Source organism: Dysidea avara, chromosome 2 (genome assembly GCF_963678975.1).
Source record: "Dysidea avara chromosome 2, odDysAvar1.4, whole genome shotgun sequence".
NCBI classification, from domain to species: domain Eukaryota; kingdom Metazoa; phylum Porifera; class Demospongiae; order Dictyoceratida; family Dysideidae; genus Dysidea; species Dysidea avara.
In genome coordinates, this window is record NC_089273.1 from 39,459,534 (window position 1) to 39,531,622 (window position 72,089).

General features: G+C 38.1%; 4 protein-coding genes and 3 long non-coding RNA genes across 11 annotated transcripts; 4 read left to right on the forward strand and 3 right to left on the reverse strand.

Annotated features, from left to right (window-relative positions):
* Nucleotides 1-15,399: 15,399 nt before the first annotated feature.
* LOC136245107 (uncharacterized) lies at nt 15,400-17,409 on the forward strand. 4 transcript variants are annotated; one of them, XR_010695751.1, is made up of 8 exons: nt 15,400-16,092; nt 16,142-16,231; nt 16,274-16,412; nt 16,467-16,637; nt 16,691-16,859; nt 16,923-17,169; nt 17,221-17,286; nt 17,341-17,409. It is a non-coding gene; the product is annotated as an uncharacterized lncRNA (long non-coding RNA). The 4 variants fall into 4 exon arrangements; XR_010695762.1 differs by having other exon boundaries at nt 15,401-16,092; nt 16,691-16,730; nt 16,902-17,169; XR_010695769.1 differs by having other exon boundaries at nt 15,401-16,092; nt 16,691-16,730.
* Nucleotides 17,410-32,600: 15,191 nt separating this feature from the next.
* Nucleotides 32,601-33,495, reverse strand: LOC136246940 (uncharacterized). The gene is made up of 4 exons (XR_010696937.1): nt 33,391-33,495; nt 32,893-33,009; nt 32,721-32,815; nt 32,601-32,661 (listed from the first exon to the last, which is right to left on the reverse strand). It is a non-coding gene; the product is annotated as an uncharacterized lncRNA (long non-coding RNA).
* A 481-nt stretch (nt 33,496-33,976) lies between these two features.
* LOC136248084 (uncharacterized) lies at nt 33,977-35,339 on the forward strand. Its single transcript, XM_066039899.1, has 4 exons — nt 33,977-34,275; nt 34,336-34,664; nt 34,851-35,158; nt 35,271-35,339. The coding sequence occupies exons 1-4, from the start codon at nt 33,977-33,979 to the stop codon at nt 35,337-35,339; spliced, it is 1,005 nt and encodes a 334-aa protein (XP_065895971.1).
* Nucleotides 35,340-37,801: 2,462 nt separating this feature from the next.
* Nucleotides 37,802-39,731, forward strand: LOC136245120 (uncharacterized). The gene is made up of 7 exons (XM_066036636.1): nt 37,802-37,873; nt 37,978-38,419; nt 38,469-38,537; nt 38,591-38,665; nt 39,184-39,268; nt 39,324-39,461; nt 39,600-39,731. Exons 1-7 carry the CDS (start codon nt 37,809-37,811, stop codon nt 39,659-39,661), a joined length of 936 nt encoding a protein of 311 aa, XP_065892708.1. The 5' UTR covers nt 37,802-37,808; the 3' UTR covers nt 39,662-39,731.
* Nucleotides 39,732-39,898: 167 nt separating this feature from the next.
* Nucleotides 39,899-43,949, reverse strand: LOC136245131 (uncharacterized). Its single transcript, XM_066036640.1, has 5 exons — nt 43,689-43,949; nt 43,458-43,581; nt 41,360-41,396; nt 40,644-41,150; nt 39,899-40,601 (listed from the first exon to the last, which is right to left on the reverse strand). Exons 3-5 carry the CDS (start codon nt 41,375-41,377, stop codon nt 40,011-40,013), a joined length of 1,116 nt encoding a protein of 371 aa, XP_065892712.1. The 5' UTR covers nt 41,378-41,396; nt 43,458-43,581; nt 43,689-43,949; the 3' UTR covers nt 39,899-40,010.
* A 47-nt stretch (nt 43,950-43,996) lies between these two features.
* On the forward strand, nt 43,997-45,168 carry LOC136245140 (uncharacterized). 2 transcript variants are annotated; one of them, XR_010695789.1, is made up of 4 exons: nt 43,997-44,424; nt 44,702-44,730; nt 44,800-44,977; nt 45,026-45,168. It is a non-coding gene; the product is annotated as an uncharacterized lncRNA (long non-coding RNA). The 2 variants fall into 2 exon arrangements; XR_010695788.1 differs by having other exon boundaries at nt 44,702-44,977.
* A 25,213-nt stretch (nt 45,169-70,381) lies between these two features.
* Nucleotides 70,382-71,293, reverse strand: LOC136248085 (uncharacterized). Its single transcript, XM_066039900.1, has one exon. The coding sequence runs from the start codon at nt 71,291-71,293 to the stop codon at nt 70,382-70,384; it is 912 nt and encodes a 303-aa protein (XP_065895972.1).
* Nucleotides 71,294-72,089: the final 796 nt, after the last annotated feature.

A 72,089-nucleotide genomic window follows, 5' to 3' on the forward strand; every position in this document is an offset into this window, starting at 1 on the left:
TTTATTAGTAATTATACAAATTATATACATATATTTATTACATGCCCATTATTCCCCACAGGATAATTTTTTGCAGCTGATCTCTCTACTGGGTGACTTGAAATGTAGCTGAACTATATACAGGATGGTTTCTTTGTAGCTGAACTCTCTACAAGGTAACCTCTTCTAGCTGGTCTCTCTACAGGGTATTTTGTTTCTAGCTGAACTCTCTACAGGTGATTTGTTTGCAGCTAAACTCTCTATAAGGTGACTTCGTCTAGCTGAACTCTCTACAGGGTGATTTTTTGTAGCTGAACTCTCTGCAGGGTGATTGTTTGCAGCTGAACTCTCTACATGATGGTTTCTTTGTAGCTGAACTCTCTACAAAGTGACTTCGTCCAGCTGATCTCTCTACGGGGTGATTTGTTTCTAGCTGAACTCTCTATAGGTGATTTGTTTGCAGCTAAACTCTCTACATGGTGGTTTCTTTGTAGCTGAACTCCCTACATGATGGTTTCTTTGTAGCTGAACTCTCTACAAGGTAACTTCTTCTCTACAGGGTGATTTGTTGTAGTTGAATTCTCTACAAGGTGGTTTGTATGAGGCTGAACTCTCTACATGGCGGTTTCTTTGTAGCTGAACTCTCTACAGAGTGATTTGTTTGCAGCTGAACTCTCTACATGATGGTTTCTTTGTAACTGAACACTGTACAAGGTGACTTCTTCTAGTTGATTTTTCTACAGGGTGAATTGTTGTAGCTGAACTATCTACAAGGTAACTTCTTCTAGCTGATCTCTATACAGGGTAATTTGTTTGTAGTTGAATTCTGTGCAGGTGGTTTCTTTGTAGCTGAACTCTGTACATGATGGTTTCTTTTTTTTAGCTGAACTCTTTACAAGGTGACTTCTTCTAGCTGAACTCTCTACAGGGTAATTTCTTTGTAGCTGAACTTTCTATATGATGGTTTCTTTGTAACTGAACTCTCTACAAGGTAACTTCTTCTAGCTGATCTTTCTACTGGGTGATTTGTTTGCAGCTAAACTCTCTACATGGTGGTTTCTTTGTTGCTGAACTCTCTACAAGGTGAATTCTTCCACCTGATCTCTCTACAGGGTGATTTGTTTGTAACTGAACTCTGTACAAGTGCATTTTTGTGGGTGATCTCACTGCAGGTTGATTTGTTTGTAGTTGAACTCACTAAAAGGTGATTTTGCTTGTAGCTGAACTCCTTGCATTGTGTGTAGTTTCTAGCTGATCTCTCTACAGGGTGATTTGTTTGTAGCTGATCTCTTTACAAGATGATTTGTGTGTAGCTGATCTATCTGCAGGTTGATTAATTTGCAGCCGATCTCTCTACAAGGTAATTTGTTTGTAGCTGAACTGTCTGTAAAGTGATTTATTTGTAGCTGATCTCTCTGCAGGTTGATTTGTCTTAGCTGAACTCTCTACAGGGTGATTTACTTGTGTAGCTGAACTCCTTACATTGTGTCTAGTTTCTAGCTGATCTCTCTACAGGGTGATTTGTTTGTAGCTGATCTCTCTACATCTCTCTACAAGTTGATTTATTGGTGTGTAGCTGATCTTTCTACTGGTTGATATGTTTGTAGCCGATCTCTCTACAGGGTAATTTGTTTGTAGCTGAACTCTGTACAAGGTGCTTTTTTGTAGGTGATCTCACTGCAGGTTGATTTGTTTGTAGCTGAACTCACTAAAGGGTGATTTGCTTGTAGCTGAACTCCTTACATTGTGTCTAGTTTCTAGCTGATCTCTCTACAGGGTGATTTGTTTGTAGCTGAACTCTCTATAAGGTGATTTGTTTGCAGCTGAACTCTCTACATGGTGGTTTCTTTGTTGCTGAACTCTCTACAGGGTGTTTTGCTTGTATAGCTACTCTCTACAGGGTGATTTGTTTCTAGCTTATCTCTCTATGGGTTGATTTGTGTGTAACTGATCTCTCTACAAGCTGATTTGTTTGTAGCTGAATTCTCTGCAAAGTGTTTTGTTTGTAGCTGACCTCTCTTCAGGGTGATTTGTTTCTAGCTGATCTCTCTACAGGGTGATTTTTTGTAGCTGACCTCTCTACAGGGTGATTTGTTTGTAGCTGATCTCTCTACAAGTTGAATTGTGTGTAGCTGATCTCTCTGCAGGTTGATTTGTTTGTAGCCGATCTCTCTACAAGGTAATTTATTTGTAGCTGAACTGTCTAAAAGGTGATTTTTTTGTAGCTGATCTCTCTGCAGGTTGATTTATTTTAGCTGAACTCTCTACAGGGTGATTTATTTGTAGCTGAACTCCTTACATTGTGTGTAGTTTCTAGCTGATCTCTCTACAGGGTGATTTGTTTGTAGTTGATCTCTCTACAAGTTGATTTGTGTGTAGCTGATCTCTCTGCAGGTTGATTTGTTTGTAGCCGATCTCTCTATAGGGTAATTTGTTTGTAGCTGAACTCTCTGTAAGGTGATTTGTTTGTAGTTGATCTCTCTGCAGGTTGATTTGTTTTAGCTGAACTCTCTGCAGGCTGATTTGTTTGTAGCCGATCTCTCTACAGGGTAATTTGTTTGTAGCTGAACTCTCTACATGGTGGTTTCTTTGTTGCTGAACTCTCTACAGGGTGTTTTGCTTGTAGCTGATCTCTCTACAGGTCAATTTGATCTCTCTACAGGGTGATTTTTTTGTAGCTGACCTCTCTTCAGGGTGATTTGTTTCTAGCTGATCTCTCTACAGGGTGATTTTTTGTAGCTGACCTCTCTTCAGGGTGATTTGTTTCTAGCTGATTGCTCTACAGGTTGATTTGTTTGTAGATGAACTCTCTACAGGGTAATTTACTTGTAGCTGAACTCCTTACTTTGTGTCTAGTTTGTAGCTGATCTCTCTACAGGGTGATTTGTTTGTAGCTGAACTCCTTACATTGTGTGTAGTTTCTAGCTGATCTCTCTACAGGGTGATTTGTTTGTAGCTGATCTCTCTACAAGTTGATATGTGTGTAGCTGATCTCTCTGCTGGTTGATTTGTTTGTAGCCGATCTCTCTACAGGTAATCTGTTTGTAGCTGAACTCTCTATAAGGTGATTTGTTTGTAGTTGATCTCTCTGCAGGTTGATTTGTTTTAGCTGAACTCTCTACAGGGTGATTGCTTGTAGCTGAACTCCTTACATTGTGTCTAGTTTCTAGCTGATGTCTCTACAGGGTGATTTTTTGTAGCTGAACTCTCTTCAGGGTGATTTGTTTCTAGCTGATCTCTCTACAGGTAGATTTGTGTTGATTTGTTCATTGCTGATCGCTCTAAAGGTTGATTTGTTGCAGCTGAACACCCTGCAAAGTGTTTTGTTTGTAGCTGATCACTCTAAAGGGTAATTTGTTTGTAGCTGAACTCTCTCCACAGTGACTTGTGTGTAGCTGAATTCTGTGTAGCTGAATTCTCTAGAGAGTGACTTAATTGTAGCTGAATTCTCTACACAGTACATGACTTGTTTATAGCTGAACTTTCTTCAGTGTGACTTGTAATGTTCTGAATCTCTATAGTGATATATTTGCTTAACTCTCCACATGGTGACTGTCTTCTTGCTGAACTGTCAATAAGATTAACTGTTTGCAGCTGAACTCCCTAAAGAATAACTTGTGATGTAATAAAATTCTATAATGAAATAAATAAATTATCCGAATGCTCTATTAGAGTGACTATTCTATTAGAGTATCTCGATCTCGCATTTGCTACACGGAGTTGGCTTTCGAATCATAACTCAGTGGTTTGTAATCCGATTCTTCTGTACTACTGCAAGGACTTTCAATGAAGATTATTCCAGCTATACACCGATTTTCAGCTCATTGCTCTAAGCGATTTGCCTAGTAGGCGTGAAAACTAATACTTTTTTATTCATAAAAATCGATCGCGTAATTGTGACGCAGGTTGGGTTTTGTGTCATATCTCCGTGGTCTTTATCTCGATTCCTTTCAAACCACCAAAAGGCACTCCTACGATGGTTACTCCATCTACATAGCAATTTTCAACTCATTCCATGAAGCGGTTTACCCTGTAGGCGTGACAACAAATCGATCTTGTTTTACGCGAATAAGCGGTCATAACTCCTGAACCACTAATCGGATTTGTACCAAATTTGATGCTAGGATTCGCCTTTGGACTCCCTTTCTGTGTGCCAAATTTCAAGGCGATTGGAGTACGCGTTTGCTTGTTACAGCAATTTTTGCAAGTGTGCGAAAAGACGAAGAAGAAGAAGAAAAAAACGAAGAAGAAAAAAAAACGAAACTTTGGCAGCTCGTATCTCGGAAATGGCAGGAGCGATTTCCTTCAAATTTGGAATGTAGACTCCCTTGGCTGGCGGGCAACTGTGTAGCAAATTTGGTTCCAATCAGATAAGTGATCACCGAGATACAAAGGTGTGAAAATGACGTTTTCGTTCTTCCTGTCAATATACTCACGGTGTGGCGCGCCGGCTTCTTGGGCCGCACGACACACTACCGTGTGTCTTGATATGGAGTTTTTCTATGTGTGACTGGATTTTGGAAAATCACCTTGTGGGTAGGCACCGGCCTATTATGCCCAAAATTTTACCTATTATGCTTTTGAGCATTGCTCAAAAATTAAGCCCATTATGCTCAAAATTATGCTTTCAAAATCAAGATTATGCTCTAGAACTGACTGTTTTATTAGAGTATATCAGCCTTTCCTGACTGCTCTATTAGAGTAAGTGACTGCTCTATTAGAGTATCTCGATCTTATTTCTGCAAAGTGTGAATAGCCAACAAAGAAACGATTTAATAAGTTATATTACGTGTTTTTAAATATGAAATGCACTAATAATACTATTGGCAGTGAATATTTGCTTTCTTTCAGGCGCGAGTACTGCGCATTTAATTAATCTTTCACAAACATCGTCCCTATTATGCTGGTATTATGCTTGATGCTTTTGGTCACCTACTATGCTTTAAATTATGCTGGCATAATCGGCCGGTGCCTACTTGTGGGTGCATTGCTGATTCAGAGAAAAAATGTATTTTAATAATTTAATGCATTGTTACTCACCAGCCTTGGCAACTACACATATGGATTTTTCAACAAAGATGGAGCAATTCATAGCATTTAAGAATACCTGGTGGCCAAGATAACTCTTGTAGAGTTTCCCACCATTTTAGATAGATTTTTCACCAGTGTTGCTATATCATGAGTCCTCAAAAAGGGGCAGAGTGTCGGGGTGGCAGGATGGGTAAGAGATAGACTACAAAATGGATGAGGATGGTAATTGAAGGCACCAGACCACAAAACAGCCCATCAGAGGCAGGAATAGTCTGAAATCTCACAAAACAAACATACATCACACATTCAGCTTACTGATCGTCTGTCCAGAGTGTATACATAAACCCCCAAAAGCACTTCCCTGCTGTTCACAAACCTGTACAGACATCTGGCATGGTTATACAGGCCGCCAGAAAACAGTCTACCACAAGCAGACCTGACAAGTTGAAGACAAGTTTGATATGGAAATTGTTAGCCTGATAGTGCAGCAACTTCATGTTGGTGTTTTCTCATTTTTGGCTCTTGCACCCATATGGTTGATTTTCCTATATCTAGTCACATATTGTGGCAGCACTAATGTCAAGTACATCAAGATAAGCTAATAGAGTAGTTGAAAGTTACCTCAATAATGTAGGCTCTATTTAGCTTTTGTTTATCACCACACATCATAAGGTGAAGGGTTTTGACTTGTCATTTGCCGTATTGTTGAGCCACATGAATTAGTTCTTAGATTGATCTCTTGAATGTCTGCCTGCTAAGTGCATGTGTCCCTTCATGTTAATGGTCATTGTGTTCGATTTTTCACACAGTTCTCATGACCGGTAAAAATACTGTAATGGCAACTGTACTATAATTTAAGCAAAATAAGTGTTATTTCTTTCCCAGCTACTCTCTGATAGTGTGAAGCAATAAATTGTACTGACCACATATGTGACCGGATCTTGGAAAACCTACCTTTTTGGCACAAACTAAAAATGTGAGAAAACTCAATTGAAAGTTTCAGCAATTTTTTTTCAAACTTAAATTTTTTGCATAACTGGGTAAAGCAACTATTGAACCTTCTTGCTGCAAAATTTCACACTCTATGCTTGTTCCTACAAGGAGATATGGGTCATTTTATCAGACCATGTAGTAATTTTACATGCGTGGGATAACAATTAACTTACAAATCAGGTGATTTGTTCAGATGATGAAATGTTTAAAACCAAGTCTCTAGCAATGATACATGCTATTTAATTAAAGAAAAGGACTAAGAAAACTTGATTAAATTATAAGAAATCTCTTTTTATACAATTTAGATGGTGTGAATAGAATTATTTGTCAACAAAGTGATTTGTCACCATTTGTCATGCTTAATCACTCTCAGAACTGGATACATTACTCCAAAAGTTACTTTGTAATGTATAAGACAGTAAATTGGTCATATCATTGGAATGCTTCAAGATATCAAGCTGAAATTTTAACACAAGACAGATAAGCACCTACTGGTTCATTTTAGCTGAAAAAATGAAAAATGATATTTGTGCCAAAAGGGTAGGTTTTCCAAGATCAGGTCACATATTGGTGATTGCTCTATTAGGAATAAGTACATTGCGTGAACTTTGTGATTGTCATGTTCACACTGCTGTGGAAAGGGTATCTCTGATGTCCACTCAATTACAATGTTTAAACTTCCTCATCAGTAACTGGTTTTCCAACCTACTGCCACATAATCTAAAATCATCATTCATTTTGGCCACTACATACGTTCCATGAATTGCAGTAGTCTCCTTTTAAAATTGTATTATGCTTTATCTGATCCATTCTGCCACTTTTGAAACAATGTACGTACATAAGTTAGTCCACTGAGATTTTTCAGTATGGTCTGGGTTTCTGCATTTGTTGTGCATAACCACAAACATGCTGTCAACTTAACCTTGTATGGCTGCCCTTAGTTAGTTTAGTGTCACCGAACTTGAAGTCAAAGCACATAATGTGTACATACTGTATTGACAATAATATAATATTTAATATGTTATTAAACATCAATTTCCACATATATACAGTGCATTTATCAAAAGCAAAAGGTTACAATGCTATTGACAGTGGTGGGAGGGGGTACAGGGCACATGCCACTTTCCTTTCACACACACACATACACACACACACACACCATTGACTATTAAAGTGAAGCCATCCACTGGACGATGCTTCACACTATTGGTAGTGAACCAAACCATGGCTACCTCTTCCTCCCTTGTGGACATGTCATTTAATACTTGTCTGGCAATACTCTGTCTACTTTGAAATTCATGGTGACAAGTTCCTGTGCAGAAAGAGTAGTGCTCTGCACCTTCTGGCACACATCTCTCTACATGTTCCTGTCTTTGGCAAGGCAGTGCTGAATCTCTTGAATCAGGTCCTATGGCTCCTGCCTCGACTTGTCTCTCCAATGGACCTTAGCTCCATGCACAGGCTGAGGCTGTGGAAACCACTCAACCGACAGTCTCCATCCCTCCCCACAGACAGACACACTAATTCTGTAAACAAGATTTTGTAGTCTTGTCAAATACTGTAATAAAACAGTCACCATATGCAACACTATTAAAATCCACCATTGAGTATGAAAACTTGCATCACTAGCACCATCCCAAGGGCACATTTATCATACAGTACAATAGTACTGTATAGTAAAAGATGATGACAGGGTGGGCGCGGCTGGTGATAAAACATCACCCAAAAACTTGCCTTGATTTTTCTTCATAACGACATGACAGTATTGGTTGGATAGAGTCAAGCACACTTCTCTTGTTTGTTTCATCATATCCGGACTGGTAGCATTCTTTCCTTCATGACTTTCTTTGTGTTTCTTCACATGATATGTCAAGCAAACCACATAATATAGCTATACATGTAATATCATGTAAACATAGTTAGTGAGTAAACCTTGTGTTAAGCTAGATAACTTGATAAACTTCTAAGTGAGTACATGCAGTTTAGCAATATGTGGTGCGTTATACTTTTAACTAATCAGCAAAAATTTGCTGACTACTTGCATATACAAATATACATGTACATTGTTCCTACTCTACAGTGTAGTCCTAATTTTTCTTATACTTGTACTTATGTAGCCTGCAAGAATTAATTTTTTTGCAAAATAGTTATTTTATCGTTAAACCTGTGACTATCACTATTCACTGTGCTGGTCATGCACTGTTGTACATGCCCCATTTGTAGATTGCTCCATTTATAGATTGCTCCGTTGGTAGTTGTACTTGGTTATATGTGCCCCGGGCCTAGTAATAATAATAATAATAATAATAATAATAGTATTAACTTGTGATTTTAATTTATACTGAAAAAATTAGCAGTGCAATTGGATGACAGTACATTGAAATTTATTTTTATACTGCACCATAAAAACATTTTAATTAGCAAAAGCAAAATGCATAAACAGTTTGCAGTATGGTGAATTTTTGGAGCATTCTTGGAAGAGATAGCTGCTCCCCTCCTGTGACCACATTAATGTGACCATATTAATGTAACCAGATCTGTGAAAAGGGATCTTTCCAATAGCATGTATTTGGCAATCCATAACTTGACTTGTGTGTATGGTATCAGCCTGAAATGTGGTCACCATAATACTCCTAACATAGCATTACTCTTGGATGTAATTATAAGACAATGGGTTAAACACATGATGAATTATGACTCATCAAACTTGGAGATTTGAAAAGGTTATAAGGTCCCTTTTTGCAGATTCGGTCTTATTTAATGTAATTCTATAGTGGAAAAGGTTTAATGGGCAAAATTCACTTGCAATTTTGTCAAATTTTCCAATTCCTTCTTGAGTTTTTTAAACATATACCATTATTCTGTATTACAAAATTAATATTAAAGCATTTGAGTGATCAACAATAGGTAACTTGCATGGTCATCCAATTTGTTAAAGATTTCCATTGTCAAACTTTTGCACTGCACATGTATAATGTGTGTACATGTTTGATGAACCACTTTTGAAGATTATTGTGATTGGGATGGTAGTGGAATAATGGCCAGGGTATCTAGCCAGTCATATATAGAGTGCGATTGTGTGGTACGTATGTTGTCACAGCAGTTAACTGTTGTGAATTTATTATTTCATTTAAAAACTTATGATCAGTATGGAGAAGCTATGATAATTTATGTCTTGTGACAATTGAGGTTGGCTGTTTGGACCATTTCATGCCACAGACTGTCTCTAAATTAAGCGATGTATGCCATCTACCAAAGAATACTATTCGTTGTATTCTTCAGCAAGCAGCTCATGTTGCAATCTCCTCTTCATACAGGATCTTTAATTCCCGTGCTTCCACTACTTGGATGTAGTTGATCTGTTTACCTGTTGAGAAGCCATGTATAATTGTTTAGTTTTGTATGTAGTTTTTTTTGGTCTTGCCAGGGTTCCATACTTTTTAGTAATAATTTGGTAGCCCTGAGACTGGACTCCTGACCCTTTGTTCATGTAATTGTCAATTATTATGACGTCTATCTCTCTCTATGATTAATAATGGACAGCGAGCTGAATATAATGCAATCAGTACCCCCTTTTCCACATGAGATCACCCTTGCAGTACCAATGTAGCTAGCCATAAGTTTATTTCTAGACTGCTAGCTGAACTTGAAACAATATTTGTAACCAGAAAGTAATAAGTAAACAGCTACATCATTTCTCTGGCTAGCATAATGCTAACATAACTCAGAAAGGTGACATTTTAACTTTAGCATTTGTCGTACAAAAGACACAGATAATTATAGATACTAATGTGTTAGTAAAATTTACTAACTTCAGTAAGATGGTAGTGACACTTTTGGTCGCTACATTTACTCTGATGAAAGGTCAGTGAAGATCACTTACAGGTTAGTGAGACCTTAAGTATTTTATTACCTGGTAGTGAAACTGAGTTTTAACTGTGTGTACCAACGTTTGCCTCAGTTTAGCTAGCACATTTTACTGAGGGATAGGCAACGTCTTGGGACTCTCGTACACCATCTGAGAAATCCAAATAGAAATCCATTAAATATTTAGAAATCCCAAATCCAGAACCACGTGCAAAATAGGTTATTCTTATCTCCGTCCGTTCATGAGTTCAATTATGGCCGCCGCTATATAGCTACAACGATTCAAATTGACAATGCAAAGTATACCTGTGTCTCTTCTGAAGTTCCTCTGACCCTCTCAGCAGTCTCTTAGGTGTCTTCTGCACAAGTATTAGGCCACACCAAGTCAAACCTTAATTTCTGGTAACCCGCCCACATGGCAAACCTAGAACCTTAGTTTATGAGGACTATTATTAACATTACAGCACAGCTTAAATCACGATAATTACGGGTAAAATGGTAGCCGTCTTTATACATGGAAATGGGATAGTTACGAACAGTTACGAACTCATACCCGTATATGGACAATTACGGGGTTCGTTAAAGTGCTACTATTAACTCAACCTCGTATATGGACAATTACGAGTTTCGTTAAAGTGTCACGATTCTACTAGTATTGTATTAAAGAATGTCTACCGAGCAGAGTGACAGGAAACGGCGAAAGAGCTTGGGTATATTGCGAACATTGCAATCGAATAGTTTTAGTACCTCGACTTGGCACCGCCACAAGAGATTCCGGCTTATGCCAGACGAAGAGACATCATTAATCAGTAGCAGCAGTAGCTCGATCGATGAAGAACTTTGTTGTTGAAGCTCACCATATAGCTAGACTTGGAGGAAAGTGAACGTAAAGAAGAAGACACATATTGTATGATACAGCGATGTAAGAGGCACTTATAAATGTCTACTAGCACCTGCCCAAGTAAAGGGACGGGTAAAAGGACTTGATAAAGGGACTGAGCAGGGGCGTAGCCAGGATTTTTTTGAAGGGGGGTTCCAGCACCAACATTGAGTTACTAGAAGCAGGGGTCTGGGGGCGCAGCCCCCAGCCGCTGAGAGACTTTCAATATTTTAATAAATCAAAACTCAGCAAATTGCTATATTTTATGCAAAAAGTACATTAATTATGATGCATTAAGTGCCCCTGGGATGAAGGTAGTACTAGATAAAGTCACCTAGCGGAAACAGACAGCATAACACATAGAGACACATATAGTAATCTGTAAGTGATGGTTATATCTCACTGTGGTATAGGAGACATGAATCCACTGATACAAATGACAATCAAAACAATATAACTATACAAATATGCATAGCATGAATTCATTTTGCATAATAAAAGTGATAATTTACTGGAGCTCTATATCTTTAAACACTGCACACCAAAGCTATAGCAGTATAAGGTCATGCTAAGTTTTGCATTTAATGTTGGAATGTCTGAAAAACTTCATATGGACATGGATATTTAAATGCATGTTCTATTAGAGTATACCTGACTGCTCTATTAGAGTATATACCTGACTGCTCTATTAGAGTATATCGATCTTTTTAACAAGTTTTGAAGAGGGCTCATGTTACCTCTGTAAATCCTTCCCTGAGAGATGAATGTAAGTTTTATCAATTGTTGTGCTCTGCCATTACACTATATTGCTCACTCATTTTGTCCTGCCACACTAAATGGTGTGTTAGGATCCTGCTTGCAAAAGTCTAAATTTTACAGGGGGGTTCCTGAACCCCCCGGAACCCCCCTCCCTACGCCCCTGGACTGAGGACACGAGTTAATGGCAGAGTAACGCCAAGTGACGTTGGTACATATTAGAAGTGCAATTTAAAGCTAGATTGGGCAAATCTATTAGAGCGTCTAAATTATTTATCCCAGGTTTTCTTAAGCACCTATCAACATTAAGCCCTACTACCCTCTTGGATTATTAGGGGATTAGTGGAGGATTTAGGCCCAATTTGATCAGAAACTTTGCTCCACTAGTATTTGATTGCTTTAGGCATTTGTTTAGCTTGAAAGCTATAAGATTTAGCTAATAATTTTTCAGAAGAATATTCCAGCAATACTACATGGAGATTTGACCATTGGTTGTTCCCCAGTTGGTGAAGAATTAAATTTTTCGAAAAGTCAAATCCCCACCATTTATACAACTACGTCTGGTGGTGGATAACTTTGATAATATAATAGCATAATGTATTTATTTAAAACTTTATGGTGTAAACACACCAAAGGCCTGAAGGTAACTTGCACCAACAGCCTTGTACATTACCCTATGTTACTTATTTACATATTTATTTACATACATACATACATACGTACAGTTGCTAAGGAGAGTTTAGATTGAAGGTGGGTGGCTGTAACTGATAAATTCTTGAGAAAGAAGTTAAGTAACATGTACAGTTGCTCTTATCGTCAAAGTTAATAACTTAATGATCATTGGTAGTAATAGGAGTCATTACATATGATTCTGTGCTGCTGGACCTTTCAATTGTGCTAAAGAGACTCTTGTTGACATAAATGTTGTTTCCTCTTAGCTTGACAAAATTCTTGTCAGTGCCATTCTGAGCTAATTGCCACCTTGTTCTCAGATAGACTGCTTTGATTGCTCTTTCTTCTCTGGTCATGACAGGTTTGATTATAATTGGTCTTGGTACTGAGGATCTTTTAGATAAGACAGATGTTGCATCAAAAGTGCGAAGAAATTTAATTAATATAGGTCTGGGTTTTGGATTGGAGGTATTGTATTTTCCTAGTCGATGGAAATCCCTAATAGATGACTTAGAGAGAGCAGGATCAATATTAGTAAGCACATTTTGCATGGCTTCCATGTCATGTTTTAGTCTAGTGGCTCGTGAACTGTTTGGTTGGGATTCTTTATTTCCATACATGACCACATTAAACAGTTTATCAGATTTTGCCTTGGGAGGTTCAACAAGACCTGAGGAAGGAGTACGAAGGTGATTATGATTACTTATTGGAGTTTCAGAAGTTGTGATGGAGTGGTTAGCTTCTATTAAATTCGGAGTTTTGGAAGTTGAATTGGACGTGATAGAGTTGTTGGATTCCAAGCTAGAAATTTTTTCAGTCAAAGGCTCAACAAGTTGTTTTAGGATGTTAATTTCATCTCTTTGATGTGTAAAAATGCGGTGACAACAGCGGTAAGATTCTTTCGATTCATTACTAAGGATATCAAATAAGGTTGAAGATAGTCCACTGCATTTACGGTGCATCCAGGCATTACAACAGCCTTCGCAAAATATAGCCTCCTGTCCATCACTAGTTTCTGACCATTCTAAGATTGGCTCGTCACACACAGGACATATATCCTCTGGTTCAGTTACAGTTTCTTTGTTCTTGTCCTTTTGCTTTTGCTTCTTAGAATTTGGTGGGGTAAAATTAGCATGCCTTTTCCTGTCAATACCTCTCTGCTTACTTGGAGATGCAGCGTTCTTTGTAGACATTTAGTTGCAGTTTGAATTCAGAGAATCTAAATAGTGCCCACTCGGATCAGCAGAATCAGCTGAAGTATAGGATATATTGTAGAAATATGACTTCCCTTGTCATGAAATATTAGAAAGCACTGAAGTAAAGTGTCCTTGCTTCTTGTCTTGCCTAGGATCGGTTAGAAAGCATCACAGACAATAATGAAGACAACCAATCCCACAATCCAATATGTCACAATATAGTGGCATGTAGCTTTACCACTGCATGTACTTTGCAGACAGAAGTAACCCATCTGACAGAGGCAGAGTATGACAGTACAACACAGCTAAAATCATGATAAATACAGGGATTTCGGTAGCCATCTTTATAACTGAAAATGGGTAAGGACGTACTGATCATGATATGGGCTTAAGTCCGTTCATAGATATTGATAGAGAACATACTGTTCTTGAAAATGATCATGATAATAACATCGACAGAACCTAGGGCCATGGACTAAACCACGAGGAAAAACTAGCATGCTTAATGGTGAACACTAAATGACTAGTTCAACACTGACTGCACATGTACTATAGCCTAAGAGTGTAGAAGTCCCGTGATTTTCACTACAATGGCAGATTCGTGGTTGCATAGAAACCAGAAATCACTAAATGTTACGTAGTCCCTAATAGAGTAATCACCCTAGCTAATAAAGCAGTCACTCTAATAGAGCAGTCACCCACCAACTAACATTATAATCGGGTGCAAATAAAACACTGCATAGATTGTCAATAAACTACAGCTGCATTATATTGCAAATATATCACAACATCTGGAAATTCAGCAAGTATTCAAAGGCCTCATCCTCATAATGTCCAATTTTTAAATTCAGCATGAGGTTTGAGGTTGCCTAAGTTCTGATCTCCAATCTTTGGGTTTTATTTTCTTCCACTGTCTTTCTTACTAGCAAATGAAGGTCTATAAAATACAGGTATTTGCACTATTTGATAGTCAGTGTGAAAATACAAAACAACCAACACACCTAGACTATGACACAGGTATCCCTTAGAAATAAAATACGCATAGCAGCAGGTCGCCAGTGCATGGATACACAACAGAAAATTTTTCACAAACCTGCAACACTCAGATACAGGTCGCCAGTGCTTGGATACACAACACATCTACAACACCCGGATACAGGTCCCCAGTACATAACATGATAGACACATCTAAAACACTCGGATACAGGTCCCACTCCGCAGTACATTGATACACAACACAATTGACACACCCACAAGACCTGAATACAGATCGCCAGTACGTGGATACACAACACAATTGATACACCTACAAGACCCGAAAACAGGTCGCCAGTGTGTGGATACACAACACAATTGATACACCTACAAGACCCGGACACAGGTCCCCAGTGAGTGGATACACAACACAATTGACACACCTACAACACCCGGACACAGGTCGCCAGTGCGTGGATACACAACACAATTGACACCCGAACACAGGTCGCCAGTGCGTGGATACACAACACAATTGACACACCTGCAAGACCCGAACACAGGTCGCCAGTGCGTGGATACACAACACAATTGACACAGGTCACCAGTGCGTGGATACACAACACAATTGACACCCGAACACAGGTCGCCAGTGTATGGATACACAACACAATTGACACAGGTCGCCAGTGCGTGGATACACAACACAATTGACACACCTACAAGACCCGAACACAGGTCGCCAGTGCGTGGATACACAACACAATTGACACCCGGACACAGGTCGCCAGTGCGTGGATGCACAACACAATTGACACAGGTCGCCAGTGCGTGGATACACAACACAATTGACACACCTACAAGACCCGAACACAGGTCGCCAGTGCGTGGATACACAACACAATTGACACCCGGACACAGGTCGCCAGTGCGTGGATGCACAACACAATTGACACACCTGCAAGACCCGAACACAGGTCGCCAGTGCGTGGATACATAACACAATTGACACACCTACAAGACCTGGACACAGGTCGCCAGTTCGTAGATACACAACACAATTGGCACACACCAGCCGATAAATAACAACACACCAAGAAAGAGGTTAACAGTATGTGGAATTACAACAAGGGTGACGCACATACAAGGTCCGGGAACAACAGGTCACCAGTTTGTGCAACTACAACATGGATAACACCAATACTTTGGAGCTTGTCTAGTTCGCCATTAACAAAATCGACACACTAAAATGTATATTAGAACACGAACCTGACTACAGAGTGTAATCTTCACGAAATTGTAGAACACTGGTCAGCATTGTACTACATCACACTGTAACGTTCGCACTGGATTGCTTATCCTACGGCACTAATTAGAGTTGTCTGACAGTGTGCTTCTCTCGTGATGATGTAACTGTTGAACATGGCGATGGAAATCAGCATGAAGTAACCACTCTTGTTGTTGTTGTTGTGAAGTTCGCGTCGTATGCAAGCGCTTTGTAGATGGTAAAGTGCTTGTACTTAAGGATGAATGACGGATCGACTAGTAGTCCACCATTATTAATTTTGAAGACTTCACGTGTTCAGAATACGTTACGTGGAAAAGAAGTAATTTTACTTGAATGATGCTTCTGAAAGACGTCGTAACAGTAGATGGAATGTGCTAGTCGCGTAAAATGTTTCTTCCTATTGGCGCTCATTAATAAGAAATTTGGACAGGAAGCGGTTTCTAAGAGACTACCAAGTATGTTTAGTATTTACACTGTTATATTACAAGATTATTTTATGTCTAGAGCAAACAGATCGTAGATGAATTGACATTTCAGGTGATCAGCTACAACAGTTCTTAAGATCCTCCCAGTGGATACATCAGCAATGAGATGGTGAGTACAGAATTCTTGAATGTTCAATAATGCTCTGCTTAGATCAACAAAAGAATTGTTGGAAGCAGAAGAAGAGCTGATTAGAGAACAAATGGAAAAGAAGTACTGGCAAAGCAAAAGAGCATTTTTGATCAGAGGGATACTGCTATAAATACTGATGATAGTGCAAGACCTGAAAACAGTGAGATGGTACATACAGCATTTGATTTACTAGTAGGGTGATCGTTTTGGTTAGGGTGAAACAATTCTTGGAAAGGCTGACAACAGTAATAGAAAGACTGGGACTGTATCTATATTGTAACATCTTTGGAATTGGTTGTTTGAAGAAATGTTGACTGTAGTGGCAGAGTAACAGAATGAACAGTAGCACTATATGGATAAGAAAAAGACTTTGAATGATTAAATGGTATGTACAACATTCTTTTTGGAATAGTTTAAAATACAAGGCTTTGTGAGTAGTTGTGGAAGTTGACGTATTAAAGAGACAGACCTCGAAACGGTGAGATGATGTGTACAACATTCGTGAGTGATTTTTTCATAGCACCATAAACATTGTGTAGTTTAAAACACAAGGCTTTGTGTGTGTAGTTATGGAAGTTGACGTATTAAAGAGACAGACCTCGAAACAGTGAGATGATGTGTACAACATTCGTGAGTGATTTCTTCATAGCACCATAAACATTGTGTTTAGAGCAAATTTTGCTAGAAAGAATGCCAGGGAAGTTGAAAAGCACTAGTTGAAGAGATAGATTCACCACTGGTGTTTACAGTGAAATGGCTCCTCGACGTGTTGGAAGTGGCAGGAAAGGAAATGCCAGTATCCAAATGATAAGTATAATATTGTTGAGGAATTGTGAGTGAAATTGTATCTTTAGAGTGAAGCGTCTACCCAACATCGTGACAGAAGTGACAGGAAAGGAAGTGCTAGTAGCAAAATGGTAAGTATAACTCTCTTGAGGAATTGGTCGATCAATGAACTTATGTGCTAGGAGTGAAACAGCTAGCCAACGTAGTGGTAGAAAAATGCCAGGACCATAAGTGCCAACAGCAAAATGGTAAAGCTAATGTTATTAAGGGATAAGTTGGTAAATGAAATTAATTGTGTTTAGACTGAAACAGCTGAGCTACATAGCACCAACTAAACAATAGTCGAGAACCATTTGAATGCAAAGACAGTGGTACGTATATAATTATTGTATATGCAACAGTTTATTAATATTTGTACATATTATAGTGTCAAGAAGAAGGACTAGAAGTTTTTGACACACTAAGTGGAGACAATGGGAGTGACAGTGATTATGGGGGAATTGTGTTGTAAATATTATATTATTGCAAGTATTAAAATTTGGCGCGAATTTCATAACCGAAACCCGGAGTCGCGAATACAGATTAGCGATCACGTGCATCGCACAATTACGCCCATCATGACGACGCGTCTCGAGATTGAGACGAGTATAAAGACGGGTCCACGCCTTGAAAGGTGGTTCCACCACGGGTAAGCTCGAACCTCGTCTTGGCGTTAAGTACGAAACTCGTAGTTGTCGCGTATTTGCTCAGCTACGAGTATCTTTACGGGATAATTTCGTCCCGTAATAGTCTCTTATTTAGCTGTGCAGGCGCTTAAGTGCACGTGACCTAGCAAGACACTGATTTTTTACTGAAAAAGATTGAGATACTCTAATAGAGCAGTCAGGGATTCTATATAATAGAGCAGTCATACCAATGGCGGATCCAGGATGGGGCATTTGGGGCAAATCCCCCCTCCTTCAAGAAATTGCATACAAGATCGAGATACTCTAATAGAGCAGTCGATTACTCTAATAAAGCAGTCACAATGTTCATGAGGCAGTGCAGCTTACTTAAGAAGCTATAAATAGGATTTTATTTTACATAACATACGTGATATAATATATTTGGTAAAGGATAACTAGCTATTATTGTTGTGACCTTTTTTTTTTTTTTTGCTCTTCAACTTTTTTCAGCAAGGTGCCCCCCCCCCCCCCCCCCTCTTTCCAGACTCTAGATCCCCCCTGCATACTATCCTAAATAATTATATTAGAACAGTTAAGTATGTATGCCACACTAATAAAATGTTTCAGACTAGGTTTGTCCTTGATTATATAGCTGTTATTAATGCTTCTGTTACTAGTAACAAAAGTAATTTCAGTAGCATTAACCATTATCCTAGCTAGTAGCATCAGATAGGCCATAGCTTTAACTTACCTAACAATATGGTCAACTAGTAACTCTGACTTCTAACCTTTGACTTCCTTATCTGCCCAGGAAAAATATCTTGCAAGATCCTCGCACTGTTCTTGCAAGAAATGTGCAAGAAACTTGCACTGAAATGTCCCTTTTCTTGCAAGACTCTTGTACTGTAGTCTTGCATGCAAGAATCTTGCAGGAAATGTGCACAATTTTTACAAGGATCTTGCAAAGCAAGAATATTACACTGAAATGTCCCTTTTCTTGCAAGAATCTTGGAAACCTTGCAAGATATTTCCTTGGGTGGTATGGAAAGTCGGTAACATTTGGTGAGCTCAACCTTCAACTTTTTCATGACTAATATGGTCCAAGATTGAACTGGTAAGTAGAAATCCTTACTTAAAACATTAACTTACCCACATGATCACTGAAAAACACTATACTCACTGACTCAAAACTTGGACATTGATGTTTACTGAGTAGAAGGCTGGAAACACTTCATGGACTAAGACTACACATTTAAATGAAGAGTTTCTGGTTTGTAAATAGTTTATTTCATTTTGGATCATTTGAACAACTTAGCTAATTATTTAATCATAGTAATACTTTCCTGACATAGCTAATGAAACATTTCACTTGGAAAGCATAAGTAGCTACATGAGCAAGTTCCTGAGTGCTTATACAACATGCAGTTGCTTTAAAGCATGCAGTGTAGCTAGCCATGATCCACCAGCAATTTTTCTATAGTGAATTTTTGCAGTAGCATAACTACTTATGCTGTTGGTTAAGCTTGACTCATAAAATCAACATGAATTTGCTAAAGTGAGCAAATAATAAATGTCATCACAGTACACATTACTGATGTATCTATAGTCCTGAAGTCCTGATCATCCGCCCGCCCATATCCATTTGTTGGCTAGGATTCAGGAAGTGACCAGAAACTAAGGTATGACTTGGAGTGGTCTTAGCAAAAACTTGAGGTAAAAACATCACAATAAATATCGAAATTAGAGTTACATTGTATTTACACATTTTAAATACAGAAATAGTTTTGAAATACTTAAATATTTGGACTCTCATACATCATGTTGGGTTTTTGTGTGGGCACTGGCTACTACACGCATTTTACCCATGTTAAAACTGTTTACATGAGCGAGTTACAAAACTTTTTAACCCTGCAGCAAAACACAACTGGTATAGCACAGGTCAAGTTATTACCTTGTATCAGTGCCACAAAACTAGTCTTTTCGGAGTTTAGAATCACTGGTGAGACTCCTCTCGATGAATTTAAATAGTAGCGCCACAAAGATTTTATTCATAAGTACTATTAATCAGTGTTATAAATTTTAAAGGCTCTTGTTTGAGATGTTGTCCATAAAACTTTCAATTGCTGTTTTCTCTGGGTATACCAAAAGTGCTTTTTGCAGTGGCTAAAAAAATTTTTTTTTAAATAACTAGCTCTAACCTGAGATTGGGGGTGAGAGCTATTACATATGGTTAACTAAACAAAATTTGCTTTTGTGTATGCATGTGGTATTATTTTGAGCTCTGTTTTGTTGTGACTATCCAAAATTAATAGTTGAAGTGAGAAGAAGGCTTGCATTGCATAGTGTAAGACTGAAATGATTTCTAACTAAATAGGAGGTGTGGGGAAAATTTTGAAACAAAATTGTATCTGGAAGAAATTTGAGAGAAATAACTGCAACCTGGAAGTAATTTAAGGAAATAGCAAGCTGAAGAAACGAAATTTTAAAAAAGAACTAGTGAATTTTGTACGTATGCAGTAGTTGTGTAGCCACAAGCAATTTTTTTAGAGTAAACTGTTTTTTTTTTATTTTGAGGCAATTTTATTTATAGTGGACAGTAAAAAAGAAAATTAAAACCATATCTATAAGCTGGATTGTAAGACAATTTTAAATAACAAAGTGGATATAGTACTGGCACCGGTTATGAACATGAATGGCTATTTTACTGGCACAGATCCATCATTTACTGGACTATCTAACACACCAGTTGTATCTAGGTGAGCTAGGGTTGGTACATGTCCAATATTTCCTGAGCATTAGACTTTAGGGCATACATCTAGTAGGTTTCCCTAAGAATTCAACTTTAGGGGACGCGTCTAGTAGGTTGCCCCGACCATTTAACTTTAGGGGACACGAAAAGTAGTTCCTTAGCATTAGGGGTAGGATAGGGTTCAGCTTTGGTTTCTTCTTCACTTTTGCTTTATATAGAAGTCACTATAGTCAGATGTTTATAAGGTCCAAACTAAGGGAGGTGAGTAGCTGCAGCATTGGTGATACAGTGGTTACGAGCATTGATTATGATGATCATTGATTCCTGAGCTTGAACACCTGCTGAGGCAACTTTTTTTTTGCTTTCTTAGGTTTTTGTCAAAGTTTTTTAAATGTATGGGGCTACCGGCACTATATAACTTGCCTTTAAATAAAAAGTGAATTGCAAATTTGCAATATGGAAAATTTTATTTTTAAATTGCTATTTTAAAAGAAAACTTAGTGACACAACAGGTATGAAAATGAAGATGAAAGATTTCTGCAACCGAGGTTCGAAACAGGACATCCAGTTTTGTAATACCCATGCCTTACTGCTGTACCACTAGTGCTTGCTGGCTACTCCTCTTAATTTCTAGTTTTGTATTAAATATAAAAATACTATAGTCTAACCCATACTGAGGCTGTTGATGATTGGTCTCAATGTTTAGAACAACGAAGCACTGTACATTGTCTACTGCTTGACTTTGCGAAGGCCTTTGATTCTGTACCACATGAACGCCTTCTGCTTAAGTTAAGCTCTCTAGGAATTCATGATAAAGTACTGTCATGGCTTAGATTTTTTCTAACTAAAAGAAAACAAAGAATGGTAATCAATGGTACTTTTTCAGATTGGGCCATTGTTACTTCTGGGGTTCCACAGGGAACTGTCTTGGGTCCACTTTTGTTTTTGATTTACGTAAATGATTTGGCTTCTGTTGTAAAACACTCCACTGTTAAAATGTTTGCTGATGATGTTTTACTTTATACTCCAACTAACACTCTCAAGGAATGTTCTTCCCTACAAAATGACCTCACTGCCATTTCTTCTTGGGCTAGTCGCTGGCAATTAAAGTTAAATCCCACCAAATGTGAAGCTTTGATGATTACTAACAAACGCAAACCAATTCCATTTACATACTCCATTAACCATCAACCTATTTCATGGAGTAATCCTGTGAAGTATCTTGGTGTGCAGGTAGATTCCAAGTTAAACTGGTCTAAGCATTGCAAGTATGTTGTCAGTATATAAGGGCACCAAGTCTTTGAACTATTTACATAGATCAATGTTTGGTTGCAACCGTGCAGCTAAGTGTGCCGCATACAAAGCTATCATCTGGCCAACGCTAGAGTATGCTGCAGTCGTATGGAATCCCCATAATTTGGGAGATATCCAACTACTAGAGTCCCTACAAAAGCGGGCAGCTCGATGGATCTGTGGGAGTCGCTGGAGTCCATCTACCAGCTCTTGGATCATTTCTTCGAATGATTGTTGCTCCCAACTTCACCTTCCTTCTCTCCAGTCAAGACGAAGTTTCCTTTCGGTCAGTTTCCTCAATGACATATATCACCAGCAAACATCTATTAAATTTAATAGTCGCTATTCATTTAATTCCATAACATCTACCAGAAGTCACCATCTTTCACTAGTCCCTCCACAGTCCACCATTAATTCTAGGAGATATTCTTTTTTTGTCAACACAACTTTCTTCTGGAACGCTGTGCCATTACATATCCTTGAAGACAGTAATCGAAAGTATTTCCAGCATCACCTTTATAATTACTTATGTGTCAAGTAACTTCTTAATCACTGTTTTGTGTTGTGTTGTGTGCTGTTTAGTTTGTAGTGTACTGTAGGTACACTGTTAAAATTCAGGTGTACCAAAAGCACCTTTAGGGGTGTCCAGTTGCATGTTTAAAAACAACTCCCTTCAGGTGTTAGAAAAGGGTGCTGTGGTGACACTTAGAGGGTGTGAAAGAAGAGTGCTAAGGTGCTGCAAGAAATATAACACCAGAGTGTAAAAGTGCTACAAGAGGTGTAAGTCCAGGGTGTGTGGTGGGGTACACTGTTAATTTCCAACACTTTCTCTTGGGGGTGGATCTCCTCCTATACCTTCATTTTCATTGATGATATATTTAGGAAACACATATTATGACCTGTGAAATACAGTAATTCAACATGATTACAAGTACTCTTACTTGCTTGTCTTTCTACACTTTATATATAAGTTGCAAATTGTACTTATAATGAAACTACTAAAGAAACTTTTAATTGTGGGATTTCATTCACAGAAACACCCTTGTAGGTGCAAAGGGTGTTCCCATTACACCTCATCAATGAAATATAGTTGTATTGATTATCATAATTATACAGAAGTGCAGCACTTCATGCATAGTAAACAAATTTCCTTTAGCACAATGTAAAAGCATTTATGCAGCTATTGTTTGGAAAACCAATCCATATTAATGACCGAATTTGACAAAATAAGGCTTACACGCACATCCACTTTATGAATTTGAAGTACCATAACTCATTCATTATGTAGGAGTATGCCATTAGTTTCCAATTTTGAACTGGTATTTTACTATGCTATGGAAAGACTTTGTGCAAATGTTAGGCCAATAGTTTGCTGAGTAGTCAAGGTACAGCTGGTTAAAGTCAGAAAATTGGATGTGTGTAGAAGCCTTGTTTTGTCAAATCTGGTCACATATTTATTTTAGAAGTTTTGAGATAAATGGTTTAGATTTAAAATTGCCAAAGCACACATATGAAATTACACCAGAGATGCATCAATTTATTACCTTTCAGATACTTGCCAAATAAGAAAGAAAATCAGATAACTTTAATGAGTGAGCTAGCTAGCTCACTACAGTAAAATGCATATTTGTGCATATGTGATGAATTAGATAATGTCTTGATTGGTGTTCAGGGGCTGTTTACAGCACAGCCCACAAGTGCAGTCAGCGACTAAATGTGATGTGCATGAAATGTACTTAGGTGGGGTAAGTAATATGTAGGAGATAATAGTTCACATTTGCTATTTAATGAGGCAAATTTGAACTATCATCTCCTACACATCACATACACCACAGGAGTTCAAACTATGTACAACATGTTTGGAGCATATCGCATACACATGACACTTTTTTTGTAGTGAAGGTAGAATCACAGCTGCTCCCAAAGGAGTGGAAGGTGGGCTGTAGAGGAGTTGGAAATAAAGACTACAATTGAAATCCAGACATGCATGAGGTTACAGAGCTGTGCTGGCTCCTAAGTGCCTGGTATATATGCAGCAAAAGCAATTATCAACACAGAATAATATGTGACCGGGCCTGCAAAAACAGGGCATGTGGGCACAAACTACACCCTATCATTCTACAGCTCATATCTCAGTGCTGGAAACATATATTTTCCATTCTGTAACTTGCATTATGATACCAATTAAATACTTACTAAGAGCAGAAAATTGCAATGTCATAGCATAATGGTACAAAATGTTATATGTGATGACAGTGTGAAAAAGTAGGTAAAAATCATGTGCTCACATGCCCTATTACCGCTGGCCCGGTCACATATGTTGAGCAACTAAAATAGGCCATCCACCAATTCCTGTCAACCCAAGACAGTCAACCTTACCAAGGCCAGAAATTTCCATTAAACTTCTCACACCACCTGCACCATTAAAGCCAGCGTCAAGTAGTTAGAGCTTAAAACCATGAGCTAGTATGGTAGTATGGCAATACTCTGGTATTTGATTTTGTCTGATGTGCAATTTGTATCAGTTTTGTAAAATCTGATACTGTTAATAGCTACTATTATATTTCACTTGAAACTGCAGGTGTTCATCTTGCATGATAATTCAGGGCAGGTGCTGTTGTCATGGGGGCCGATAAATCACTTGGCCCATAAATAAATTGCAGTCAAGTGTTTCTGCCACACTTCTAACAGTGTTAGTAACTGTATGCGATTACATGTACATTACACCCTATCATGAGGTGTTAGACCTCTGTTTAGGGTTTCCAATGAACAATTAAGGGTGTTTACAAAATGGTAACACCCAACAAGTGTGACTATAAACCTCTTATGGTGGTAATTATTTTCAAGGGTGTTGCAACAACACCCCCTTGATTTTTAGAAAATCATAGGTGTCATGGTAGCACCTAAGTTTTAACAGTGTATATGTATAGGTACTGTATGTTTGTGTTTTGTAGGCGGACACCTTGTACAGGCTTTGCCTTTTGTGTATGCCTTCCTTTTTGGTAAATTGATAATAATAATAATAATACAGGCCATACTCAACCCTAACGTAATGGCTAAAAAGCGTGTCCTATCTCTAGTTGCGCGTCTTCCTAATTCTAAAAGCACTGTTCCTAATTCTAGAAATGCTGTTCTCAATCCTAGGAACGCTTTTCATAATTCATAATCCAGGCTAAGAGCGCAGTTCCTAATCCTAGGGGCACTGTTCGTAATCCTACAATCGTGTTTCTTTACTGCTATAGGGTCGAATTTCTAATGTTTATACAACAAATTAATGACCGGCTAAATAAATATTTGCACCACCGGCTAAATATCCAATCATAGATATTCCAAAATCTATGATCCAACAAATATCCACTTCGTATATCTACCGACATGGTAAATGTAAAAGCACGTATATACTGAAAACTACAACATACTACTACTTATTACCTAACTATATACTTATTACTATCTATACGTACTTAACTTAACCAATGTCAAAGTCAGGAAATTCGTACTCACGGATACGCAACTTGTCCCAGATACACAACCGGATGCCGGTTACTAAATATAACTGGACATCCCGGACGTACTAGCTCTGATCATTGCGTGCAGGAGAGCAATGGCAGCCCGAGTGGAGTATGACACCTTACTGGTAACAGGTGTAACTGGCAGTGGCAAGAGCAGCCATATCCTAGAATGCCCAATGCATTTCGGTCATTTGCGCCCTTCTAATAGAACACACGGGAGCAGTATTAGAGTCAATATGAATAAGCAGGTTAAGGCAACTATTCTAGCACTAGACAATTGCAATTTCCACGTTAAAGAGTGTATAGCCTTTACTGTTATTTACTTGGTTATTTTTAGTGATATTTAGGGTAGCTAGTCATACGCATGCGTAAAAGCTCACTAGTACCTGTGTTTTAGCGCGTATTAAAGCTCAGGATAGCGCTAGCATAGCACCCATGTAGTTACTAGCGATAAGGTCTCAGATAACTCGGCAAATAAGGACTAAGGATCATGGATTTTACCCTGTAAGTAAATAATTACGCTAATAAGTTATATTTACCGGCCATGGGGTCTTACTTAGTATATTCTCCTCGAGGATTCTCATTATCCCGAGAATATGGCCACAAATCTACAACTATTCCTGTTACCAGTGGTGTCTGTGCTGGGTCCCCTATTATTTACGAAGTTTGTAAAGCAATCGTATTAAATCCTGTGCTAATATTTGATACGAAAGTTTCTCGAGTAATTAGAAACAGGAAGCAGAGTGACTTAGCAAAGATGGTCGCAACACTATACAGTGGCATTTGAAATTTGATGTTTCCAAATGCAAGCACTTCCACTTCAGGCCAGCCCACCACTATGGTCCTTACTGTCTTAACAGAGTACCTGTTGACATCAATGCAACATACCGGCACTGATACAGCGACCTCGGTTTGTTATTGACAACCAGCTCAAATTCCACGATCACACTACTAAGTTACTACCAAAGCTAATGCCATACCTATTTGAGAAGTTGTTGCTCAGATCTGACCGACCCAATTTTGCAGGAAAATCATTTAAAGAATGTTAAAAAAATCACGTGATTCTCTTTTTGGTTTTCTTAATGAAACTATATTAAAATAATTTTGTAATTCTCTGCATTGGCAGGGCAAAGACAACAATAGTTAGGCGTTGTCAGTGTACTGATGCGAAATGCAGGCTTTGTAGCTACTTAGCTAATGGCTCAGATAGCTAGTTACCAAACGTCACGAAATAGTTGGGTGGAGCTAACATGCACTCATCCGCTGCTGAGCTACAATTCAATACCACATGGTTATGACAAGCTATAGGATTAGCTACATAGCTAGCTATCAGCCTGTTTTTTTATTATGCCTTAGAAAAAATCCGAGCAACAATTTTTCAAATAGGTATGGCCTAACCGAGTACTTGGTTTAATTTAAAAAAAATCATTTGAATGCCTGGACTCTATCATGCTAACTCGTTTGTTCAATTTAGTAGTTCAACCTATCCTGGAATATAATAATTCTATTTGGGGACCTCATTACATTCTAGACAGCAGAAAAGTACAGAAGATACAACAAATGGCTACTTGTCTCATCCAACAATTTCAAGACCAATCGGGTATTAATTCAATGCTAAGCCCCATTGACAGGTGACATGGGGCTGAAACAGATATTTGTAATTTGAAGTCATCGGAATAGCTTCTAGTAATTTTGTGTTGGCTTTTCCTTGATCCACAACATCAGTGCTACAAATGCAATCAATATTATCCTTGCTTCTATTTTGTAAAACAAGCACATTATCAACCAAAAGTTTAGTGATGTCACTATCTGTAGGATATGTGTTCAGGATATCCGGTAAGTAAAATTTGATATCCCAAAAATGTGCCTCAGGGTGGGGATTTGATCTAGCGGAAGTAGCTAGTAATTTATCCCTAAGGTGGGGAATTTGAGCCACTATATCCCTGTACTTGGGGGTGAGGCTTAACATTGATACTGCATAATTGGGGTAGCCAGTGGAGACCCAGCGGTGCCCCAGAGTTGGTATTGCAACCCAACAACTGGCACATATAATATACATACCCAATTGAACAAGCTGAAGCAGCTCAGGGCCCATTATTTGTCCATGGCCCTTTCTCCCATCGTTTCTTTTTCACTAGGCATAGTTTCAAGTTTGATTATCAAGTGATGCATGCATGCACCTGCAAACTACACATACATAATGCTCTACACTCAATAATTTTTATACCAGCAACTAGTGATAATATTTTCTATTATTTCTATACAGTACATGTTTCTAGTTCTTTAATCCTGCGATGTGTCTTCCATCCCAGTCAACATAAACAGAGGAACATTATCACCACAATGTGAAAAAGTAAGCTGCAATAATGTGAGTAATATGTAAAAGATACATGTAATCAATTCACCCACATTATCATCAAGGTTGGCTCTGTACACATAGTATTATTGCCTAAAAAGAAAAAAATATATGTATGTATTACAAATAAATTTTACGCTCTATAATCACTAAAAACCATTGTAATGTATCAGTTGCCATACAATTATATCAATTATATGAATGGACAAGTTTAATATTAGGGCCTTATGGCGTAAACTAATAACTGTTGTCCCTATAACCTGAATTTGTACGTTAGCAACAATCGCGTACATTTGAACGCATTTGTCTTACTCTAATAGAACACACAGAAGGATGAAAAAGTAAAAGTAATGAAATAAATCTACTAAGGCGTTCGCCACTTACACTTTATGTAATTTGATCTTGTAGGGTGATTTTTCGCACATCATTAATACGCATGCGTACAAACGAGCAAGCCTGTGCAGAGCATAACAAGCGTGCATTACGAAATTATTAAGCGCCTTTAATTGTAACCCCAAGAAAGCAGGTGATGACTATCAAGCTCGATGATCATAAAGGATCGATCTATAGTGAGAATATGTTTTGTTGTTATGTCACTATACTTTAAATTATTTTGCACAGCGGAGAATAAGTATTCAGGATTTGTACACTACCGGTATAGAGACGTCATAGTTATGGTTAAAACTAATTTATAGAACTTTCTATCCAGTAGTTTTTGCTTGAGTTTTGCGTGGCCAGTCCGCTTTTTTCTATCTTTGTTCAGTTATTGGGTATAGGGAGAAAAAGGGTCTGGACTAGTCTCGCGTAGCCTGCCAGACCGCTCGTCTTTTGTGTGTGGGCTGGGAGAAAAGGGTCTCATACAATGACAATAGAAATCCAGCTCAGGTTTTCTCCAGTTTCCAGAGTGCGTTGGTTGCGGAGCCACTAAACTTTGTCAACCCTGTTAACAAGGGACACGCGCGCCATATCCTATTGACCTATTCCATTTTAGAGGTTAGGAAATAAAGTCTTTTAGTCGTTTACTATTTAAATGACTTCTTTTGTTATTGTTCTGCTCCTTTGTTAGTCATTGGTTTTACCTCAGTTATTGTATTTCATTTGCATTTCATGTTATCATCGTGTGATTAATTGTAATGAGTTGGTTTGTAGCCTTGTCCTCTTGTACAACCCAGTCATTTTGAAAAAAATGATAATACTATTCCCTATGATGCCAGTTTGTGACCAGAAACTCTATCTAAGTAATGCGTCTGTTAATCCATGGGACCTGAGGTGGGAATATGACATGTTGGAAAGTTGAAATATTAGACGTGTTAGACATTACAGTCGATCAAGTCCCAACCGGCAAACCCGTATGTCATGCCCAGTTCTAGTTGTTGGTAACCCATTTTATCATCTATTAAATTCTAATTAAATACTGGTACTTGACAGGGCTAATTAAGGAATGTACAAAGGAATGTTTCTGTCATGTTGGAAAGAAATTAAACCGTACTACGGTGATGTAAATTTTACTATTTTCTTTATTCAAAGGCTGCAAGTAATAAATTTGATGACCTATAAAGGACAAGAAGTGCAAGGGTCCATTATTTCAGAAGGATCAAACTTAGTACGTTTATATTGTTATATTCAATACTCTTGTCTGTATATTATGGAAGTTAAGAAGTGTTAATGCATTCCAATTTTATATGATTACCTTTAAAATTTAATGTTACATTTAACACATACCATATAGCTAAAGGCTGGCAATTTGTTGACAGTATTTACTGTGGCAATTGTGTTGACAAAACATTGGCATTTCAATTTGCTATATTATTTCAAACCTCTTCACTGTTTGCTGGAGAGAGACTCTTTGAATGTGCTTCCTCTTTACCGCTGATTATCGGAGTAGTTGGGTTAGTTGTTATGAGTTGTAAAGTTAGCAAGTACCACTTTTGAAAGGTCAAAGATCTGATATCCAGTTTCTTCAACATGGTTATATATCCAATCCAGAAGCACTACAGCATTTTAGCCGTCAAGAATATACGTATACTCTTGCTGTCATGCATTCACTGAAATAATCCTGATTGCACATTGCTATATGCATAAGAAAGTAGAACTACAGATATTGTTTGGCTGCCCATATCAAAGGATACAAGCCAGTTTGAAAACATTTCAGATTTTATAGTGACCATGCATCATGTAGTTAGAAGTTTGGTGTATGTAATGCCATTGCTATACATCTCCAGTCTGTGTAATCTCTAGCTAGATAACAGTCAAACTGTTAGGTCATTCTATAGGGTTACAATGTGACTCATGTGTATAGAGCGTATGAGCCATAAAGTACCCTGTATCAATAGTGTGTGTATGGGTTTTTGAAGTTCCATAATCACAATGATCAAGACCACATACTAGTGACTCAAATTTGCAACATGTGCTTAATCTGTCAAGCTACATGATATTAAATAGGTAACATGTTGCCATGGCCGGTACAGGTACTGTATAGATGACAGTGATATCACTTTAGCTAGAAGGTCCTGTGTCTTAGAAAAAGTACGTAGTATAGAAGTCACTCCTCCACCATCTTACTTTACTTCTATACTTCATATGTACATAATAGAGAGAGAGAGAGTATGCATGTTTGCTTTGTTAAAGGTTTACAGTTACCAGCACTGAAGCTCTGACAATGACATGTGCTATAGCTTTAATGTAGTCTAGTGTAGAGTATTGTGCTGCAGTCAAAACACTTCTTGGAAAGCTGCTGCAGGGTACTTAAGGCAATTCATGCATATTTTTGGTTGTATTATGTCACTTGGATAGTATACTAGTGGTTGAATTAGTTGACTAATGATTATAAACCTCAAATCCATACAGGGTAATCACTACTGTTGGGTGGTTACTTACATCATCACTTTATGATACTGGAAGCCATAATGAGTCTAAAAGCTATATTTCCAGCTTAAGGATTCTGACACTACTAGCTATATATCATGAGTGTTATGCTCCTTGCACCTTGCGGTGCTTATGAGCTCCTGATAGTAGCTATAACAACTTATAGAGTATATACCATGTATTTATGTACCCTGTACTTCGTTTTGAGGTACATAGCTATATTGGGTGATTCATATGCATTGCTAACCATACAAACAGCAATGCACTTTCAAAGTCATGTAAGGGTTAGCAACTATGCATATAGGGTAAGATACATAATAAAGCCATGCAACCAGTATACGTGGGTATAGGCCGTATGTAAGTGAATGGAATGCACATTCTTGTAGTGAACGACATTGTTTACATGTATGCAATCATTATTAAGTGCACAGTTTGAGTTGTACAATTTTACCAAAAGTTAAAACTTGATCTTCGTATGCAATACGTTGTCAGGTATACAGTGTAGGTCATAATAATACTTTAGATGGTAATTCTGTGGTAGCTAATGAACCTATTCATGTGATGCACGGGTAATTATGTGGCAGGCTAATTACTTTAGTGGTGACCTGGGGTTGTAGTGCACAACAGAGGAATCCATATTGTGCATTGTATAACTAATAGCAACAGCTTTGCTTTGACCTTAGAATAGAGAATCAATGTGCCTTTGAGGTGGTCTTTCATACCATCTACTGGCATGGGGCTCCTGTTATTAAATTCCACATGTCCTAAATGAAACACTTGTAATTTGGTCACTTTAGTCATGAGAGCAGACTTCTTTACTTTTTGTGAGTGTGTTAAATGTCAGCAAGCCCTTTCCCAGTTATCTACATCATGTGAAATTAGATATAGAAACACCTGCCAACAAAGCTCATTCAACAATGCTATAGACAAATGTTTTAGTTTAATTTAATCAGACATGGTGCATAATTTTGGAAAGAGTAACAGGTGCCCAAGCCATTATGGTTACACTGTCATGATGAATTCAAGAGGTATAGAGAGGTTCAGTTAGGCCCAGTTCTCTTTTGAGGTAAATTGTTTACATGCATGCACTAGTTCTTCCACTCACTAGTAGTTTAAGATGCTTGATCCTCAAGCAGATAACTTAGTCTAGAATCAAGTGTAAATTCCAGCCTGTAATTTTGTGGTGGCTATAATTAATGTAATTGTGTCAAGCACAGGTAATTATGTGGCTGGCTAATAACCTTATGATGTCTTGTGACTTAGGGTAGGGCAGGTGGGAGTAATTGCTGAGAATTCATGGTCAAATGCTGCTATGCAACTAGCAAGTTGTGGTGAATGTGACCTCAAGTCAGTGTTGTAGAGGAGTCAACTGCAAATGAAACCACAGTTATTGTAAGAGTTCTTCAGATGCATTGTAGGAGTCAATTGCAAAGAAAACCAATGTATTCAGCAGTTAGTTTATTCAATTGTCAAATAAGCAATTTATTAATATTTTTATATAGCCAATTACACACAATAGTCTCAATCTTGTATGAACTTCAATCTTGTATGTGAGCTGCCCCATGGATGCATATATACAGGTAGTTGCATGCCTGTTGAAAAATAAAAGATGATTCAAAAATATAGCTATGCACAATTATACATATTTACCATATTGTACATGTACATCAAGTGTACATCTGTTGAAGTCTTCATTATCATCCCATATCCACCAGGAACAGAGCATTACAAAAATAGCTGATGTGCCTATAGCTAGCTAAATAATCTATGCCTCTACACAATTTAACTTAGAAAACATAAACTTTACATTTTCTTCTAAAATCCTAGGCTTTGGTGTAAAAGTCCCGTCTGGTTGTTTTACAAAACTTTTGCTACTAGAAAATCTCAGGTCTAACTTTGCCTTCATGGGAAAGCCAATGCACCATCCACGCATGGTCGTATCAGTCCTTCCATACTCACGGTAGCAATGGTCCCACCCATGAGGAAAGTAGACAGTGTCAAAATCTGTCAACATAAGGTCAGTCTTGTTGCGAAAAAGATACCTGTATATGTCATGTGAAAATGCAATTGTAAAGTCAGTTTCTAAAGTCAAAGCTACACTAAGTGACCTATTTACTGCAGCACAAAAGCGATCCACACAAATCTTGATCTCCTGTTCCTGTGGCAGAGGGTGATGAAAAACTCTATTTAAAAAAATTAAAGCTATATTCGTAGCTGGCTATGTATCTATCAAGACGCCGACCTTCTCAGTTCCAAGCCTACATTATCAGATCGGACCCACGAACAAGACTCCAGAGGGTATCCTTTCCACTGAACATAGTATTCAGTGCTTGAGCCCTACAGGAAATAGATTATACATTGCACTAGCTTGTAGCCATACCATGCAGTATAGCTATATATATATATCAACCTACCCTTTTTCGCTTAGCCAGCAACTTTTCAACAAGGAACTGACCCTCTGGCAAATCTTGTGGATCCTGCTCAGCTGGGGGCTCCTGCAGTGGTTCCAATCTTGTTATTCTGTCAGGTTCCTAGATGCATATTATAGCTAAGTAACATTCACCACTCCATAAAGTTTAGTCCAATTTATACAGAGCATGCATGGTAGCTGGATGTTCTTTCTATATAGCTACACATAGGTTTAGCTATGCGTATACCATGCATCTGAAGGTCTATAACTACTTCTACCTTACTATATAGCCATGTTGAACGGATAGCTATAGGCTACGCCGACTCAATATAGTATAAGAGGATCGTCTGTCATCTTCATGCATGACCTTGGTAAGCATCCACTGAATTAGCTTAGTATATAAGAGTGCTTGTGGTAGTTATGACACTTAACTGAAGTCTACACCATCACATACTATATGAATTATACGTATAGCTATAGCGCTAGCTATATTACAACTTACAATTGGCAGGCCGCGAGGAAGAATTTTCCCTTTATTGAGCAAGCAATAGTATCCCTTTCTGGGTCTTTTCCTACTTTGTCTGGTCGCGGTACCGGTGTTGCTCATCTTGGGTTGACGTTAAAAATGAAAGGCTACATGCATTATAGCCATTTATATACCGCTTGGCTTGACCGGCATGTGATATATTTTGAGCGATTGTCATTAAAAAATATACAGCTAACAAGACTAGCTGTTTCTATTGGCTACATTATACATGCTATTTTCTGATTGGATATAAAAAGTCGCCAATCAAAAAAAAGTCTTGGCTTTCGCATAAAAATTTGGTGTCCCGATACAGCTACAACTCTAGATGCTTGCTCCCGGTTAATCTATATAGTGTGAATGTAAATTTAAAGAGAACATCAGCCATTGTATTGTCTTAACAGAGTTGTACTTAAAGCGCGCTCTTTTGTTACGTCAGGCGGATGCTTTTTGACCACGATCGAGCTTACGTAGCTAATATAGTGACGGCGGGAAAAAAACAATATAAAAAGCAAGAGTAAAAGCATAATTTCAGATCTATAGTATATAGAGTGTTTCTGTGAGAATGAATGCTGAGTTGCTTACTAAGGTTGAGGAAGGGTTGCGTAAACTGATTATTACATCTAATCACCCCTCTTCTCATCCTCAATATAATCAATTGCTGCCTAAGATTCCTATTGCTTGCTTAACAATACCACACAAGTTTTTTCTTGTGGCTAACCGAATACAGTGCCTTAAGAAGACTTTGCAACTGCCATCATCAGACCTTATTGAAATGGCAAATGTAATAATAGAGGATGGAAGTGACAAGATACGCAATGACGCCAGTTTGGCTGAGGACAGACTGGTATTAAAGTCTAGGAGGTGAGTTAGCTAACTACATAGACTTATGCACGTATCCAAAAAAGATTGTTTCTGTTTTAGAGTGCTATCACAATACCGCAGCAAGAAGATAAGTGGAACCAGAAGGGCTACAATAATGAATGACTCGGAAAGTTGTAGCATGATGCTGTTCAAAGGGGAAGTGGCTAGTACAACACCAGTTATTGGTCATAGCATAGCCACTCTTGCCCATACCTCGACTACAGCTTCTATCTCCACTTCAATTTCAGCCACCCGCCCCTTGACTGTTTCAGTCACTCCTGTAGCCCCTACAGCTACTACAGCCACTGCAGTTTCTGCAACTTCAACTTCAGCCAAGTATGCCACTACCTCAAGTGAACTTGTCACCATAAAAACCAAGATCATGAGAGGTATATATGTACCATACGTATTATAGATATAGCCATGCATGCATACTATAATGTGTCTATGATGATGTATGAGTGCATGGTAATAGCTAGGTTAAGTGCTTGTGCATCCTTTTGTTTCTTCTAAAGAAATGCAATTGTAATGACATTACACCATAGCTATATAGACTATATGATGTGCTTATGCAGGAAATAATCCATTTGAAGATTTAGAGGAGAGACAAAAGAGAAGACGGAAACAACAAATTGCAGAGATTTTGCAGACTGTCTCTTCACATCTTAGTCGTATTGGCTTAAAGATGATCAAAGGACAGTTTGAGAGTTTGACGAGTCCTGATAAAAGTTTTGACATCGTGGTAAATGAATCCGCACCTGAAAATGAGATAAGTGAAAGCGCCACAGCTGCAATAAATTATCTTATGCTGAAGCATGGGGTACCAATTGCCTTTTACCATGCGCTCACTAAAAGGTTCAAAAAACTACCTCGGACTTATAAGGTTAGTACATATATACTTACTTATATAGGATGAGCAATTCAAATTGTTTGGCCTTTGTGCTTCCAGTGCATAGTATAACATTATCATTGTTTTATATATCATTATAATTCAGTCTCATGCATGCATGTTTGGTTACACTTATTTTGCTTTAGACTACAACAAGTTTGATACTGAAATTTGATTGGCTGAAAACGTGGTCTCTAAATCTCGTAGAGCCACGGTCATGTCCAATAGAGACCACGCTCTGAGGCGATACGAAACACGATAATTACGCGCCTGTAACATTGGCAACGCATGGGCATTTAAATGGCTAGTAACAGCCGTACTGAATTAGAGGGAGGTGTAATGGGCTTGTTTGTACTAATCAACACTACATTACTTGCTTACAAGCAGCTGTCGAGGCACAACAACAGCAACAACGAGTTGTAGTCCACTCGCTGAGTCCAGTACTTCGATACATAGCACGCGCCTGTAACATTGGCAACGCATGGGCGTTTAAACGGGTAGCAACAGCCACGCTGAGGTCCCGCCATGTCGGGAGGTGTGGAGGTGTAGAGGGCTTGTTTCTAGTAATTAGCCATACATTTCCTATTTACAAGCAGCTGTCAACTCAAGGTACAATAACGAGTTGTAGTCTAAATAAGTTAGACGTCAAGAACCACTGGGTTCTACGGGATTTAGAAAACCCTCAGGCCCTTAGTAGCGCCCTCGCTGCGCTCAGGCGCTACAGCCCAGGGCCTTCGAGTTTTCTAAATCCCGTAGAACCCTGGTTCTTGACGTCTAACTATTATTTAGAGTGTGTGTATGTGTGCATAACATACACAGGTCCTGACTTTCAAGAAAATTGTTAATTCAAACATGCCAGAAATAACCAAAACTCCTGGCAATAATGAAGGTGTGCAGTTCGATTTTAAGACACTATTCATAAATGTTGCCAAGAAAGAGGTTTGTATTTAATCCACGAATTGAATGTAACATGCAGTCTACAATTTTACAGATTGCGGACCATCAAGAGTACTACAATGGGAAACGGCATATAAAGGTCAAACTCTGTGCTGATGGTGCTAAGTACAGCAGGGGGTGCAACTTTTGTCTATTCTCATTTTCAATACTAAGGGATGGTGTGGTGAATTTAAGCAGCTCAAGTAAGCTACGCTATATATACATTTTTTATAGCCCATATAGTAAACAAGCATATAATACAGTGATGCCTCTCTATTACGTGTATATGCATTTTGGGACCACTAAAAATTAGCAGCAAATTAAAGTTAATATCTGCATGCCACAATATTCCCTACATTTTGTTTGAATGTAACTATACCCTGTGTATAGTGGACATCATATGTGACCAGATTTTACAGAACCGATCCAAATCGCACATCAGGCAAAATCAAACTAACACCACCAGTGGATAGCTACACTATCGTACTACAAGTTTTGACCCTCAGCACTACTCAAACTACACGAGGCTGGTTTTTACACACGTCTTTTCTGGGTGGTGTGGAGTGCTCAAATGGCGGTTTCAGGCCTTGTGAAGGACCTGGCTTGGCAAGAGTCAGTGGTTTACTGGTGGACAGCCTTATAATGTTGGCCAGACGAGTTCTCTGTTGATTTTGCTACATATCTGCCACTAAGGAGCCAGCACAGCCCTGTAATCTCGTGTCTGGACTCCAATCGTGGTCTGCCTCCATTTTGAGGCCTAACTTTTGCCCTCCCCGCCACCCCCCAGCCTCCACCCCTTTGTGAGCACTCGTGATACTACTTCGATCGTCCAACTGCTCAGATTTTCTATCTTATTTGGCGGGAAACTGTACAAGCAGCTACAAGTACTGGAAGTGGCTTAAAAGGTAACAGATTGATGCATCTTTTGTGTAAATTTCATACGCGTGCTTGCTATCCTTGGAGAGTTATGCTGGCTTCAATTCTTTAAAACTGTTTATCTCGGAACTTCTAATGTGCGATTTGGATCGTTTTTCCAAAATCCAGTCACATATTGAGCAGTAAATGTAATAACCATCACTATAGATAGTGAGTATTGTGGCAGCCATTAGTGGTGACGTTCACTGATGCTCACTACTTTGTTTCATTATATTGTATGCTGTAATGCAACTACAGTGTATACATAAAGATTCCCTTTAAGATATAAACTGTTTCACATTATTTGTCCAGTGATTTTAGGTCTAAATGTAGATCAGTGTCCCTAGTGTAGTTTAGGTAATCCTAAGGCTGCAGCACATGTTGCTGTCAGACCTTCAGTGCTGGTCACTGTAAAGTATTGACAAACAAACCAGACCTTATAATCCTTGTTCGTCTAATGTATATTGTGTCATTAATTCAGAGAGTTTAAAGATGGGTTCCACTATCATCATTGTGCCAAGTAATATATATATAGTGGTTGTGCTTCTAATTTGTTCAACAGATATTCATGTGATTGCGGCCATAAGAGCAAAAGAAGACTATGAAAGTTTGGCAGATGAATTCAGGGATATATTTGCTGCCATCAACTTTTACTTAGATGACCCTGCTATAACAATAAATGGGAACACCTACACATTAGATTTTTTTTGTGTGCAGATTACAAGGTGCGTTCCATAACGTCATGTAACAAAAATCATTACAACTTTTTAATTGGCAGTTATTACTTTTAATTATGGGGCTGAAGGCAGCATCAGCTGAGTATTCGTGCTTGTGGTGCACTGTACACAAAGATGACAGGTGAGAAAAAAAAAAGAGGTTTAAGCATCAATGCTTCGGTATAAAAAAGCAGTTAACTTTCTTACAGCCTCTCATATTATGATAATTACATTTCTTTTCCATAGGTATAACATGACATTGACCCATTGCCCAAGGTCATTGTCAGATTTAAAAGGCAATGGAGACTTCAGCAATATCCATAAGCCTTTGCTTAACTTAGATTTAGACCACATTATCCCTGATGAGCTTCACTTGATGTTGAGAGTAACTGACAGGCTTATTACTGCACTAATACAAACTGCAAAATCTTATGATCAGCACCAGCATAGGCTGGAAAGAATAAGACGTGCATATAAGGTGCTTGATGGAGAAAGGATAAAAAATCTAATAGCAGCCATAAGGGAGTGTGGTGTATATTTCAACATTTATGAGGATGACGAATCTGGTAAAGTTGAGTGGCCATCTCTGCTGGGTCCTGATAAGCTGAAATTGCTAAAAAATCTGCCTGACAAATTAGTAGGCTGTCAGCCACCAGAGATGGTCCCATTAACACAGAACTTGTGGAAGGTATGGTGCATACTGAGTATTTTCAATACTTACGCTATCACCATGCTAGGACTTTGATTTAATATACAGCATAGTAACTTCCAGGGTGCCAACAAGACACCATCAGTTAAGAGAATCGGTATAAAGCATAATTTACTTTGGTCCATGTTAGAATGTTATGCATTTATTCAGACAAAGAAATGGATAAATGATTATCTGGATCTCGGAAAGGAGTTTAAATATGGTGACTTCTATTACCCAGATAAGGTACAGCAATTCAACTGTGGTCAGTCTGGGGGTGATATCTGACTGGACATGTTACAATTACTATAAAATAATATTTATAATTATAACTTTACCTCCTAGTATTGAAAATGTTATGTATAGCATAAAATAATATCTGCTGCCCGTAGCAACCTGCAACAATACTTACCTAAAATAACTACTCCAAATTTCAAATGGATAGCATATACAGGTCATAAGAAATGACATTTTCCCAGTGATTTAGGTGACTGCCCAAAACGGCATTGTTCCTCTCATTGAAAATGTATGGTAAAACTCCAAAATTTAAATTAATATCTACTTACTATTTTACTCTGTATACTTTTATAAGATGTAACTAGGCCAGCAAAAACAGAGTATATGGATACAACCTACATTTCTAAAGTAACAAAAGTATTTATGGTGCATTTGTATTCCCTGTTTTTGAAGGCTCAGTCACTAAAAGATAGATGCAATGCATTTGTAGATCTAACAAGTAATACTGCAATTAATGATTCTTGTAGGTGACCCCTTATATGCACCTACTTTGTGCACATTTAAGCGACTTTATTGACAAATACGACAACGTAAAGCAATTCAGTTGCCAAGGTAAGATATAAGAAGCATTGTTAATGTCTATATACTCCATTGCATTGTATCACAGGAGTGGAAAAAAGAACGATGTGGCAAAAGTATTATACCATCGAAAAAGTAACAGGTGGGACTATACTGCAGACTTATTACGTGATGACCATACACTACACGAGTTCAGGGACTGTGAAATCCCAAGCAATACATATAGGTATGTTCACTATGATAATTGAATACTTCGGTCGGTAACAGGGCAAATTGATTTTGCCTATTTACCTGCCATTTATAATGGTGCTTAGAAATTTTAATGAGTATGTATCACACATGCACTGATTTCTGTTATTTCTAGAAAACGAAAGATTGTCTGGTGGAACGGAGGTGGGATACAAGATTCAAGGCAAAAGAGACTAAGATTAGGTCATAACAGTTAACTATTGCTATTATAATTATAATGTCACTTATTTAACACTGTTATATTCACATGACGTCTATATTGATAATTATGACAGTAAGTAGTAAACAAGATGGTATGTATAGGTTTCGGGCAACTCATGGAATCTATTACGGTGATAGTCAGCTTATGTATCGTACCTACTGTACGTAGCATATGCAACGTACCTCGTGGAACTGCTAAATTTAGGTCTCTTTAGTGCCCACCTCATCATAATTATTTTTTAATATAACACATTGTACAACATTACCATGTATGCAAGGGTGTGGATAATGAAAGCATGCACGAGTGATGTGTATACAAGTATTATTATTGTAATAAAACTTCTATGATACCATTTAATAGATCCACAAAAGGAGCGGTCGCTGTCGACCTTTCAAAGGTACACGCCCTGTTGAAGTAGTCGATGGTCAATTTCAGCAAACATGCCTCCTTGTTCTGATGAATGGTAACCAATATACCATAAATTGTTGCTGTTTTCACAAGTTTTCCTTTACTCAAGGCGTTAACAGTTAGCTTGACTGCCTCTCCAAACATGTTGTAGTATGTTTCATTTATTGCAGCTTCAAAGGAGTCTGGCGGCTCAACTTTCAGCTCAGTAACACTTGCACATATGTCACATGAGCCATATCTTGGTGTGGTTTGTGGTTCTAAACTCAAATCATTGAAACTGAGTTCTAAAGCGACAACTGATTCGCTTTCTACCTTTTGTGTGTGATACAAAAGGATGTCGCTTTTGCAAAAAATGTATTCACTGAGAGGCCCTAACGACCTTGGGTTGGTTTTGTCACGCTGGTAAACAGCAAAGTTTAAATCTGTCAATTTATCTTTTAAAAGCTGATGTAACCACTCATTATAAGGTAGTTCATAATTGAGTGGCATCGGCATAACAGCTTTTACCTTGTCCATAACAGCCTTTACCTTGTCCGTAACAGCCTTTACCTTGTCCGTAACAGCCTTTACCTTGTCCTCCCAGATCTTCTTTATATCTTCCATACTCAGTTCATCCATCTCCATGTCATCAACGCTAACAGATTGTAAACTTAAATGACACAATTCTTCTGAAATACTTTTCACATCCACATACGGAACAAATTGTTTGTCAAATATTCGATCGATCTCCTGTTGACTAAAAAAATTTTGGCCTGGTTGATTTTGATTTAGCAATGTTTCTTTGGGTTGCAATAACATAATGAATGATCTGGAAGCTAGCGCATCACTAGACTTCTTCGTCTCCTTAGTTGTGAGGCAATAAATGCACTGATTTTGATTGAAAGAAAGCAATGCTTGCTCTGGGATTTTTCTTTTGGCTGCTGATGACAAATGCTCCTGTGACAAAGATAATTGGGTATTTAAGTCACAATTCACTTGTTTGTAGTCCACAGACACATTATTGAAGGCGCACGAGTAAGTATAATGTTGGTGCACAATCTTTCGCTTTCGATGCACCTATGATTAATAAAAAAAGACTAATAATGCCATGCATCATAATTAGTAAGTGTGTGTATAATTATTAATCCAACAAGTGAATGTGTTACAATATAACACTCCCAATAGCACCTTGAAGTATTATTTTGAAATACTGCAAGCAATTAGACTTGTTTTGACTAGGTTCCTCAACAAAAATGTGTAATGGTTCTTCTACTTGTTTGACTCACCCTCATCAGCATTGCCATTCTTCACGTTAGTTGACAACTGTAGAAAACAGAATACAGAATATGTACTACTACACGTTAGGAAATATAACAAAATATTTGGTCACGGTCTGGCCGGACCAAATATGTTCGACATAAATGAAACATATCAGATATGACTAACTGTGTAACTATGGTGATAAATGCCCCATACCAAAGCAACTAAATGCTTGCTTGGCAACGGTTACCAAGCAACAGTTGCTAAGGTAAACATTATTTCAACTCCATAGCAATGGTTGCTAAGCAACAGTTGTTAAGTGTGATTGGCCTTTTGCATTGGTTATTCTTTGTTGCTTAGTAACAGTTGCTATGCTTGTCGGATTAATTTGTGATAGGATGGATGGCTGTGGTATTCAGGTTTAATAGTTCTCGCATTATAAACAGGAAGGAAATACCGTATAGCGGGAAATTTTTCGAAAGGTTTAATTTTCGAAAAATTCAAAAATACGAATACATTTTCAAAAATATTTTTTCATAATTAGCTAGCTAGCTAGCTATAGAAATACACGTAGTCTAGGGAGATGACCTACAACAGTTTCTCGCCCGCGTAACTTCTGCGACAGCAGACATATCATGTATATTACCAGCTTCTCGCAGCTCCGTCCTTAGCATGACAGCTCTTCGCCAATAAAACTGGTCCAAAGCTACCCCTTGGTAGACATGATGTCCTCGGATAATATTATAGCTCAGCTATCAGGCAGGTAATCAGCGCAACCATGGCGTGGCGACGATCAACGATATAAATACTATTATTGTCACCTTCATGGCGCAAATTATTCAGCTAATTATCTAATGAGCGGCGCAGTAGTGAAGACGAGTTTTCAAAGATATTTTTTCGAACTTACCATCAAGAGCCATTTTTCGTAAACTTAACCTTCCGCCATACGGTAGTGCTCGGCTTCGCCTCGCACTATTTCACCCCTTCCTATTTACAATGCTCGTACTATTAATCCCGAATACCATCCTATTACATATACAAATCCCCTTCACTGCTGAATTTCTGGGAGATTCCAACCAATATTCCTTGCAAAACATACCACATAATCCCTTATTGTACTTTGGGTGGGAGGATCAAAGCGCAAAAGTGTGCTATATTTTCCATAAAGCACACTACAAAAACTAAAGCACTGCGGTTTGGAAAATATAGCACTGTACGGAAACACGAGCGTAACATTTCAAGTCGCCAGAAAGTAGCCAAAATGATACTATCTGTTTGTTTTATGACTAGATCTGTACTGTAGAGACACTTACCGATTGTCTGACGGCGAAAAACCGAAGTGATTCGAGTTTACAAAACGAACGCTTCATAAATTATTAAACAAAAATAAAACAGCTCCATTTGTGGTATTATGGTTTACATAACAGTAACCCCTAAGCAGTTATTATAATAATAATAATGGCTTCGAAGCCGTTCAAATTTTTGTTACACGAGGTATGTTACATACACGACGACGTTAGTGCTGTACACCGGTGTCCAATTAACCAGTTAATACCGGTGTTGTCTAGGTCAGCCAATAACCAATAACCGGTGAAGAAACCTTTAAACCGGTTATTGCCCACCCACTTGGTAAACCATAAATTACCCCTGCTGATAAGTGTTAACATCATAACATAACCTCAAAGAATGTGATTGTAATAACTGTTACTGCTAAACAAGATGTTGATGGTCACTTTGGTACCACCCTAAACCTTCCAGCAGGCTTGTTGACTCGCATTATGTCTGCCAATATACAAACAAACCAATTAACCAGTTATTGCCAATTATTGGTAGGCAATTAACCGGTGACAAAAATATGTAGGTGTACAGCACTACACGACGTACGTCGTAACATACACGACATACGTTGCATAAGCTACATACACGAGGCACATTACATACGCTACATACATGAGGTGTGTTGCGTACGCTAGGTACGATGCATACACTACATACAAGTGTTACACTGCACATACACGAGGCATGTTGCATAAGCTACATACACTAGGTACGATTCATACGCTACATACACGAGGTACAGTACGTTGCAACATATACCAGGTATGTTGCATATGCTACCCTTACCTGAGCACCAAAAACCCGAGAAAAACCACCGTCAATAGTCCACAAAGACAGGAGCACACAATGACTGGTGACTACTGGAATCAGAGCTCACTTGTGGAGGACACAACCACTGGAGACAGACACGCTGTATTAATAAAAGCGAATATATGTACATTTCACTATGTTGAATGAATGACGTACAGAAACCAGCGAGTAAGATACATAAAATATAACACGACAGACTACCCTTACCTGAGCACCAAAAAATCAGAGAGAAACTACCGTCAATTAAGAGTCCACAAGGACAGGAGCACAAAACGACTGGTGAGTACTAAAATCAGAGCTCACTTGCGGAGGACACAACCACTGGTGACAGACACGCTTTCACTATTTTGAATGAATATGCCATGAATATATTAATGACGTTCAGAAACCAGCGAGTAAGATACATACATGTACAATATAACAGGACAGACTACTTGAACCCTTACCCGAGCACCAAAATACCGGAGAGAAACTGGAAACCACAAAAATGCTTTCAATTAAATCACGCGATTAGTTTTACGTATCATCACTTTGCGGCGCATTTGACATTGTTAATAAGTATTAACTAGTGTTCTCGTAGGCTTAAACTCATAACGTTAGGCAGCAGAATATAAACGGTGCTGAAATGGAGGCGAAGAAAGCAAAGTAAGAGGGTGGCAATGCCAAATCTGTTTGTGGTTTGCTGTATTCTAATTGATGCACACATTGATTGTTTTCCCGTACCTTTACTTTGTACATGCATGGATTGTCATAGTATCCATGGATTCCACGGATACTCGGGTTGCAGTGTGTAGTGATTCTTTCGACACGCACACACACACACACACTCATCTGAAATTTGCTATCCTTTATCTTGTATTACAAGGTGAGAAGTTTAGTTCGCAAGAACTTACAGAGTTCAAATCCACATGGCTATACGACAATCAATTGCTGATTGATAGAGGTGACGGCAATGTAGCATATGTGTCGTACCTTGTGTATGTAACGTATCTCGTGTAAGTTTTCATTGGATACTTTGTTGCAACGTACCTATTGTATGTACCCCTTGCATATGCGTTGTACCTTGTGTAACACTTGTATGTAGCGTATGCAACATACCTGGTATATGTAGTGTATGCAATGTGCCTCCTGTATGTAGCGTATGCATCATACCTAGTGTATGTAGCATTTGCAACGTACCATGTGTATGTAGCGTATGCAACATACCTTGTTTTTAGCAGGTGACGGTGATAAGGAAGAAGAAGAGAAGGTAGGATGTTAATGTTACTTGTTGTTACCTTGTGAATGTAGCGTATGCAACATACCTTGTTTTTCACAGGTGATGGTAAGACAGTGGGAAAAAAAAAAAGATGAGGCGGTGAAGGTGATCATGACGTTGAGGAACTGGATGCATCCAACATGTCTCCACTGCTAGGACCTAACAGTTGTACACCAAGATTTCTCCATTTGGCTGCAGTTCATGGTACCACATGATTGTTTAAGGTGACCATGAAGAAGTAAGATACACATCCTCCGGCAATTACCTATATTATGCATTCCTCTAGTGAAATTTATGTGGTGGCGGGGGAGGGATCAAGATACCATTCATGACAATGCAGCCACTGGAGAAGTTGCCCATCATGTCATCGAACACCATCCGCAATGTTGTACAATGTGATATATATAAAAAAATAAAATATTGTGATGAGGTGGGCACAAAGTTCATTGTAATGAAAGTGTTTCACACTAGTAGTAACTAGTAATAAATATCATAACACAAATGCTAGAGTTTAATGTGTATTTGACAATTAGCATCACAAAATACAGCAGAAGAATTTAGCAAATTCCCCAGAAATTCCAACTTGAATTATTGGCACATCCTTAAAATTAGAATGATATTTCATTGGGATACATTGGAGACCATCATGAGATGCCAACAGTCCATATACGGTTACGGCTTCTACACTTCATGGACCTAATAACACCGTCATTAGCAACTCTAATCATATTGGCAAAACGCTGACACTTGTTTCCCTTTGTAATCTTTAACTTTAATTCAATTGTAGTCTTAACAAAATCATCAAATACTTGACTAGTCTCCTCCTGTTGTGGCATTGTAACTACTGCTCTTAGAATTCTCTCACCATATACGCTACATACAAGAGTTACACTGCATACGCTACATACACGAGGTACATTGCACACGCTACATACAAGAGTTACACTGCATACGCTACATACAGAGGTACGTTGCATAAGCTACATACACGGGGTACGTTGCATACATTGCATACGCTACATACACGGGGTACGTTGCATACGTAACATACATGAGGTACATTGCATATGCTACAAACACTAGCTACGATGTATATGCTACATACCGGAGGCACGGTGCGTATGCTACATACACGAGGTACGTTGCATACGCTACATACATTGCATATGCTACATACACTACACTGCTTGAAGTATCTTAGTTTACTACAGTGGTATATCCCCAGTATATGGAACAGTTAATCGTTTGTTATTTTAGTAGTTTTTCAGTAAACCCGCATTCACTGATGTTTTACTGAGAGTTTAAAACTTAGTAAAATAATTATGTTCCATATACTTAAGTTTACTGACACTTTACTATCAGTATAACTACAGTAAGGCATCTTAACAAATTAGTAAACTAAGAACCTTCAAGCAGTGCTAGGCACAATGCATATGCTACATACAGGAGGCACGTTGCATACACTACACACAAGAGTTACACTGCGTTGCATACGCTAAATATATGACGTAAGCTACATACACGAGGTACGTTGCAAATGCTACATACACTAGGTACGATATATTGTTACCTTTGTTTCCCATGATACCCAGTGTGTTAATGTAAACTCCTGTATTAAATACTAGAAAATAGTCTGGCCCATCAACCTGTGTTATCCTTGTTATTTACAATACCCACACAAAAGTAAACACCATGGATACCTTGTTTTCATGCTGCACGAGTCAATATAGTTAAATATATTAGAATACTTATTTTTCGTCCATAAACTGCACCATTACAGAATAAAATGATGCAGAATCTTTCAACACTCCAACATGCACATTTTGGTTGATCGAATTACTGTTACCACGAGCATCATTCTGCAACTTTCTCAAGCTATCTTCAGTTTCTGTAGGTGTGATGTACAGCAACAGAACATTCTTTGTCTTATCATAATAGTCTATTCCAAACAATTTTCTGTACTGAGAATACAGTGACCAAGATTTATTCTCCACATTTCCTGAGTAACTATTGAAGAGTTTCTGTTTCTTTACAATCTCATGAGTACCACTTTGTACATCTGTGCCAGAACCAGTTTGATCTTTTACTTCCGCGGTTTTCTCATTCACTTCTTCCACCACTGTCAGATGATGCTTGGCCAACCACGTATGATCATATTCATTTGCCTCTTCATCCTCAGTGAAACTTCCCTGCCTGCATGCAAGATAAACAAATTTAAAAGTATTAGTTAATTCCTGATTTTGAAGATACTCTATTAACTTGATCTCATCGTCGGTAAATGCAAGGGTATCACACATGAATTGTTTTACCTTCGTACTTTAGGTTGGTTAAGGCTTTTGGTTTTAGCAAGACATGTCAACAAATATGGATTTGTTCCAGTAAAATCTCGGACGTCTTCAAAAGTAAGATGAAAATTTTGAACAATAGTTTCTTGCCTCCTCTACTGTAAAACCTGTTACATGAAATACGTGATAGTTGTTAAGTATATTCTTTATAGGCACCGCTGCAAGTCGGGGAAAATTGGTGAGATGGCGCATACCACTAGATATTGATATTAATATTTCATTATGCTTTTGAAGATGGAGTTCTTGCATGATATCCAAAAACGCCTTGTCGTTTTTAATGTCCAGATCTGTAAACATTGACAGGTCTATAAAAACACGGAGAGGTCTATAACTAGAAACTACACTTAATATTTGGATAGCATTTTGACAGTCTGTCGATGGGTTTTTTCCAATAGTCAGGTCTTCAGCAAAAAGTTCTCGTTGTTCTTGATACAACATATTGAAGTACTGACAGCATACAGGCCTAGCAAAATCCAATAATTTAAAAGAGAGGAATACGTGATCAAAAGTTTCTTTACGAGCAAGCAATTGGTACAATGTGGCACATAGTACAGTCTTCCCGCATCCTTTTGGACCTTCAATGCTAGTTTTAGTTTCCTTTTTCCAACATTCTATAAGTTCTGTAACCTTTGAGGTCAACACTATCCGTTCTCCATAACTGAATTCAGTCACTGTTTGGAGGTAGCCAAAATGTAAATCCTTCTTCTTTGTAAATAAATTGTCAAGGTTCTGCAAATCAATCAAAAGATCTGGCAACTCTGGACTCTGCTCTAGTCTGTAATAAACACACAACAGAGATTAAAAATGTAAACATATGCAGTGGCAAAGTCTGTGTCTGTAAATTGCATAGTTACTTGACTTTACCTCAATATGTGCAACTAACAAAACAGGCTACCTCCGATGTCGGAACAATAAACCTTACTAAACAAATCATTTCCCTTCTCCGACATCCATGGATGTACAAGGTACGAATAAAGCAATGTGTCGTCAATTAGAATACAGCAAACCACAGATTTGCCACCCTCTTACAGTGGTTTCTTTGGGAGTGGACTTAAATTGTCACTTCTTGTACTACTGCTCATATTGCCGCTTGTTCTGCCACTGTCACTGCTCTGGCTTGACTGCTAAAATTACACGACACGTCCTTCGCACAAGTACTACTGGGCGCTAAGCTATGCGCTACTTCAAGACTATTTAAAACGCGCGGTGCGCGTATAATAGTTCACTGGGGAGTTAGGAGTCAGTTCTTCTTGCAAAATTGTCCACTATAAAATGCCAGTTTGAAAAGAATATTCCGACTTATTATTATAAAGAAAGGTTAGAAGGTACTATGTGCGGATGACATTTTTTTAAATGTGTTATCGTGTGTCGGTTTTTCTTGTTTTATTGCTGTTCAGCATATCAGGCGTTGTGTACCATGGTATGGCTGTGTCCACGGGAAAATGTGTGAATTCTTTTATTTTTACACAACCAACATAACTTTAAGCAGACTTTAAATGTTATTCTTCATGACAAAAGTTTTAATGTTTGGTGTAAGGCTGGTTTTCCATTAACCTCTGTACAGTTCATGAGATGTAGCGCGTAGCTAATTAATATTCGCGAGATGAGACCGCATATTCTTGGCTATGCTTTTGTAATTTTCTCAGTAATACTAAAGCAAAGCAGCTAGAAACGGCCATCGGCCTGATTCCAAAGACCTCAGAAGCTCAAGTTGTTTACGCAGAAGTTAATGGCCAAAAACTGCAAATTATCGACACCGTAGGGCTTTGTGATACTAGAGTGCCAGTAGAACAAGAGTTCGTGGAACTCACGAAAGCCACTGTGTATGCCAGATTGGGAATTAACGCCATCGCGTTCGTTATACGATTAGATGACTGGTTCTCAAACAACCAAGCAAGTGTCCTTCGTGAATGGCAACAGTTGAGCGATCTCTGGGATTACGTCTTTGTAGTGTTTTCTCATGCACAAGCACTGGGGTCTAGTGAAGACCAGCAAAGGCGAATTCATGAATTTCTTGATAACGGAAGATGTCCTCAAGAGCTGAAACAACTTATGGATAATGTGAACGATCGCTTTGTTTTGGTAGAATCTGTGGTGGGGACTATTCTACGGAACGGAACGGAACGGAATGATGGACTAAACTGCGGAACGGAATGCTTTCTCAGATTGAAGCTTGCAGCTTACCATTGCTGTACAAGTTATAAGTGGCACTTCCAGCAGGTAATCAAACGTTACCCCAAGAAAGATAAAACGAATTTAAGGATCGATTGTGGGTTCTTGTTGGTTGTCATTAGTAACGAAGTACTAATTGTGGGAATAGCTGACTCAGTGTGTTCATCTTCGGATATATCAAGTAGGGAACTAATGCATGACTTGTTTTTACTAGTATGTGAGTTATTTTTACTTACTTGACTTTAGAATGTACAGTCTGAGGCCCAGCCTTTCTAATCGGCATAAATCAGTATGTGTATAGCTACACTACAAAGGAAACAAGTATGGTGACAAGTTGAATCAACTCAGTCTAAGCTGAATCTAAAGGAATTTTGTGCAGTGTGTGAGGAGCAAACATTCAGATACCTCAAGGAGGCTATATTGTGTGAACATCAATGATTCATTAACAGAGTAGTGGACTATTGTCAGATATCTCAGCCTGAGTACTGTGTTGAATTCTGGATGGGGTCTATTTTACAGAATGGAATGTTTTCTGAATCAACTTGCAGCTTGGCTAGCTGCTATCATTGCTGAAATTGCATTTTATCAGTGGAACCTCCAGGAAAATGGAATAGGATAATTATAAAATATTAATTGATTGTTTAGGTAATCATGACTTTATTCAGTCTAATAAACAGATTGTATGGTTGATTGAATGAGGTATCACTTTCAGAATGTTCAGACAACCAGTGATGAGACGCATGGATTCATCGAATTTTTGTTGTGGTTGGAGACATTAAATATCCAAAAGCAAACTTACTGTATAATATTAATTCACTTTCTTTATATTTTCTCAATTTTGAGCCTGTATACAAATAATTGAATTTTCCTTGTCAATAGAAATCCTAGAATAAGATGGGAGAGAAACTTATCTTTGTTTACCTATACTGTACAACCAAGAGTTCGTAATACTGATTTGTATGGGGGAGAGTGTCTAACTCTCAGTATGGCCTGTACAAACACCCTGCGTAAAGTTCACCTTTCATCAAATCAACACCTTTACTGGGGGATAGAAAACTGTTGATTAGTGTTGCTGAAGAAGGTAAAGCCTTTGTTCTGAAATAAGGCCGAGGTGTTACTTTAAGCAGAGTGTTTGGTGAATGCGTTCAAGTTAGACACTCCACCTTATTATGAACTCTTGGTACAACTTCAAAGGAAAATGAAGAAAGCATACAGATGAATCAATAAAATCACTACAGTAGGGTGAATTACAGACTAGTGAGATCTTGGTTAATTAATGACAGTGGTTGGAGATTAAGTGTGGTAGCTTCTTGTTCTTGAATATGTTGCAAAGTGGAAGGTCAAATCAAAATGGGATATCAATTTCATTATGAAAAATACATAAGTAATCTAGCATTACTATTTCATTTGTCCTCCACTTAAACATGCTACAACAGTACTAGTGTCAGTACATTGGCAGTGAGTCTACCTTGAAATCTCAACTCTAGAGTAGATCCAACACAGGACAGCCCGCACTGTAACAAATACATGTGATCCCATTGTAATTTCATGGACCAGCTGGACTGGGAATCACTTGAAAATAGACGAACAAATTTAACCTGTTTTGTTTGAAGTGAAGCATGTGAAATGTTACACTTAAGAAATCCTAGGATCCTTAGGTGGTATGTAATTAATGTGAGTGTTCCATTTCAGGTCTGACTAGATACATTGAAATTACACACACATCCTGGTCCAAATTACGTTTGCCTGGTGGCTACAGGCATGGTTTCACATGCAGCTTATAATAGAGATTGGCTGATCTTGGAGTTTTGGCATTTAGCCTGATTCAAGGCTAGCAGTCAGACACATCCTTGAATTGTGCAACAGATAAAATCAGCTCACTATTGAATACGGCATTAGTCCACTGCACCAGCTGTTAATATTATAACTCCATGCATACACTTCAGTGATGTTTGCAGAATATACCCTCCTTGTGGTCTGCCAAAATATTTGCTCCTCACACACTGCACAAAATTCTTCAAGTTTTAATTCAGCTGGCTCTTTCCTGTTACCAGTATCTTCCTGCTTGCTTTATTTATACACTGACTTATGACTTGAAAGACCGGCCCAGACTGTTTTCTAAAGTCTAAATAAGAAAAACAGCTCACATAAAGTTCCCTTCCGTATGGATGAACATCACTGATACAGCTCATCCCACAATAATACTTCGTTACTAATGACAACCAACAAAACCCACAATCGATCCATTAATTCTTTTTATCTTATGTTTAATCACCCACTGGAGATGCCACTGCTAACTTATAAGGGAAGTTTCAGCAATGGTAAGTTGCAAGCTTCAATTTTAGAAAGCGTTCCGTTCCGTGGTTTAGTCCATCATTCCGTTCCGGCGTTCCGTTCCGTCCCGTTCCGTAGAATAGTCCCCACCGAATCTGTCGCCTACCAATCAGAGGAATACTACAAAACCAAGTCATGCGAAATAACAGACATGTTACAAAAGATTTGGGAGAAGAACAAAAAAGTTTACACCAATGTAATGCTGCAACGTGCATTAGAACTGTATGAAGATCATAAAACGAAACATGAAGATGATGAAAAAGCATTAAAAGAAACTGTAACACAATTGAAAGTAACTATTAATTTATTGAAAAAAAAGTCAAGTGAGCAAAACGAAGTGATCAATACACTGAAAGAGGAGCCAAGTAACTATATGGGAAGTGACTATAAAAAAGCTAATAGCAAGACGAATAAGCAATCCGTTGGCAATGAGGAATCAAATGCATTACCATTTATGTTCAACCTGGGATTTCAACTGATGGAGGCATATTTTAGCATGCCATCACACAGGCAAGAGCCATGGAGATCAAATTCACTTTACCGATCTACAAACACCCCTTCCTGGAACTCTACTGGCCGTCTTTCTTTTTTGTCACCTAATAATGGTCCATTAAGCGGAAGCCCTACTAATGATGTGTGTTCAATATTATGAATATTTTTTACATTAGCATGTGAACTGCACTTACATTTTTTGTTAAACTGTCTCTAGTCTTACAAATGTTCATTAATTTGTTCATCAAAATACTCAATGCCTTGTGGTATAATGAATAGTATAAGGGAAAAACATAACTACATCGAACATAATTACATTGGCACATTGGACAGGGGAACTTGATGAAGTAGCTATACAAATTAATACATGTATAAAAGTTCAAATTTGCCTAGCTATAGTATGTGAAAGCAAGAATATGACTGTTCTTCAGCAATATAATTTATGAAGTACATAGCTAAATGTTAACAAATTCAGTATTTTTTTCTGGGTTACACACATGCAGGTGTGCATGTGTTGTAGCTAATATGCTATTAATGACAATTCAATTCCACCTGCATGATGATGGTTTTAACTGAAAAATTTTAATGGTAGCTAAATAGCTGATCTGATCTGTCTTTCCTTATAGGACTGTTACATACGTCATCCATATAATAATTCTATAATTATGTATTTTCCCAACTACTTTATAGTTGCTACATATACACAGAGCAACCACATTATTTTTACATGGTAGCTAATGCATGACATACTGGGAGAATCAAAATAAATACCCTATCAAATCAAAATGGAACTATTAAAACATTTATAGTATTATACGTGACCTGACCTGCAATAACATGACAAGCTACACCATGCATGTCTATTATATCCACACTGGAATTGAATATCGGAATTCTGTAATTTTTATTATAAATCCGGGACTGGGTCTGCAAAAATAGGGAATGTATGGTTTTTAATTTTTATTATTAGTCAGCCTTGATGCCACTACCTTCCATCCACATGTCTCTATGAAAGAGCTAAAAGAAATGTGTTTAAAAACTTTTTTATGGTTGGTGTTTAGCATTTAAATAAAATGCAGTATAACTAAAATAATTTGGGCAGCTGGAATACACTAGTTACAGTTTTGTACTGAAGCATTCAGCTATGCTACAAACTACTGAACTGCTTTGAACTTTTATTAGGTTCCAATGAATGATTGTCAAGCTATGTAAGTAGCTACCAGAATTTCCCTTGTTCTCTGTGCGCTATATAATTATGTGAACGGATTTTGGAAAATAGCCATATGATTGCACAAAAAAATAATTATGATTGTGGTGGTGGTGGTGGTGGAGGTGGCGGTGGCGGTGGCGGTGGCGGTGGCGGTGGCGGTGGCGGTGGCGGTGGTGGTCGTGGTGGTGGTGGTGGTGGTGGTGATGATGATGATGATGATGGTGTTGGTGATGGTGATGATGGTGGTGATGGTGATGGCTGTGATGGTGATGGTGGTGATGTCATGATGACGATGATGATAACAACACCACTAGAATAGTTATGGCCGGAACTTCCATCTTAATTAGCAAAGCTGTGGGCAACGCCAGACATTTCCTGTATATAAGTAGAGCAGTATTATCTAGACTCGATGTTAGCAACCCTTGAGCCAATACAAGGTGCAACTTGTGGAATGCTGGGAAACGATGGCAGCCCGAGTGAAGTATGACATCTGACTGGTAACAGGCATAACTGGAAGTGGCAAGAGCAGCTTTTGTAATTTTCTCGGTCATCTGTCTACACGTTCAGAGGAGCGGTTTGAAACAGCCATTGGCCTAATTTCTAAGACCTCAGAAGCTAAAGCTCTTGACGCAGATGTTAATGGCCGCAAGGTGCGAATCATCGACACTGTAGGATTTTGTGATACTAGAGTACCAGTAGAACAAGAGATTGTAGAGCTCAGCAAAGCCATTGTGTTTGCCAGAGAAGGAATTAACGCCATCGCGTTCGTTATACGATTAGATGACAGGTTCTCAAACAACCAAGCAAGTGTCCTTCGTGAATGGCAACAGTTGAGCGATCTTTGGGATTACGTCTTTGTAGTGTTTTCTCATGCACAAGCACTGGGGTCTAGTGAAGACCAGCAAAGGCGAATTCATGAATTTCTTGATAACGGAAGATGTCCTCAAGAGCTGAAACAACTTATGGATAATGTGAACGATCGCTTTGTTTTGGTAGAATCTGTCGCCGACCAATCAGAGGAATACTACAAAACCAAGTCATGCGAAATAACAGACATGTTACAAAAGATTTGGGAGAAGAACAAAAAGGTTTACACCAATGTAATGCTGCAACGTGCATTGGAACTGTATGAAGATCATAAAACGAAACATGAAGATGATGAAAAAGCATTAAAAGAAACTGTAACACAATTGAAAGAAACCATTAATATGTTGAAAAAACAGTCACGTGTGCAAAAAAAAAGGAATCAAATGGCCATAAAGAAACTGACAGTAAAGAAACCAGTGATAAACTGTCTGGTGACAGTACAAGTTATAGCATGGTAAACTTGCTACTAAAGTTGGGAATTGAGTTGACACAAGCATATAAAAACAGTCAATCACAAAAGCAGATGCCAATGGTTATGGGCCGTAATTTGCCCATTCAATGGAACTCTAATAGCCAACCCCATCATTTGCCCATTCAATGGAACCCTAATAGCCAACCCCATCATTTGCCCATTCCTTGGAACCATAGTAGTCGTCATTCCGGTAGGAGTCATAATTTTCTGCAGCCATCTGATATATATGATCCACTAAGAAAGTATGATGAATGTTCCACGCACTAAACATTAGTATAACTGCATGTAGCTATGCATTTAATTTTGTTTTAGTCATGCGGTTTTAGCTAAGCAGTGATACGTTCATTCACGGAAATACTCGATGCACAAAATCATGAATTTTTTTGTGTATAAAATTGTTGCATAACTATTATGTGTGTGTATCACGAAGGTCGATTTAGGATAGGGAACCATTCCATATGGATTTGTCGATATAATTGACTGATACAGACAGAACTATCATACAGTAGGGTTTCCAATGTAAAAATTCGACTTCTTCAAAATAATTTGCTAACTGCTGTTACATGTTGGACTAACTCTCACTTGAATACAGCTGCAGTGGCAATAAATTCCATTGCCTTCTTGAGGTAGAAATCGATCGAAATATCTGCAAAACCCGACATTACGAGCTGTAACTCTCAGAAGCCTTGATCCTTTATCGCAATACTGGAGTTCAACCTTCCTCTGTGAGTAAACCTTCACCTAAAAGCATTGGTAGTTTGTTTAGTGAGGTAGGTTTTTTGTCGCTGCATCATTTGAGCATGATTTTGAGCTCCAAAAACGGGTTTTCGTCTACGGACACCAAACGATTGATAGCCCAAACTTCCTCACACCACAGTAGTAATCATCTATCGACAAAGAAGTAACATATGAAGTATGGTTAAGTTGTGACGTCTCTAACCATCTGGGTGAGCGTGATATAGGGCAGAATTTGCCGGTGATCACACCTTCACTACATAACTTGTCCACTCAACTGTTTAAAAATAGATATCTCGGTGTAAAACAACTGTATGATCCATAAAGTATAACTAATAGCGAAGTTATCGTCGCTGCAATTCAGCTACAAACGCACTTAGCCTAGTTCAATCAGGCTCATGTGACTAGGCTTGGGTGTGGTCAACAATGATACACTGCCTACAGTTATTTGTTTATTATTACTGGGCAGGCAATATTTGTATTGAGGGATAAAATCACAGTTGTTGTAGCACTGCATAAGATATCAAGTGTTTAGAAGGCAGAAATCACGCTAGCTTAATTATTTCCTTAGCGCCATTAAATTTTATTTTACAATTCCTGACGACAATAACCTCACTTCTAGCCATACTTTAGGGATCATTTTACATCAAGGTTTCTATTTTTAAGCAGTTGAGTGGGAAAGTTATGTAGTCAAGGTGTGATTTCCAGCTAATTTTTCCCTATATCACGCTCACCCAGATGGTTGGAGACGTCACAACTTAACCATACTTCGTATGTTACTTCTTTGTCGATGGATGATTACTACTGTGGTGTGAGGAAGTTTGGGCTATCTATCGTTTGGTGTCCGTAGATGAAAATCCGTTTTTGGAGCTCAAAATCGTGCTCAGATGATGCAGCGACAAGAAACCTACCTCACCAATCAAACTACCAATGCTTTTAGGTGAAGGTTTACTTACAGAGGAAGGTTGAACTCCAGTATTGTGATAAAGGATCAAGACTTCTGAGAGTTACAGCTCGTAATGTCAGATTTTGCAGATATTTCAATCGATTTCTACCCCAAGAAGGCAATAGAATTTATTGCCACTGCAGCTGTATTCAAGTGAGAGTTAGTCCAACATGTAACAGCAGTTAGCAAATTATTTTGAAGAAGTCGAATTTTTACATTGGAAACCCTACATACAGTACTATAGTACTGTATATTAGGGACATTGAAGGTGAGGGGGGCAATCCGTGATGAATTTTTTTCCCCGGGGTATCCGTGATGTAATAGCTACATAGTCTGGCGGCGCCCGCCCCTTTGCATGGAGTAAGGGTCTGGTTTGCTTAGTATCACCGAGTTGTTTTGGAGGAATTTAATTTGAATATAATGACGTAAGGAAAATGGTCTTAACGGAAGTGCCTCACTCAAAATTGTGGCAGTGATATTGAACTTCCTTCGCCTTTACACAGGCGAAAGTGGATTGATCTACTTTTATAGAATAGCCATGTCTCCCTACCTAGGAAATCAGAGCGTAACCCGGTTTTTTCGCGTATCAAACAAGGCGAAAAGCCCTTCCCGAAACAACACTTTCTTCTCTTTGTTCTTTATTAGCTAACTCCTTTTGTTTCTTTCAGCACTGTTAGGATATTTGATTCATTCTTCTGATGTAGCATAAACAAAAATGTGCTGATTAAACGTGGAGCGTTCTGATTGGTTGCACCAGTTTTTGGTAATCCGGTACAACACCACTATACTAAGCATACCAGACCCTTACTCTATGCGAATGGGCGGGCGCCGCCAGACTAATGGCTACAAGTATAAGAAATAATTGGGAATTTAAAATTAGATCCAAACCACGCTACAACATACATCAAGCAGATATTGTTCGGATGCGTCAAATGCTAACAGTTATTGAGTGGGAAGATCTTCTGTCTCTTCTTGATCCCTTCGTAGGAATTATGAGGCTAACTTAGCATCCAACAGAACCAGTAATATTAAGCAGTTTTGGAAATATGTGAATTCACGTCTGAAGACACGCCCATCAATTATTTATTATGACGTAATGATAATTCTACTGCTGACTCAGATCAAGAAAAGTGTGAGCTTTTCAATAAATTTTTCACTAGTGTATTTACTAAAGAGGACTGTACATCAATCCCCCAGTACCGATGAGATGGTTGCCATTCTTCACTTACAGACATCGCAATTATTCCAGCAATAGTGTTTGACAAATTTACCCAGCTGAACCCCAATAAATAGACCTGGCTCAAAATGAGGTATAGCACAATGGAAATTGAAGTTAATGTTGCTGGTTACAGTAATCACAAGGTAACAGAATAGTGGTCATAAGGAAAATATCTGACTCATGCAGTATGTGGTTGAGATTGCAAACAGTGGGACCCTTAAGTCATCAGTGGGTAATGTTAGGCAACAATGGTAACCCTAGGAAACAGTTGGTAACACTAGAACACAGTAGGCAACAGTGGGTAATGGTGGGTAACTACAGGCAACAGTGGGTAACAGTAAGCAACAGTTGGTAACAGTAAGTAACAGTAGGTAACTACAGGCAACAGTGAGGAACAGTAGGTAACTGCAGGCAACAGTGGGTAACGGTAAGTAACAGTAGTTAACTACAGGCAATAGTGGGTAACAGTAGGTAACTACAGGCAACAGTGGGTAACAGCAGGTAACTACAAGCAACAGTGGGTAACAGTAAGCAACAGTAGGTAACTACAGGTAACAGTGGGTAACGGTAAGCAATAGTAGGTAACTACAGGCAATAGTGGGTAATAGCAGGTAACTACAGGTAACAGTGGGTAACTGCAGGCAACAGTGGGTAACAGTATAAGCAACAGTAGGTAACTACAGGTAACAGTAAGCAACAGTAGGTAACTACAGGCAACAGTGGGTAATGGTTAGCAACAGTAGGTGACTACAGGTAACAGTAGACAACTGCACTATCCACCCAGACAATGATGATAATTTTTCTGACCACCCAGACAATGATGATAACCTTTCTATCCACCCAGAAAATGATGATAACTTTTCTGACAACCCAGACAATGATGATAACTTTTCTGACCACCCAGACAGTGATGATAACTTTTCTATCCACCCAGACAATGATGATAACTTTTCTGACAACCCAGACAATGATGATAATTTTTCTGACCACCCAGACAATGATGATAACCTTTCTATCCACCCAGACAATGATGATAACTTTTCTGACAACCCAGACAATGATGATAATTTTTCTGACTACCCAGGCAATGATGATAACCTTTCTATCCACCCAGACAATGATGATAACTTTTCTGACAACCCAGACAATGATAATAACTTTTCTATTCACCCAGACAATAATGATAACTTTTCTGACCACCCAGACAATGATGATAACTTTTCTGACAACCCAGAGAATGATGATAACTTTTCTGACCACCCAGACAATGATGATAACTTTTCTGACAACCCAGACAATGATGATAACTTTTCTGACCACCCAGACAACAATGATGGTGATAACGTTTCTGTCCACCCAGGTAATGAAGATAACTTTTCTATCCACCCAGACAATGATGATGACTTTTCTGATCACCCAGACAATGATGATAACTTTTCTGATCACCCAGACAATGATGACAACCTTTCTATTCGCCCAGAAGGTGATGATATCCTGTCTATCCATCCAGACAATGATGATAACCTTTCTATCCACCCAGAAGATGGGTCTGTCCCAGATGATGATGACAACCTTATTGTCCACCCAAAGGATGATCAGAACCTTCCCTCTATCATCCCTGAGATTGATATTGACATTTTTGTCCATTTTGAGGATGATGTTGACATTTTTGTACAACCAGAAGGTGGTGATTTAGACTTATCTGTCAACACAGTAGCTGATGGCTTTTTTGTCCATCCAGAGGGTGATTATAATCATTCTGTCCATAACAATGAAGTTCCTTACATTCCAGAGAGTGTCAATAATACAACCCTCAAGGATGCTACCATCATCCATCCCAAGAACAGTGATCATCCAGGCATGACTCCAGTATCAATTAAAAAAAAAGAGACGTACAACCCATTACACCACACGTAAAAAACATAGATTAAGGGAGAGAGCACAAATGCTAAACAGTGTGACAAGCTGTTAATTTAATTATTGATTTCAAGGCAAAATTCAACTGTTTAAATACATAATCCTTCTGTAATGAATCTTGTTTAGATTACTAATCATCACAAAAATCTTACCTTTCTGATGTATCATTCATATAAACAAGAAATGTGCACTATTTGAATCACACCGAATAAATCTGATGGGATTTTATAATGATATCCCTAATAAACTCTGCCAATATCAATATTCTGATGGAATCCGGCCCATGCTTTATTTATAATTTTGTGTACTTTCTCTTTGCAGTCAACCATTACAAAGCCACTGACTGGTATTGTTAGCTGGCCATCAGGCTATCATGCTGTAAGCCTACAGTGGAACCTCTCTTAACAAACTCCCAGAATTAAGTCTTTGAGCAGGCTGTAGGACCAGGTGTCCTACAGACCTTCAGCACTTGTGCTGTAAAGCATTAATAAATAAACTAGTGTCCATTAGGTTCTACTTGGGGTACTTAGAAATATTGAGTTACTCTCTAGAATTCCTATGGATATAATTACATGAAAATAACAAGGAGAAAACATCCTGACCACCTGGTAGACTCCTGTAAGCGTTCGAGCGTAAATCGGATGGCTGCAGGTTCGAGGCTACCTAGGTCCAGTCATGGATTTTTTTTCTCCTTTCTCCAACTTTTCAAACACACCTTATGTAGCTAAAGTCTTTGAGCAGGCTGTAGGACCAGGTGTCCTACAGACCTTCAGCACTTGTGCTGTAAAGCATTAATAAATAATAAATAAGGACACAATAGAAAACTTCCATAATGACAAAAAATTTTGGTCCCATCAGCCGTGTAGTTAATACATTTTTTACCTTTGAAAGAGGAAAACCTTTATATCATTAGCAATTCCGGAATTTCGTATATTCTGCATAAAATTTTCTCCTTGAATCTTCCATTGGAGAGTTGGCACAATCAATTCGCTGCCATACGAGTGATTGATCAAACAATTGGATCATTTCTAGGATTTCTGGGGGCAAGGAATGCGATGGTGCAGATAGTTTTCTGCTACAAATAGGTTTGTGTGGAGTTTTATGCCAAATATAAGATTATTTTGCAATATAGTCACCACAATGTTATGTTCTCTTTGCAAGAAATGACCCAGCACATGTTAGTTACACCAAGGTGAACATTTTTGTCCATATAGTTTTCAATATTACTATGCTAAAAGTCAGCAAATTTGCACCACAAATAGCTCATCTCTTTGATGCACCATTTTGGTAGCTGTCAAGGAGCTGCACATTAAGAGAAAAAATAATCATATAAGCAGCTATAAATCAATAGTACAACTCCTTGCTTTGTATATATGCACATGGTATTATTGAGTGGAGGTGACTGGTACAGAGTGGTTGCACTTCACCATCTGTAAGATACTAAATGCATGCAACAATTTAGTGGCTTTCTATGGAGGTGACCTTTATTCAGAGGGTCTTACAAGTAAGGTTACACTGTGGGCCATGTATTAAGGTATTTATAACAGAAAACAGAACTTCAAAATGTTATTGCAAAGCTCAGTTAGCTATAAGCATTTGTTCAATTGTGCCATTTTTGAGACTCTTTTCAATGGAAATATATGAAGAAAATTTTGGCTATTTTAAAGGGAAAAATTGCTTATAACTTCACCATCCTATAACGGATCTTTAAAAACTAAGCGTTTATGAGATCCTCAGGAAGTACTGCACAAGGCTATGCTAAATAAAAACTATCTCCATTAATTTTAAAATTCTCCCGGAATTGCTAATATCATACAGTACGATAGTTACTGTATAGTAGGGACCACAAAGGAGTAGGTGTGGCCCACGGAATAATATCACCCAAAAACAGCCTCAATCTTCCCTGATGGTGATGAGGCAGTATTGGCTAGGTAAAACTAAGCCCAAACTAACTTTCAGATCGACCCGAAACGCTTTCAACAAGTTGATACGGAATTTTAAATTACTATCCATAAAACAGACAGTGCAAAAATGGTAGTTAAACATGGAAGCTGAGGCAATAAGTTTGAGCATAATAGGGTAAAAATTTGAGCACTGCAGCATAGCACAATAGATGAAACTAAAAGCATAATAGAATGGTGCTTATTGTTAGCTGTTTGCACTGAATATACTCTGTACATGCAAATTGATAATTAGTACATGTTTGCTATTGTGAAATGTCCATCATCACCTTTTGTTTTATATTGTTATTATGTTATCTGTAAATAGAATTATAAAACTACACAAGCTAGGGAAACAGAAATCTCTGAAAAAGAATGTATTCCAACTGGGGCATGTCACTTATTCATGGATCCCCAAATCCCATAATTATACTTATCTGATAATTCTGATCATGCTTAACTGCTATAATGTAAGTGCCCCTAAATAATTTTGACAAGAAATACTAGTAGTACGATTGATATTAGTATTGTTATTGAACCAATGAGATTTCGCAGAGTAATTGCAAATAAGTACTACAAACAAAATAATTACACTGGTAAAGAGTCACAGATGTTGAAGCCCTATCCAAGCTCTTAGACATCGAGAACCATTTGCAGTATGCAAACAGAACCAAGTGATGTACCCTTACAGAGCTCATCTAGTCTGTGAGATCCTGAGATCTCTATTAACCAATTGACTCTAAAGCAACTGCAATGAGACCTTCAATCTAATGTTCCAAACTTTCTGTAGCTCAATTCACAAATTCTGTTGTTTAGAAATTTTTCTTTCTCCTTCTGAATAATGTTTATATCTGCAGGGATGGAGTGTCGATTAAGAATCTATATATCTTCTTATAATCTAGAACAATAAAGTCTGGTATTTGAGCTGAACTGATATGATCTGTTCTCATTTCAAAATCCCAAAGCATTTTGATTCAATAACATACATACAGCCAAGGTTTTGAAAACCATAGTGACTACAAATTACTCTATGAAGCAATGAAGTTACTGAATAATTTCTTTGTACATACAGTGTTCCAGCCAAATAGCTAAGGGTAAGCACTCAACAAGTGAAAAATTGCTTCATTAGCACTATTGCACTAATGACAACTAGGACTCACAGGCATCTGAAGTATTGCACTATTATAAGCCCTAGCACAATACTCAATCTTGTGCTGCCACAAGAAGGGCCTCAGTCTCAGTCTCATGCAATCTTTAACTTAGTAGTGCACAGTCACTTGTAAGTATAGTGAACAGATGTTATGACTTCAAGTTGAGTAACAAACTGACCATGTAATGGTTTATTCTTAGTAATCACTTTGTAGTATTTGAGATTGTAGTCAATCAAGGAGACAGCATGCAACTGCTTCCAACAATGGTTCCTAGCTCATGTATAATGGGACAGAGAAACTGCTTAATCTTAATTGTGTTCTTCACACTTTTAAGACCCCTACCCAGGGGCGGATCCAGGGGGGGGGGCTTTGGGGGCTGAAGCCTCCCCCCTTCATATTTAGGCTTTACTTGATCATTATGCTGAGTATTATAATGAAATTTCATCTTAGCATAATTATATGATCACTAATAATACATAAAACCACCTTATAAACATCTTTCCAAGGTATTATCAGTGGATTTATGCTAAAGTTTATGCAACAAGGACCCGGATCAGCATTGGAGGTGTACAAGATCGAGATACTCTAATAGAGCAGTCAGCTAACTACTCTAATAGAACATTCACTGGAAACATGTAGTTGGTTCTGTTATGGAATTTTTCCAAATCTTCCTGCACCTATACATACAATGAAGTGCATTGGTCTGTTTAAAGGGCTTCATTCATCTACTTGTGAAGTTAATATGTATGGCAATACTTAATTCAAGTACACAATTTCCACTGAAAATGCTCTCAGATTCAATGTTGTATTGTTCAAATTTCAAAATTTCCACTTCAACATTCTTATTCTAACATGCATCTATTCAGTGTTGTGCAATTGTGAGAGGGGTGCATCATGTACTTGGTTGTCTGTACCTACCCAAACTTTTCCATTAGCAAAATGCTTCAGAGAGCCATACCTATAATCTAAAGGCAGTATATAAAATATCTACAGGCAGAAAATATTATGAATTTTATGTGGAAATGTCTCCAGATTGCAGTATTTTAGCATCTTTTTTTTTCAAAATTTTCCTGGGGGGCATGCCCCCAGACCCCCCTAGTTCCAGCATACTTCGCACATCTCTACCCAAGAGATTAGTACCTGGAGTTAGCCCCCCCCCCCCCTTTTATAAATCCTAGATCCGCCCCTGCTACCATCAAATGCAGCCAAGTTATATCCTTTTCATTCTTGCCATAAAGTTTTAAATCATCCAAGTAAAATTAATGGTGAACACATAAAGCCTATAACCATAAGATGTATCCTTAACAAGTTCACTGAGTAGAATAAGTGTTAACAGAACAGTAAGGGAGTTAAAAAACTTAATTAAAAAATACCACACTTGATATAATAGGTAATAGGTGTAGCTAGGATTAAATCTGTGCATCTACAAGACTGCTAGCAGCCATGGGTGAGGAACACTACTATAAAAAGCCTTCTGAATAATTAACCCATGAGTTTGTCTTTCTTTTCTTGGAGTCTTCACATACCATTTTTAGCAACTGACTTTTGGTCCCCTATCCCCTATAGTATTATTCCTTTTGTTACAAAACTAGAATATTGTGTTGTTTTAATTGTAGGAGCACTTTGTCAGCAAGAATTTGAGAGAATAGCTTCCATACAACTGGTAAACAAGTAATGTGATGATATTTCCCTGGACGACCTTTCTTGGGCCACTTCTAGTATTCTTGGGCCACTATAGACATGATTATTTTTATCTCAGCAAGGGTGTAAACATGCCAATGCAGAACAACCTAAAGCTAACCAAGAGTGTAGGTTAACAAAATAAAAACAACAACTGCTACTGTAGTTAACCATAGCTACAAGGCTACAAGCTACATATAATATTATACAAACAAACAAACATGAAAATAATAAGTCAAATAGTCAAGTAACATCTCACCAGTGATGTGGTAGAATATAATACAGTGTTTTGAAATTTCTGAATTAAATTAAAGATGATAGAAACTGTACCTTTTCTAATAGTAAAGATGGCTGGATCCTTTGGAACAGAGCCCAATGCCCAACAATAATAGGGACAATAAACACTTTTCTACACTTCCACACTCTAATTTTCAAATCCATACATTTTTGTTACTTTTCAAAGCCTTTTGAGAAAGTCTAGAGTCACAAGAGATGGCAATGTCAATTAAATATACTTCATTGTTTGCTTTGATACCATAGTAATACCACTGTAGTTATGTTGTAATGAGGTATCATCTACAATGGACAAATCTCAAAGCTGCTTACATGTACTATTTTCATAAACTCATGTGGGTGAATGTTTCTACCAAGTATTTTGCACAGGTATTCTGGCATGCTTCATCAACATTCAGTGCTGGATGTTGGCGAAGCGAGCTTTTTATTATTATTATTTTCCAAAAATCATCATGAGAACTTGCATAAGTTATATATGTAAAAGATTAGGATCAGTGTTCAGGCACAAGATGACACTTATTATATCATGTACAAGTTGACTTGGATCCTGAAAAACATCTAAATATTAAAAGTGGATTTTTCTCTAAAGAGTTAACATTTCAGCCAACCAGATGATTAGTGGTGACAACAAAGGTGTCAACAACAGACATGTATGGTTTGGCTCCATCATAAGTTCGCGAAAAGGCTGTAAAGGACACATCACTTTTATGGTTTCCTTACAGGAAATGTATGGTGACAATTTTTATTGGCTGTAAAGATAATGTCAGGACATTTTAACGAAAAGATTTTGAAATACTTTTAGCAGGTCAAGTAGTACTACAAATGAGCCCAATTTCAAGATAGTGTGTAATATTACATGTTTTTGAGGATCCAGCTCAACCTGTACATACTATAAGATGTGAGAGGAGCTCAGAAGCACACTCCTTTGTAGCTTTTGCATATAACTTGGGGATAAGATTATCATAATAGATACCCTACTGCTGCAATGCACTCTTCAAGGATATAGGAATAGAACCAAGTGAGCAAAGTATGAGAGGGACTATAGAGGCTGTCATTAATCACATCGTCTGTGTCTCAATCTTCTGATCAGTATACCGTTGGCACTTCTTGTTGACCTTTTGAGATATGTGACTATCTCCTTAGATGAAAATGTCAATAAGGAAAGAACGCTTTTTTGTAAAGTCAATACATAATTATTATATCTGACCTGTTGTGGGGAAAAAGCCTATCTGTTTAAACAGTAATGTCCCATTGAAGTTTCATATGATCATGTTGTATTACAGGCTGTGGGAAATGTCCACACCAATTGGCAGCATACTCAAATCCACCTCTCTTGGCTAACTCCCAGTGGATTATCTTAGCAACTGACCGACCCATTATGCTACAACTAGTCAATAAATGATCAACAGTCTCATCATGTGAATTACATAATTTGACAATTAGCAGAACTAGCTATACACAGAGCTAAGAATAGCAGCTTTGGAGCTATGGGATTTTCCCTGCAAGTTCCCCCCATTTTGACAAATGTGGAGAGAAGGATCCCATAGATGGCAGTATGAATCTCCACAACAGACCTCAGCTGGAACGTTATATGAGATACCCAACACACCTCACCAGCAAACTAATAGTTTTTCCGGGATTTTTACCCAGAATTAACCTTTAATCCCAGACATTCAATCACAACCAGTAACAAAATGTAAATTCTACAGTCCCTTCAACTCAATACATTGCTCTTGACATTTAGCACTTCTTGCTAATAATAACAGTGTCATCATGAACAGATACATCAATTAAAACAACAGAGTTAGTGTCATTATCAACTATAGCTATAACCTATACTTGTGTGATGGCAGAAATACAATGATCTGAACAGATATCGAAATACAATAGAATCTTCACTTCATTAATATTATTATTAATACAAACACAGATACAGTGGCAATCTGGTACATAGTCCCAATACCAACCAGGTGTATGGGCAAAGAACCTACTACAACATAAATACAACATAATTATATGGGAAATTTTGAGCCACTGAGCCATTAGTAGAAATCCCACATCAAAGTGCCAACAGTATCAGTACTACTAAAAGCACAACCAGTACCAACAATACCAGCAGTAGCAGTAGTACTACCAGTACCAATAGTACCACCAGAACCAGTAGTACCGCCAGCACCCCAACATTACCACCAGTACCAACATTACCACCAGTACAACTAGTGCCACCAGTACCTACAGTACCAGCAGTATCAACAGTAACACCAGTTCCAGTAGTACCAGAAGTACCAATAGTACCAGCAGTACCAGTAGTACAAGCAGCACCAACAGTACCAGTAGTACTACCAGTACCAACAGTACCACCAATACCAGCAGTACCAACAGTATCACAAGTACTTCCAGTACCAACAGTACCACCAGTACTAGTAGTACCAACAGTACAAGTAGTACCAACAGTACAAGTAGTACCAGCAGTACTAGTAGTACCAACAGTACCAGTAGTACCAACAGTACCAACAGTACCAACAGTACCAGTAGTACCAACAGTACCAGTAGTACCAACAGTACCAGTAGTACCAACAGTACCAGTAGTACCAACAGTACCAGTAGTACCAACAGTACCAGTAGTACCAACAGTACCACCAGTACCAACAGTACCAGTAGTACCAACAGTACCAGTAGTGCCAACAGTACCAGTAGTACCAACAGTACCTAGTACCAACAGTACCAGTAGTACCAACAGTACCGGTAGTACCACCAGTACCAACAGTACCAGTAGTACGAACAGTATCACTAGTACCAGTAGTACCAGTAGTACCACCAGTACCACCAGTACCAACATTACCAGTAGCACGAACAGTACAACCAGTACCAACAGTACCAGTAGTACCAATAGTACCAATAGTACCAACAGTACAAGTAGTACCAGCAGTACCATTAGTACCAACAGTACCACCAGTACCAACAGTACCAGTAGCAGGGGCGGATCTAGGATTTATAAAGGGGGGGGGGCTAACTCAAGGTACTAATCTCTTGGGTAGAGGTAGCGAAGCACACTTCCCAGCATGCAAAGCATGCTGGAACTAGGGGGGTCTGGGGGCATGCCCCCCCCCAGGAAAATTTTGAAAAATAGATGCTAAAACACTGCAATTTGGAGACATTTCCACATAAAATTCCTAATATTTTCTGCCTGTAGATATTTTATATACTGCCTTTAGATTATAGTTATGGCTCTCTGAAGCATTTTGCTAATGGAAAAGTTTGGGTAGGTACAGACAACCAAGTACATGATGCACCCCTCTCACAATTGCACAACACTGAATAGGTGCATGTTAGAATAATAATGTTGAAAGTGGAAAATTTTGAAATTTGAACAATACAAGATTGAATCTGAGAGCATTTTCAATGGAAATTGTGAACCTGAATTAAGTATTGTCATATATAATAACTACACAAGTAGATGAATGAAGCCCTTTAAACAGACCAATTCATTTCATTGCATGTATAGGTGCAGGCAGATTTGAAAAAATTCCATAACAGAACCAACTACATGTTTCCAGTGAATGTTCTATTAGAGTAGTTAGCTGACTGCTCTATTAGAGTATCTCGATCTTGTAAACCTCCAATGCTGATTCGGGTCCTTGTTGCATAAATTTTAGCATAAATCCACTGATAATACCTTGGAAAGGCGTTTATAAGGTGGTTTTATGAGTATTTGTATTATTAGTGATCATATAATTATGCTAAGACAAAAAATTTCATTATAATACTCAGTATATTGATCAAGTAAGGCCTAAATATGAAGGGGGGCTTCAGCCCCCAAAGCCTCCCCCCTGGATCCGCCCCTGAGTAGTATCAACAGTACCAGTAGTACCAACAGTACCAGTAGTACCAACAGTACCAGTAGTACCAACAGTACCAGTAGTATCAACAGTACCGGTAGTACCACCAACACCAACAGTACCAGTAGTACAAACAGTATCACTAGTACCAGTAGTACCAACAGTAACACCAGTACCGACATTACAAGTAGTACGAACAGAACAACCAGTACCAACAGTACCAGTCCAGTAGTACCAACAGTACCATTAGTACCAGCAGTACCACCAGTACCAGAAGTACCAGCAGTACCGCCAGTACCAGTAGTACCACCAGTACCAGTAGTACTACCAGTGCCAGTAGTACTAACAGTACTAGTAGTACCAGCAGTACCAGTAGTACCAGCAGTACCAGTAGTACCAGCAGTACCAGTAGTACTAGCAGTACCTACAGTACCAGTAGTACCAACAGTACCGGTAGTACCAACAGTACCAGCAGTACCTACACTACCAACAGTACCGGTGGTACAAGTTGTACCTGTATTATTATTATTATGTATAATTGGTCAAAAAGAAGACAGAGTCTTATAAAACTAATCTCAATTAAATCATACAAATGAAAAACGTTGATTATACAAAAAATGATCTAAATTAGTCTTAAAACTTAGTACATTGGGAGAAGTGGCAATTTCATAGGGTAAGGAATTCCAGTTATTGATTATTCTATGTGAAAAGGCAAAGCGTCATGTTGAAGTCTTATTAAATTTCTTATAAATCTTAAATCCATTAGATCTAGTACTGTAACTGGTGTTCATTGTAAAAAAATATTCTTTATCTACTAATACTGCTCCATTCAAAATTTATATGTCATAATTAAGTCCATACGATTTCGACAGTAAGATAAACTAGGTAAATTGAGGCTTTGTAGTCTGTCAGAATAGGGTAAGTTTTGAAGGGTAGGTATCAACTTTGTGGCTCTTCTTTGAATATTTTCCAGCTCATGGATTTTTCCCAAAAGATGAGGATTCCATATGGTAGAGGCATAGTCTAGAATTGGCCTTACAAGTGTGGTGTAAAGTAATCGTATTACAACAGGATCTCTGGAATTAAAGTTTCGTTTGATGGTGCCTAACACATTGTTGGCTTTGTGTATTATTTGATTAATGTGTGTCTTAAAATGTAAGTTTTCATCAAATGTGACACCCAAATCTTTCTCCTCTTGAACAGTACTAATAGGGTGTGCATCATTGTTTATGTAAAAGTAATACTGCTTGGATGTAGATTTGGGGCCAATACTCATATGCTTTCACTTAGGGAAGTTTAGAAATGACAACCAAGTACCACACCACTCAAGCACAAAGTTTAAATCCTGTTGCAACAGATCAGTATCAACAGGTGAGGTGATAGGACGATATAATTTGGTATCATCAGCAAACAGACCTGAGAAACTTAGTAAAGCATCTGGCAAGTCATTAACATATATGATGAAAAGGGTAGGTCCTAAAACACTACCTTGTGGGACGCCACTAATTACATTAGTCCAGTCAGAGTAAGATCCACGAACTGAGACTCTCTGTTTTCTGTTTGACAAAAAATTTTCTAACGAATTAAGCACATTACCTTGAATCCCATAAGCTTTCAATTTAGTCATTAAACGTCTGTGTGGCACCTTGTCAAATGCTTTTTGAAAATCTAAATAGATTACATCAATACTTGTACCATCTTCAATAACTCTACTCGAATGTTCCATAATTGTCAACAATTGAGCTTCACAGGATCTTTTGCTTCTAAACCCAAACTGTTCATTACTAAAGAAATTATTAGATGCAAAATATGACATTATCTTGTCTCTGATGATGGCTTCTAAAAGTCTGCAGAAGATGGCAGTTTAATAGGGCGATAATTGTTTGGGAGCTTTCTGTCACTTTTTTAAAATATTGGTGCTATTGTAGCTTCTTTCCAGCTTAATGGCAAGGTTAAGGATATGTTGTAAAGGTAATAGAGTGGTACAATAAGTCCATCATTTACATTTTTCAGCACTTGTGAGTGGCATTTATCTGGATTCTGGACCACATGATTTGTTTGGTTTAAGGCGATTGAGCTGATGTAAGACATCCTCGTGAGTTATCTCAGTATGCTGAAGTGTACTGCCGTTGGATCTGTCAGGTAATGTTGGTACCTCAGATGTAGGTTCATCAGTATACACACTAGTAAAAAAGTCATTAAGACGGTTAGCCACTTCATGATCAGAGCAAGTTAAGGTACCATCATCTTTAAGTAATTTGTCTACGTCTACTCGTACCATGGTGTTACTTCTGACATATTTCCAAAACAGGTTGGGGTTGTGTTGAATGTCTCTTGCTGATTTGGTTTCAAATGTTGACTTGGCATGTTTAACAGCTGCAGTAGCATAGTTTCTACACTTGCTATACAAGATGTAGTCAACATGGCGTTTGGTGGCCTTATAAGTATTCCATGTTTTATGTTTAAGCTTGATTGCTTTGAGTGTAGGCCAATCCAGCCATTTTGGTTTGGGCTTAGAGCTAGCAGTTTTAACTGGAATATACTTGTCAATCAAGTTTAATAGTTTAGCATGAAAACACAGCCACATAGATTCCATATCTTGTCCTTCAAATTGTTGTGCCCAATTAGTATCAAGTAATTCATGTGACATGAATCTATAGTCTCCACGTCCATATAAATACTTGGGCACATTAACACATTCTATAGAGTGATAACACAAAAATTCAAAACTGATAACAACATGATCACTTTTGCCAAGTGGAGGCAATGAAGTGAGATCTGTCACTTCATGTTGGTAAGTACTTAAGATAAGATCTAATATAGATGGAGTTTGGTCATTTCTATATCTAGTTGGAAATGTAACATGTTGAGTGATAAAAAGGTCATCAAGTAATGATAAAAATGCCCCATCACAACCACAATTTGATGTTGTACTCAGCATATTCCAATTTATATGAGGCATGTTAAAGTCTCCAGCTATATTAAGTAAATGTGATACACCTGTATTAGTAGCTTGTGTAAGTAAGGAACATAAGTTATTAAAATTATCGATATTACTATTGGGAGAACGATAGACTACGCCAAATAGTAAGCAGTCTTTGTTGGTTAAGGAAATTCTACACCACATGGATTCCAAAAATGAACTAGAACTCAGAGCATCATCCTTATAGCTATGCCTGTAAGTCTGATTTTACAAAAATACATACGCCACGTTGTTATTATAATCTATAAGATTAGCAACTGTATTTAAAAAATGCAAATACATATGTATTTATTAATATATTTCGTGACATTTACATGAAGAAACAACCGAGCTATGTTTCGGCTAGTCTCCAGCGAGCGAGACTACATTTTGAGCGTTCGATTCGTGATGAGTAAACAGGGGAGGATCCAGACTTTTAGAATTGCAACTCCAGCCTAGCTGTAGGTTGAAGACCAAAAAAAAAAAGGGGGTCATCACCTATTAACAATAGCTACCCCTCACCATAGATACATTCAGTTTTGTGCTACATATTGCACTTACTTATAAATGGGCGTGGGTGAGCGTATGTTTGTAACGCGATAAGTGGGAGTGGCTCATGAAAGAGCTACGCGATAGCTTTTATAAGTTTCCACGTCGTCAAACGAACAATTTCGTTTCTCACGTGATCGTCAGACCCGGATAATTTGTAAACCGGGTCAGACCCGGAGAAAATGTGACCCGGTTTCAACGCTGGTGGGCACATGATTTTTGCCTA

Coding starts and splice junctions, on each gene's coding strand:
- LOC136248085 (XM_066039900.1), bottom strand. CDS start 71,293: ATGCTGAGTACAACATCAAATTGTGGTTGTGATGGGGCATTTTTATCA.
- LOC136248084 (XM_066039899.1), top strand. CDS start 33,977: ATGAATGCTGAGTTGCTTACTAAGGTTGAGGAAGGGTTGCGTAAACTG. Junction 34,665..34,850: donor AAAAACCAAGATCATGAGAG/GTATATATGTAC, acceptor GTGCTTATGCAG/GAAATAATCCATTTGAAGAT. Junction 35,159..35,270: donor AACTACCTCGGACTTATAAG/GTTAGTACATAT, acceptor ATTATAATTCAG/TCTCATGCATGCATGTTTGG.
- LOC136245120 (XM_066036636.1), top strand. CDS start 37,809: ATGGGGCTGAAGGCAGCATCAGCTGAGTATTCGTGCTTGTGGTGCACT. Junction 37,874..37,977: donor ACTGTACACAAAGATGACAG/GTGAGAAAAAAA, acceptor TCTTTTCCATAG/GTATAACATGACATTGACCC. Junction 38,420..38,468: donor TAACACAGAACTTGTGGAAG/GTATGGTGCATA, acceptor TCACCATGCTAG/GACTTTGATTTAATATACAG.
- LOC136245131 (XM_066036640.1), bottom strand. Junction 40,602..40,643: donor TAAAGGCTGTTACGGACAAG/GTAAAGGCTGTT, acceptor GTTATGGACAAG/GTAAAAGCTGTTATGCCGAT.